The sequence below is a fragment of the Tympanuchus pallidicinctus genome, unplaced genomic scaffold (genome assembly GCF_026119805.1).
Source record: "Tympanuchus pallidicinctus isolate F22 unplaced genomic scaffold, pur_lepc_1.0 scaffold7, whole genome shotgun sequence".
Taxonomy (NCBI): Eukaryota; Metazoa; Chordata; class Aves; order Galliformes; family Phasianidae; genus Tympanuchus; species Tympanuchus pallidicinctus.
The window spans coordinates 25,021,309-25,090,583 of record NW_026294791.1 but is presented as its reverse complement, the minus strand read 5'-3'; the positions used below and the strand labels follow the sequence as shown (position 1 = coordinate 25,090,583).

The window sequence follows — 69,275 nt, the reverse complement described above, 5'->3', positions numbered from 1 at the left end:
TTCTCCCGTGCAGCTTCTTACAAAGTAATGGATTTGTGAAATGACTGGAAGAAGGTACTGATAACAGCGGTGTTCAAAATGATCTCGAATTACTCGTTTTAAAGAAATGGAGTTATGAAATTGTGACTGGGGACTCAGACGTAGCCTGATCTGCTTTGCTTTCTTCAGGTTTAAGAATAATATTGTTATTTAGGGCTGTCTGAAGTACTTTCTTTCTTGTTTTTGTCAGAGTCAGGGCTCTGGGGTCAGCTATGCCTTCCTTGCCTGTGCTTCTTGTTATCATGCTGGCAGCATGCAGTATGCAAATGGACATGCTGTTTGCAGAAATGCAGGCTGCCTCCACAGAACAGAGAAGAGCGATGATTTGTTTTAATTACCATATAAACGTCTGGCTTGTTGTCTTTCGCTATTTGTACAAGCACTTATTTTCCAGTAGATTAAAGTTAACATGTGGTTAGCACATGACCACAGTGCTGGTTTAAAGCATCCCTGAAGCTTGATAGGCTTCTTTCTCCCCGTTCTCTACTCTCCATGGGGTTTTTATGTTGCTGTGGCTTTTCAGCTCCATGTCCACGTTTCACTTTTAACTCGTCGTCATTAGGAGATTTTGTGGATGGGTTTGTAGGGAGTGTTTAAGAGGCAAAATGGGTGGCTTGGGAAAGGCTCAGCTGAACTGAGCTGTCACCTGGAGCAGGACACTGGTGGCAAAGTGGCGCTGATGGAAAATGCTGTTCTGAAAGTAGGACGGCCTGCTGGGTGGCTGTGGAATGTCCGTGTACCTGCTGGTGGGCTGCTTCCAGAAGGTTCAGCCACTTATCCTTTGTCGTGCTGGTGTGGGCTGTAGTCTCACCTACATATTCAGGTATCCTCGGCGCTGCTGCCAGGAGAAATGCTTGCTCTTGCAGCATCCCCTCCTCAGGTGGTTGTGCAACTCTTGGGAACCACGTGTGGGGGAAGCGGCCAAGCTCTAACGCTCAGCAGGTCTTACATAAAGGTGGAAAGGACGTGAGCATAGGACCCCTCTCCAGTGGCAGTGCTGGCGTGCCATTTCACAGAGAGACAGATGGGCTGTGCTGTGTCATCTCCCGTTACTGGAGCCACTGTGCTTCCTCCCTTTTCTCTCCAGCTTGTTGAGTTGGCTCAGCACTGACAAAGGCAGCTCGTGTCAGGGTGGATGAGCAGCCTGGATCCTTGGGCTGCCTGCTGGCTGCGGAGCCATTGCAGCCCTGGTGAGCTGTGCAGGCAGGGCACGATGGCTGTGCACCACCACAGGTTACAGGTTTGGTGAGAGGGGAGGCACCTCTTGCAGCACCATTAGAACTGTGCTCTGGGTAAGTTTTCTGGGATAAGGCAATGCTAGTGTTTCCTGTTTTTCTTCTTGTTAATTGAATTGTTGAACTGAATCTCAATTGTTGAGATTACAGATATTTTGCTTTTTTTTTTTTTTTTGTGGTTACTGGTGTTATGGTTGACTGCATAAGATAGATAGTTAACCACAAGAAAGTGAAGTTGTCACTTTAAGAATGGAGGAAAGATGAGTAAATTGTAGCGGTTACAAATCAAAGGCAATAAATTAAGTCTGTTGTGTACTTAAGTCTTAACACCTTCAAGAAATGAGGCAGTGAAGCTGCTATAACTGATTGTTAGATGTCAGAGGGCCAACCTGGCACATCTCTCTTGACAGTCATATCTCTAGGAAACTGGAAGTCATGTGTTCTAATGATGGAAGGGTGTTTGTGAAATTGGAGCCATCAGCTGAAACTACAGTTTCAGTAAAAGTCTCTGCTGTTGTAGTTGCAGCTAGCAGCACGCTGTTGTGATTTTGGCTCCATAGAGATGGAATGAGGCAAGTTCTCCTTCTGTGTGCATAGAGGCTACAGGGAGGCAGTAAAACATAACAGAAATGCTTGGGCTTTAGGATACAAGTGTAGGTGATCCAGGCTTATGTGCCAAGAATGGATTGACTTTTAGCATGTGGGAAGGCAATCTTTTAAGTTTGTGTTCTGTTTACTTTCAGGAGTTCCAGGAGATGCTTCGGTGGCAATCTGTCTTTTACAACGCAAGTTACAAATGAAATTTAGTAACTAACAGCTCACTGCTCACCTGATCTCCAATAGACTTCCTGTAACACTCAGAAGGGGGGGTGAGAGGAGAAGGGCCCGAGGTCACCATGAAGCTGAAGCAGCGAGTTGTGCTGTTGGCCATCCTCCTCGTCATCTTCATTTTCACAAAAGTTTTCCTCATTGACAACCTGGACACCTCAGCCGCCAACCGGGAGGACCAGCGCGCCTTCCACCGCATGATGGCCAGCCTGCGTGTGGAGCTGGACCCCCGGCTCGAGCACACCTTGCAGTCCCCGTGGGAGATCGCGGCCCAGTGGGTCGTGCCCCGCGAGGTGTACCCCGAGGAGACGCCCGAGCTGGGGGCGGTAATGCATGCCATGTCCACAAAGAAAATCGTCAAAGCTGACGTGGGATACAAAGGGACCCAGCTGAAAGCTTTGCTGATACTTGAAGGAGGGCAGAAGGTTGTTTTCAAACCTAAGAGGTAAATATTCTCTTCAGTGGCGGAGTTAGTAGCTGCCTTACTTATTTACGTTGTTGCATTTATCTACATTACAAATTTGCAGGCAAAGAGAAAGGTGGTTAGGGTAGAGAGCCTTGTTGGCCTCCTGGTTACCTGAGGTTACTGAGCCAACTGTCTCTGGCTGTACGGCTTGGAACAGCCTTTAGGAATGTTGATTAAACCTGATGGTGCTGAAAGCATCTTCCTTATTCTGGAAGTGCTGGTTCTGGCGGTGTGGAGGGGTTTTCTTGGTAAAAGTCACATTAAGGTGCCATGGGGGAACGGAGTTCAGGAATAGCGAAGGAATGAAAGTTCACAGTGGTCTTAAAAGCCTATCTGGGTGTCTGGTGCAGCTGTGTTAAGACTGTAAAAATGGCTCGTAGGTTAGAGCAAAAACCCCTGTGTTTCTTGGCTGCCAGTGTTGAGTACTGGAGGAGCAAATTAAGCAAGGAGCAAGCAGTGATACTTCCTTGGTGTGGCCTCTGTTTATTGTGACCCGAAGGGAAATTTGACATGATGGAATGCTTATGAAATCTTGAGCCCATCTGTAAAGCTTTTTGAACTGCTTGCCTTCGGGGAAAGGAACGAGAAGAAAAAGATGTAAAAATGTAAGGAAGGTGTGTCTTATGAGTGCATTGCAAATTTCAAGTGTCATCACAGAGCGATACGTATCTCTCCAAAGGATATTGGATTGAGGAGCATAAAGATTTTCTGTCGTGTTAATGAATGATTAGAGAATGAGGAAAAACATCTGCCCTTCACTTCTGGACTTTAACCTGTGCTGGGTTTAACCATGTGAACCTTTTACACAGGGGTGCTGGTGGCACAGCAGGCAGTGTGACCAGTGAAGGCAGTGACAAGGCATGGCGTTTCTGTAGTGTTTTCTGTATAAGTGGGTGCTATAAAGAGAATCACCAAGCATTAAATTACATCCCAATAATGGAATGCCTGTGCAAGCAAGCGCAGTGACTGTTCTGCAAGAAGAACTTGTGCTTCTGGGAGTGTTTACAAGGAGTGCCAGGCAGTGCTAGGTAATATGGCCACAGGTGAGGACAGATGGATGGCCTTGTGTTCCTTTGCAGCTGCTGAATAGCTGCTCTTGTAGGCAGTCTTGTATTGTCATTGCAAGATAGTCTGCTTAGCTAGCTTTTGGCCCAAACCATGTATGGAGGTTACTGTGTTAAACAAGCTTTTTGAGTGTGCTTACTGGCTGGAAAAGAATGGATTCTCTTGATTTGCTACCTCTGCCCTGGGAAGTACTTGATGCCTACCGTGCATGGAAGCAGGAAGTTGATTGTGTCATGCCAATAGGTTTTAGCTCTGCAGCTTCCAAAATGTGATCATGCTTTCACGAGTCTGCTGTAAGTGTATGCAAAAGACCTGGCTTTGAGCCAGCGTTCTGAAGGTGGCTCATTTCACAATTACTCAAAATCTAGCTAAAGTGAACAGTGATTAATGGTTGCTACCACTGCATGCCAGTGGTTTAGGTGAAGTTGCTTGTTTGGAGCAAGTGTCAAATTCGGAAGGAATCTCTCAAATCCTCCTTCCAAAGCCTGCGTGCCATCTAGCACTGGTTAATTCTTGAGCTGCCCTGCAGAGAAGCCAGAGCATTTACTCAGGCTGATGAAATGTCATCTGGCTCCAGAGATCTTCTCTGCGTAGAGTTAAAACATCAGAGCCCTGTGGCTTCACTTCTACTACTACTGTTTGGGCCCCAGGTCATTTGAAAAAACATCCATTTTACACAGTTAGATTTGTAGGTGGAAATGAGAAAATACGTACCCTGATTTTACCTTACTTTATGGGACAGTGTGTTGTGTTTCATCCATTTGCTCAGTATTAATTGTTATTTTATGCTTATCTGAAGAATGCTTCTTTAGCAAATCTAGGCTTGATTCAGATGACGTGAATCCCTGACATTTCTCAGCTTTGACTATTTAAGTGACATCTCTTTTTAAAAAAAAGGCTGCTGTTGTGATGCGTGTCAGATTTCTATTTCTTGTTGGTAATTGTCTTTTCTCCACCAAAACAAATGGCCTTTTTATGTCCTGCATTCTCAGACTCACGCTTGCTGATCCTTTAACTACTGAAGATAGCATTTGACATTCCTGCCACAATATCAGGTTTTGTTTTCATGTTCATCTACAATCCATTCTAACTCGAAAATCGTTTGCAGAGGTGCTGTTCTCTGGTATAAGTGGGCCCCTGTTCTGTAGCTGGGTCTGTGTTCTTTGTTCTTAGGTGTGGCTTGGCATATGGTTGAATTAAAGCTCATTAGTTTGAATGGGCCCTGCTTCCAAGCTCTTGAGACCACTGTAAATTACTGATCTTTCCTCTTTATTTGCTACTTCAGTGGTTTGTACTCTATTTAAAATCATTAATAATTTTCCTTCTCCCGTAGGCAGTCATTTTGAAAGTGACCCAGAGAGTGTTTAACTTAGCACTGTTCTTGCACTTGTTACTCTGAGCAACTGAACTGTTGGAAATCCTGCGTGAATCATTCTTCCTTTCTTCAATTACAGGTATGCCAGGGATTATGTAGTGGAAGGAGAACCGTATGCTGGCTATGACAGACACAATGCAGAAGTGGCAGCCTTTCACTTGGATAGGTATGGAACTATTGGGCTACCTGGTTTTGTCATCTGTGTTGAAGGCTTTTTCAGTCCCTTGAAAAATACACCTCAGATGTGAGCTGTTTCTCACCTGCCAACGTGCCACGTTGCTTTAGGGTTAAAATGGTAAGGGTGTTTTGTGAAGCTGCTTTTCAAAGATCTGTGCAGATTGCTGTCATTAAAGATTTTTGTGAGGTGTTTGAAAAGGAGGCTGAGCACTGAAACCACTACGCATCATATTTGGAGGAATCTCTTATTGGATGTGTACCCCTGTGTTCTTGTATTCTTCAAGAATCCCCAGCAAAAGCCCCATGCCCTCAGAACTAGCATGTATGTCAGTTGTGCTGACAGCTACATATTTTGACCCAAGATGCCATTGTGTCAAAAAGGACCTGAGTGGCACTGTGAGTTAATCTCTGATGGAGGGGCTGCACAGCCCAGGGTTCTGGGCTTTCAGCTGTGAACCTGAGGCGACATCAGGTTTTCCAGGTCTAAGTTCTGCATTTATTTACTTGCAATGCCCACGTTTTGCTTATCTGTAAAAACTTGCTTATCTGTATTTGCTGCGAGTTTGTTTTCATGCATGTCTTCCGCTTTCAGACAGGTGCCTGTTCTTAGAGTGATTCTGTACTTGGGGACTTACTGGTTGGCTGTCCATAACAAACAAAGCCAACAAAAAACCCCACGCTACAAATGAAACAAAACCACAGCAGTTAGTGAGAGACTCTCCCAGTTGCTGCATTGATTGTCCCTTGTTCAAAGGCCAGATTCCTTGACTGCGTACTTTCAAGTACGATTGAATTGGGCTTAAGTATGACATTTTATTAGGTAGCAATTCCCACAAACAGATGATTTTTTGCATGTGACCAGTCTAGAGACCATATGGTTGTTGCTTGATCCTTTTCACAAGACAGCCAACAGATATTTCTGGCACAAAGTCCAGTTTTGGAGATTTGGAGTATGATGCATCCTGTGCTGCTCTGCTGCAAATGGTCTAATAAAGAACTGCCACCAATATCCTGTGGAGTGAGTCTAACATGCAGGCACGTCAGGAAAAGGAATTTCCTTTCTTTGCCTTGGAGCAGCAAGGAGGTTGCTGCAGCCTTCCAACTTTATTCCCTGGTCTCAAATCATCTTGATTTTGCACAGCAGCACAGAGACAGACAGTGCATAGTTTGGTTATTTTTAATTGAATCTGCTGTCCGTGTTGTTCATTCTCATTCCTCATCTTGTGTTCTGCTTTTTTTTTTTTCTTCCCTTTTTCCCCCAAATCAGGATTCTGGGGTTCCGACGAGCTCCGCTGGTGGTTGGCAGGTTTGTGAATCTACGAACGGAGATCAAACCAGTTGCCACAGAGCAGCTTCTGGGTACCTTCATGACTGTGGGTAAGTGGATTCCGTGGATTCTCCAACCCAGTAAAGAAGAATGCTTAATGGAAAAAAGAACTGTGGGATTCTGACGCAGTTATAGAACAGTTAACTGTGATACAGGAAGCTGGTAAGCCTCTTTCTGTGCCAGAAGAGATCGTCATGCTTGTGTAACCCCATTTGGCGGGGGAGGAGAGCCTCATTTTCTCCAAGTGGTTTTTCATCTGTAATTTCTGTGTTCCCTAATGCTGCTGTTACAGATGAGGATTTTTTGAGTAAGAAATGTATTTATTTTCCCCGAAGCTGTTAGAAAAGTCTGTGATGTGACCTGAAAGGAAAAAAATGGAATTGTATTTAATGTGAACACAGTGGTTATTTGGGATCATCGCTAGAGCTGGTGCATTGCTGGTGTTAAATGTTGTTTGTGCCACATCAGACTCTGGTAAGCATTCATAACCGTGTCAGAACTTCCTTATGTTGCTTACAGTGATATGCTGTGATAATGTAATAGTGCTCACTAGAGATGATTAATGTGAACTCCTGCCTGGTGGTCATTAAGCATCAAGAGGGGACTTAGAGTGCAGCCTTAACTCCCTCAGGCTCCTCATGAAATTCCTAATGGCTGCTGGTTTGTTCTCGATGGGCCGAATTAAGCGATGGTTGTTCTTTACAGCTGATGTATGTGTCTGTATGAATTTCTATTACAAGCACTGCTGGTAGTCTCACCTACTGAGTTGACGGAACGCTTTCAATTATAAGGTTGACCTTTCAGGCGATAATTTTGCCTTGCCAAACCTTTTGCACTCTGACTGGGTGTCTGCCACAGGCAGAATTTACTTTTTCTCGTTTCAGCCAAAGTAACTAGGCAATATTCTAGCAGAAACAACTGGCTTGAAAAGTATGTCTCCAAAGGATTTTCATTGCCTTTGCTTAGATTTTTTGGAACTTCTTGTTCTACAGAGCATAAAGCAGAGAAATGGAGGTGCTGGGGAGAAGATTGCATCAGGGGGAGCGTCTCTCACGTTTGCCAAAATTTCTGAGGTTTTAAAGCAAAGCTAGCTCATGAATACTCTGCTGATTTTCTAGAGCTACAGCTGAAATCTCTTAGAATTCTGTCTCTTGGTAGACCTGAAGTAAGCCACAGATAGGAAGAGAGACTTGCAGGGCTTTCCATGTAAATAGAAACCTGGTCTGCTGCAAGTTCAGTGTTGTAAATGTCTGATGTCTTCTAGTTGTCCAGGTGAGATGCTAGGAGTGTAAAGCCAGATCTGAGTGAACAGGGGACCACAGAAATCTGTGTGACTGAAGGATTGTGATGTGGGATTTGAACCCGTGGCGTAAGGATGGAAAGTGAAAAACAGGTGTCAGTATTTGGGGAGGATGATGGATGTAGAGCTGGAGAAAGAAAGGGCAGGGAGTGAGTGTGTCCCTTCCTTGTGATACCGTTGTTGAAGAAAGTTTTGGAAGAAGACCTCTGAGAATGGAACTGAAATTGATTTGGCAAGATTCAAGCCAAGGTAGGTTAGGAGGATGAAACAGAAAAGGCTAAGCTAAACGTGTTAATCCAAGCAACTGGATTACTTTACCCTGCAGGCTTCAAAGCCCTTAAGGGATTGGAGACTGCAGGGTTTTGCTGTTCTTCTCCTGTCAGAAGACACTCAGAAACTTCTGACACTACTGTGTTCCTGGGTCTTGTGAACAACAGCTTGTTTCCCCTGCTGACTTGGCTCACGTAGCTGGAATGTATCACAGGTCTCCAACTCCATTTGAGTTCTGCTTAGTCTTTTTTTCTTTTTGCTTCTTCCTTTTCAGTCAACCTTTTCAAGGAAGAAAATATTAAACAAACGGTGCTGAGGTTGCAGAGTCAAGTTCCCAAGGATTGAGAAGGGGTCATAAAAGCTTGGCGATAGCACAGTGTTGTATTATCTCTGTGTGATAAAAATACAATTACTCTGGGAAAATACAATTACTCTTGCCTTTGAGTGTAAGTCCTTAATGTTGTTTTGGATGAATAGATGTCTGTTAAATCCCTTCTGAGCCTCTCTCTCTTAGAGAGCGGAAGCATGAGGTCAAGTGCAGTGAAATGCTATTGCAGGGGAGGCTCTGCTGCAGCAACACGCTGCCGGTTGTCCCTCAAATGAAGTTCTGCTTTTTGATGATCTTTTTTTTTTTAAGGTAATAACACTTGCTTCTATGGAAAGTGCTACTATTGTCGGGAAACAGAACCGGCTTGTGCAGATGGGGACATCATGGAGGGGTCAGTGACTCTCTGGCTACCAGATGTCTGGCCTCTTCAGAAGCATCGGCACCCGTGGGGTAGGACTTACCGTGAGGGCAAACTTGCCAGGTATGAGACCACGATAAGGTTAATCTTCATACGTGATGATTTACTCTAGAATTGCCCTTGCAGTACAATGGCCAATTAAGGAGCAGGTCTTCTCTAAATCTGGATTTTTGTCAGTGCCTTTCTTTAGACAGCAGTAGAAGTCAAGAAGTGTGGGATGAGATTTAATTTAAAAGTGAGCAAGAAAGAAACCTTCATTGTTTCCCATGGTACCGAATGCTGTCTTCTTCCTTTTTCTTGCCCTTTACATAACTCCACCATACAGTCACTCTAAGCTCTGAAGATCCAAAACTCCTGGGCCACTAAACCTGCTTTTGATACCAACGGTGTTTGGGGCCGACGCTCAGTATATAAAAATGCTTTTAGAGGAGAACAAACATGGACTCTAGTAGTCCTGTACAGTAAATGTAGCATGTTAGTGTTTAAATTGGAGTTCCGTGTATTTGCCATGGCCAGAGCAGATGGAAAAGCTCACTGAGCTCCAAACCAAGTCTGTACCCATGGCAAGTGGGAAGACTTTCAGTCTGTGTTCTAAAATTCTGGTTGAGTGCTGTGACTGCCCTCAGAAGGAGTCTCATCCAATGGGTTCGAGAATTATTTTAGGGTATTAGGAGCACCATTTGATTTCTGGGGAGCAGACATGGTCTCCTTTTCAACCATTCACAATCCACAGTGTTTAGGGCGCTGTCAGTTACAGTGACTGACTGACTGAATTTCTTGGAAATGTGTTCCTTACTGAGGGACTGGTTTTTATCGTACACTACCTGCTTATGTGGGGGTTTCCCTGTGGCACTTAATGTACGCTGAAGTTTAAACTTGACTCATGCAGATTGCATAGTTCTGTTGTTCTGCATCTTACTGTGTTGTGTTTTTCACTTTGAGGGCATCGGGAGAATGAAACATTCCAGATGTCTCACTTTTTTTTTCTGCTTCTGATAACTATGAAAAAAATAGCCAGAAGAGTTTTCTTCCTGATCTCGCTGCTTATACTCTGCCCTGAGTTGGCCTCTTGAACATAATTCATGTAGTGCCATTAGTCTACGTGACTTCTAATGGACATGTAATAGATAAAATCTCTGACCTTCAAAGTCCTAGGCTAATTAGATACTAAGAAGGAGTAATAAATGTTGGAGAAAGATCTGTCTTGAGAATTCAATGAAAAATGAGGAGAACAGAGTATATCTCAACTTTGTTTCCAAGAGATTTAAGTACCAATCTGAAGTAAAATAAGAGAAAGAGAAACGCTTCAGGGAAGGAGAGTAGGTAGCATAAAGGAAGAATGCAAAGTACAAGGAAGAACACATTTGAGGATTTTGCCTTGTGGGTTTGTGCTGTAAACTGAATATGAGTTTGACTTGGATGCAAAAGAAAGAGGGAGCTAGAGAAGTGCTAACAAAAGCACCGAGAAAATAATTTGTTGTTGTTTTGCTTTGGATATCTGGGGGTAAGATGGGATATGGGAGCTTAGAGTCCAGACGTTTAGAAGGTGAGGATGGGGTGTGTGACTGTTCTAGGTGTTAAATTCTGATCTGCTCTCAGCTTTAATTAATCTGCGCATTTTTGAGCACGTCAGTTTCTCCAGCTTTTGTTTCCTCCATTTGTTTCCAGTTCGCAGATGGTTGAAGACATTGGCAACTGCTATTTTGCAAAGGATGGTTTCATTCTTTACATGGAAGATGTTATAGATGTACTTGTTATTTAGATTGACAGATGGAAGGGAAATATGCCAGAGATCTGGCTGATTTGGTGGTGGTGATGAATAGCTCTGAAAACTGTAAAGAAGGAAAGGGGAAAATTTAGAAACCTAGATTTGGGAATGGAGATGTGATATTTATGTTCTAAGTCTACAGGTGTGTGCATAGGCGATGTGTACGAGAAAAGGAGAGAGAGAAGAGAAACTTTGAATCTTGCCAGTGGAGAGGGTGAGAGATTCCAAGAGGGAAGAGGTAGCTGTGAGTGAAAGAGAACGAGCATACGTGGGGCCCTTCTCTTGAAGCCAGTGGAGATCATTAGTAACCATGAAGAAGTTATTTGCATTAGACAGGAAAAGTAGCTGGAAGGCAGGGCTGATGGAGGCAGATCATAGCAGTAGAAATAGACGTGATGCTTGAAATCTGGATGAAATGAGAGCAGACCAGTCACGATGGACATCCTCCGTGCCATCAGGCAGCCCAACCACTGCTGGCTTGCAAGCAGTGAGTAAGCAAACTGACCTTTTCTGTTGGAAGATGACATGAAACCTTTTATTAAAACTATGGCTTGCTCTGTACAGTAGAGCGTTAGCACAGGTTTTACTCTTCTGATAACATCTTTGTCTAGCTCTTCTTCTAGAGTCTTGATTTGTTGCACTCCACTTTTCCCTAAACACTGATGGTCGGATACTGGGAGAGCTGTAAATACTTGTGGAGTGCAAGGATGGATCTTTCTCAAAGGTTTAGTTTGATTTCTCTCGATGGTCTGCAGATGGGAGTACGATGAAAGCTACTGTGATGCTGTGAAGAAAACTTCACCCTACGACTCGGGCCCCCGCCTGCTGGATATCATTGACACAGCAATATTTGACTATTTAATCGGGAACGCTGACCGGCATCACTACGAGAGCTTTCAGGATGATGAAGGAGCCAGTATGCTCATCCTTCTGGATAATGCCAAAAGGTGAGAGTGAGGGAAATCCTAGTGGCCAGGCCTCAGCAGGTGTGAGGGCACACGTTGATCTGCTCTCTCCGTTTTCTATCTTTCTCTCACTTATTTTTCCACTAGTAATTGCTTTTGGTTTTGTTTTCCCTAAAACCCCAAAGCTTGCTCCCTTAGTACTCACCAAATATTAGGAATTTTCAAAGGCTGTGGTACTTTGTGCTTTGCTTACGTAGGTATGACTGTTCTGGGTAAAGCCTTAGTCAAACTACAGAAACTTCCAAATTAACCCACTAGAACTTCTTTATTAAAAGCAGCTTTTAAAGGTTTGTTTGCTCCTCCTACCACAGAACCCCTCTCAGTTGTACTCTTTTAAGTAATGTTAGGTTATAGGATCTGCCATGGTATAAAGAGATCCCTTAATAACATCACTGGGTGATGTGGCATTCAATGCCTTCTGGGTATGTCTGCTCTATCAATAGAAGTTTAAAATGGAGATAGAGCTGATACTGAGAGCAAAATATGATAGAGGAGGAAAAACGTGCTTTCAGGTGTGATAGCATTATTAGGAATATCATTTTTGCAGAGCCGCACATTTGTAAATATTTAAGGGACTTCATAAATCATTTTTTATATAAAACATTAACCGTTACCAAGACAAAAATGAAGTGTGTAGCAATAACTGGGAGTAACTGATGAGGCCAATCTTTCTGGTGAGGTCAATCTGACTGATGAGGTCAGTCCTTCCTGAGGCCAACCTTTACTATTAAGTGTGTGTCTGCTCTCTCCCCATTTCACTCCCAGATTATGGATTCCTTTCTTTCCCCCTTCCTTTGCTTCTCGTGTGTCTGAAGAGGCTGAGTTGAGCATTCTGTCTTTATATGTTAGCCTTTTCATTAACACGCCTTCAAATATGTCAGCAGGATGTGTTCTACCTTGAGATTGCTAAATTACTGCTGCTTTCAAATTGCTCAAGGTGAATTTGGCAAAAAATGGCTTTCTGTATTGCTCTGGCAGTGGGCTGGGAGGATGCTAGTTTGTTAGTCCCTGGGAAGTGAATATAATAGTTGAGGGTCACAGCAGACCTTTCTTTATGGTGCGTGCTCATCGTGTTACCGAAACACTTCAGGTGGGGCTTTACAGGCCAAGAAGTAAATTGGTTTTTTGTAAGCTTGGGTAAAATTCTTTCCTTTTCTTCGAGATTAGTGTAGGGAAACAGCTTTTTAAAGCCACTAACAACAGCATTGTTGGAGCAGAGTAGTGCCACGCTCATAGGGTAAGTTATCTTTACTGAGGGGACAGCTCAGTGTTACAAGGAGTTAAAAAAAATTGTAATAATAAAGAGGGGGAGCTTAGATGAAGATTAGAATACTATTGAATTCTTTTGTCAGATCTCCCTTAGGAAGTGTGATGGTGAAGTGTTAAGCTTCGTCACCGTTTACACTGAACTGTAGGTCTAAACTTGGCAGTCTAAACTGACGTGTGGCTGCTGTGTCAGACAGGCAAAACTCACGCTCTGTGTCCGGAATGCTACTTACTCCTTTCCTCCACTTTACAAGATGAACTCTGTTCTTCAGCTCCTCTGCAGTTTGTTTCCTGAGGTGCCTTGATCTGATGAAGAGCAATGTACACTGGTGTTTCTTCCGTGCAGCTGGTATGTTAGCTGACACTGTTGAGGGTTATTTCTGTCATTGGTCATGACCTGTTTATATTCTCATTTAAATGATTTGAGCTATTGGAGCATGAAATTGCCTAGTATTGATTTTTGAATTCTTTACAAATCTGTTGATGTTGAGAGCAACATTGTGTTCAACTCGTTTACTTTTATTTTGCTTTTCAGCTTTGGCAACCCTGCCCTGGATGAAAGAAGCATCCTAGCTCCCCTTTATCAGTGCTGCATGTAAGTGAAGTGCAGAGATGCTGTTGACTTTACTTATGCAATTGCTGTCCTTAGATTTGCAATGAAATTACATTTGAAGCTTTCTGGCAACCTGAAAATACTCATGTAAATGCTTTCCAGTTTTGAAGTACTGTGTTTGTTTGATGCGTTGTCAGCGCTCAGGAGGCTGAGAAATGCATCTTTATTAAGGCAGTAAATCAGGCAGTATAGGAAGCAGCCTCACCTCCAGGTCATTGGTTCAGATCTGTCCTTACTCAGTACAGCAGGTACTTTGCATCTGCAGCTGTCTGCATCCAGCTCCTGCTGGATGGGAGTTCACACCACAGTTACAGCTCTCCGTGTCGGAAACTCAGCATGTCTGGCAGCTGAACTGCCTTCATTTCTTTCTAAGCAAGGCTGTAGCACAGCTCAGGGTGTGGCTTGCAAAATGGCTTTCAATTTTTGCAGGTTTTTGTTTTCAGCCTTGTAAACTGTGTTTTTTGCTCACTTTTTCTAATGCCTGTGGGCAGTTGATTCCTGTTGTCCCCTCTGTCACCAGGCCACTGCTGCTTCTCATTAACAAGCAATAGATGCAAGTACCAGGAAGAAAAGTACTGTTATATCTGTTTCCTGCAGCTGTTACTTCAAGATAGCATTGACCCCCTTAAACCTGCCAAAATAAGCCTCTAGCTGAGAGTTCTTTGAGGCTGTTTGTGGATGGTTCTGTCTCCTGAATCCCTCATGACCTGGGAGCTCAGCAGAAAGCCTGAGCTCTTGCCCCTGCTTGCTCCAAGCAGGGCTCTGTGCATGCTACAGCATACCTACGTTCTGAAACATTTTTGCAGAAGCCATAGGAAGAACAATTAAACTAAATGCTTTTCAGATTCTTTAGTTTTCCTGTGCTAATTTTAAATGCGTTTTTAGTTTCCTGTTTTATGAGAATCTTTCGGAATCTTTCATGTAGAGACTTGGAAACACAACCAGAAGAGAAGTTTGTTTAACAGACTGATTGCCTGCTTTTCAGATATCCTTTCTTCTGAAACCAGGCAAATGCCACTATAGGAAGCCATATACTGAGTTGTTTTAACTGCTGGTTTGTTATAACACTTACTGCATTGCCTGTTTCCTTGGAGTCCATCAAAAGCAAAAGAGTTTAGACTAGTGATTCTACAACAAAAATGTGCTGGGAGAATCTCTGGAGATCCCTGGAGCAAACTATTTAAATGGGCTAGCATAAAAAAGTCAATGGCAATTAAAGCAGAAAGGTCACTGATGTGTTTGCTTTCTGCGGAAGTTCAGTGGCAGATTTGTGTCCTCTGTGATTAGCTGCTGATCAGTGATGTTCTTCCTGAGGTAGTGTGAGTTTTGTTTTTGCATGAACAGCCAGATTATTGATTTTTTTGTTTGGAACTTTGTCCAGAAGGCCTCAGGGCTGGAGGAGTTCCCTGCTAAGAGCTGAAAGTGTTCTGTATAGCATAAGAATTGTGCCCCAATTAGATTCTCACTTTTTCACTCTAGGTTTTTGAGTTACACCTAGATATATTGCCTGTGCTGCGGTTGCATCTGGGCCCTGCTATTCCCAAACCAGTATTTCAGATAAAATCACGATGTGAGAGGCTCCCTCAAGAGGCTGGCCTTTGTTATTGCTGATGGCACTGTACCCAGACAGCGGTATGATGATGTGTTTTGTTTTTCTTGTGCAGCATCAGGGTTTCTACCTGGAATAGACTCAATTACCTGAAGAATGGAGTACTGAAATCTGCCTTAAAAACTGCTATGTCGCATGACCCCATCTCACCAGTGCTTTCTGACCCTCATCTGGATGCCCTGGACCAGCGGCTTCTCAGCATTCTGGCTACAGTGAAACAGTGCACAGACCAGTTTGGGCCAGATGTTGTGCTGGTGGAAGACAGGATGACACTGTCTCATTTGTAATTGCAGTGGAACACAGAGGAAACTCCCTTTATAAGAAACAAACAAACAACAAAACAAAAAAAAAAGAGAAAAACAGCACAATCGGTTCTGAAAGGCTGGGGCCAAGATGGACTGAAATGAACAGGAGAGCTTCCGAGCCAGAGAAACAGAGGTGATGCTGGCTTTTACCTTGGGCTGACAGCAGTGAGAGGTGGGAAGTTTGAGCCTTGCACGGCTCAGTACCTGTAAGGGCATCGTGGCCGTTGTGGTGTGTCCATTGCCGGCAGTGGACGTTGCACTGGATAAAAATGGCTCTCGGTGTTGGTGCAAGTGTATGGAATACAGACACTAATGTGTGGACTGATTTTAGGGGACAAATGGAGATGAACAGTCTGATCCTCCTCCCTTCTCTTCCCCACGTACGCTCTTGCGAGTTTTGTTTGATTCAGGGTTGCACATGATCAGCTGTGAGCTGGTTAGGTATATTACTGCTTCTTTAGAAAATGAGGAACTGGTGAACAAAATAACGCTTAGACTGAATAGTTGCCCCCCTCAGGGGGTGGGAGGCTCTTCGGAATGCCATTAGGGTGGGAGTGGTGACCTCTCACCTCAATTGCCCTCAATAAAAACTGGGGAAGGGAGTTGCCTTTTGTGATAACGTTTCAGTTTTATCGCTGAAGTCCTATCAAAGATTTATGCACAGGGTTGAAGACTTAGAGGAGGACAGGGTGGTTATAAGCACTTGACAGTTAAGGAGTTAAAATATGTTCCCACGTGTCCTTCGCTGTTTCCCATTTGTAAGGAACCTGGCAAGGTCTGAGTTGGGGAAACACCCCTCCACTCTTATGTCAATATTAACCAAATGTTTATTATATTGTAGCTGAGGAGGAGGAGGACAGGGTCTGTCCTTGGAAGCAGATTCCATTTAGCGAAGTCGTGCTGCTTACTGCATGCCCTGTTTAATTTGGAGAATCTGGACGTGCCGTGCTGCTGAAAAAGAGGTATATTGATGGACTTCCCAGTAACCTACAGCCATGGGAAGGGCCCTGAAGGGTGGAGAGAACCCTGAGCTAATCTCATATGGAGAGAGCTTCTTGCTGCTGTAAGCACGGCTCAGTGCTGCTGTTCTGTGGAGCACCAGCAGTTTTTCAGGCCCACCTTCTGCCTGGACTGTCTTGTGGCTGAGCTCTGAAGCTGTGAGCTTACTTTCTTACTTGCAGTAAGAATTCTGCCTTGCCCAGCTGCTTCCTGCAACCCACGCTGTGCTGTGCTGACAGGGGGGCGGCCATCCTGGAGTCCTTGTTCCTGATGGTTTTGCTGTAAGGTGAGGAACCGGCCGTGCCTGTTGGCTTTGCAGAGCGGACGAGCAGCACTCCTCTGTGCTAGTCCTGTCATCCCTCAGCACTGTGTGCCAGTCTGTACTGCAGATGAGCTTGTGCCCCTTGAAACTTGCCACACTTGTGGTAGGGACTCAATCTGCCTCCAGAAGGGAAACGGCTTCCATTGTACTTCCAAATTTACCAGCTTCACGTCAATTTTCAGTTCAGACAGTATGGAACTTAAAAGTAAGGAAACAGATCACTTCCCAAAGTGATTACAGATTATTGGATTTATGAGCCAGAGCAGCAAAATGTCAGCTCAAGATCTTTTTCTTGATTTGTCTGTCAACATCTTTCTAGCTCTGCAGCAGGGTGACAGGCAGATAAAATGAGGAGCTGCTTCCTGTTGCTTGCACCTGCTGCCATACCTGATCAAAGAGGTGTTAGTGAAAGAGTTTATTTTTAAAAGGAATTTAGTTTGAGGTCTTTGTACTGCCTAAGCAGAGTATCTCAGAAGCAGAATGCGACTGTTTTCCGGAAATTGGCTTTTATGTTTTTGTAGACATCTTTCAGACTTGGCTGCGACACAGACTCAGGTTTGGGCTAGAATTACTTCTTAGTGGTGCTAGTTAAGGCTGACACACGACCAGTTTTTGGACGCTGGTGTTAAACTGGTGCCCATTTCTTGCTGTACAGGATAATGTAACACATGCACTGCAAGCCACGGTCCTTTGTGCATGTAGGCAGTGTGGGCAGTGCCTTGTGTGTCCCCTTTGCACAGAGCCAGGGGCTGGTAGCTGGGTTTGAGCAGGGGTAGGAGCTGCCAAGGGCTGACCTGTCTGTCACTGCCTGCGTTGCCCTGTGGGCAGGTGTGAGCAGTTGGGGCTGACATTGCTGGAGGTACTGTGGGCAGCAGGTAGCTGGGGAATGCTCTCATTCTGAAGCAGGAGAGGCGTCCACCGAGGCATTTGGACATAAGGCTGTTTCCCAAAAAGTTCAAGATGATTTACACAAAAGGGGAGACTATAAAGCACATTGTGTTTATTTTTTACTCTTCCTTTTTTTTGAGCACTTAATGTTTTGGGATGGATCTGCAGAAATTCGAAGTTCTGATTTGACCACTCTTAAGTCATTTACAACAGACTTTAACAACAGATTTGAAAAAAAGCATCTCTGTCTTTATGAAATGAAATTAATGTTCAGTGCTTTATGCTTTGTATGTCATGGGCTTCTACACCAAAGCTTTTGCAGTCAGATCGCTCTTGGAGATAAGTTTTCCATCAGTATATATATCAAAGATTTAAAGCACTGTATTGGTTTAGTTGTAAGCAAAGGGCATGAAATCAAGCATCGTGATTTAGAAGTAAGCAGGAGATAGGTGCTTTCTTTTTCTCTTTTTGTATTTGTGTCATATTGATGCTTCTGGTCACTGTAAGCACTGCTGGAGCTTGGTGTTCTGCAGCAGGGAGGAAGAATCAATTCCTCTCTTACCCAAAATCAGGAAGATCCAGTTTTGGCATTGTGAGAATCTCTGGTGTTCTGGCAGCAATTATTGATTTGTTTGAATGCGGATCCCTGAGAAATGTTAAACTCAATGGTAACCATTGCAAAGGAAATAAGCAGCAGCATCCACGTGCAAACCAGGATCTGCTTGAATCTCTGGCAGTAGTGCCACCTGTGGGGCAGGTGCTACATTCTTAAGGCGATGAGGGTTTGTGGCGTTCTAATTCTTGTTCACTTTGCACACTGTAATTCCTGGCTGCAGATGTCACCAAACGGTTGTGCCGTGGATGGTAGTGGTGGCAGAGCGCTTGAAGCACAGAAACCAAGAACTAATTAAAAAGAAACAGCAGATGGCTGATGATGCTCTGTCTCCTCCTTCCTAAGTCAGCACTTGGGCTGGAGGAGCCCCTGAGACTGGCTCCTCTTCCAACAGCTAGTGAACTGGAGTGTGTCTTGCCAAACAAACTTCAACTGAAAAATAATAATTTATTAAGAAGGTAATTTATTTGCTGTGGCAGCTGGAGCAAGATGCTTGAAACAGACACCCCTGTTGGAGCTGTCAGAGGATTGCCCTTGGGAACAGCTGCACAAATGGAGGTTGCTAATGAGAAAACAGAGTGCAATCACAACTTTCTACTTGTATCCCCAAGGGGCGGGTTCTGCATAAAGGAACATTGTGTGAATAAAGATTTTAATAAAGCAGCGCTGATGGATTGTTTAAGTCTCTCTCCCAGCCCGCTCCCCTCCCCTCATTCCAGCATGTACTGAGTTGAATGTTTGAATTGTTTTGCTGCTGGTGTTTCATGGTTATTCCTTCACTGATATTTATCAGTGGCGTTTATTCCAGAAATGTATTTTCAAGAGTGGGGCCATATGTGCAGCTTGGTTGGAAGAGCTGGTGAGGGAAGGTTGTGCTTAAGAAGAGTGTTCCAAAGCGATGCTAAACAAAACATACCTAGGCTTAACTGGTCTTTGGGAAGAAAATGGGTATTGTTTTTTTAGCTTTAGAAAACGTGTTCCAGAGCCCTGCTTGTGCCAAGCATCCAGGCTGATGTCTTGGTTGTGTCCCACTAGGCTGGATTTGTTGTACAGAGCAAGGAGTGTGTATTCATTTGGCAACAGATGCATATGGAATTGGCATGCGTTTGTGGTTGGCTTCCCTGAGCTCTTATTGAAGCCCTGTTATGAGACGGGGCAAATAAACAGCTATCAAAGATCTGTTCCCACAGAGCACAGGGACTGACCTAGCTGGTTCAGAGCTTGTTTTTGTAACAATAAAACAGTTGTGAGCATTTCAGAAGTAGGAGGGGATGCTCACAGCTCTCAGTGTCGGGCATCTGGAAGCAAAGGAAACCTCTGGGAGCTGCTGTGTATTTGTGACATCTGCATGAACTGTGCTGGCCCGTGGCTTTGGGCACAGGAGTGCCCTGAGATGGCCAAAGCACTGTGCGTGTGGAAATGCAGCACTGGTCTCTGACCTGCCCTGGAGCATCAGCAGCATTGCCATGCTAAGCCACCAGAAGCTCCTACTTTTTCTTGAATTGCATTTTCTCAGTTGAAAGCTTGGAATTCAGCATTGCTGATTTCTGTTAGAACTGGTTTGGATTTCGTTGTTGTTGCTGGGAGCAGTCCTGGGGTTTTCATAGCTCCCAGCATTGCGTGGTGACAGTTTTTCATATCTCCTATTTCTATCTGTGACATGTCAGAATGGGACATGTGCCACGAATGGGACACAGTTCTTTGTATACAAGCAGGTCAATAACTGGTAAACATTGCAGATGCTTTTAAGTTTTGAAAGGCTGAAATAGTTCGTCTTGAGAGTTTTTATGACAGCATTGTTGTACTACTCCCGTATTGCTGTGGTGCGGTTGGGCTTAGCGGTGGTGGAAGGTTTTAAAGTGTTTCTGACTATATAATGAGCACAGTTTTGCAGAAGAATACACAAAGAAAACTTTGAGCCAGAAAATGGTTTTGAAAACTAGCACTTTTCAAGTTCTTTCCCTGCACATTTCTAAAATGTAGAAATGGGGGAAAAAAGGTTCATTCTTCACGTATCCCATGTGTGGTAGTTTGCTGTTTCTCCTTTGTAGTGTCAATATTTTTAGGAGGCTGGGGACAGGACTTTGTAGGAACAAACAGATTAAGGGGGACAGGGATCTCCTTTACTCGAGATCTTCCTTTTACTTACTGATTCAAACCACAGAAGGATGGATGCTCAGCATTTCCCCATCCAGCAGATACAGCTGTAGGATAAAATCCTGATGGCAAGCTTTCCTCTGAGTGCTTGCACCGAGTTGCCAGGAGTGCTGAATAAGGCAGATGTAACTACTTGTTTTGCAGTGCTGTTCTTCCATTCTCTTTACATGTTCTGCAGTGTAAGGCCCAGCTTGACTCGACATCATGGATTTTTAATCAGATGGATGTCGCTCACGAGGACTGCTGTGGAATAACAGCGAGGTGAAGTCACACACCCCAGTGTTATGCTGGGAGTGGGCAAACCCCAGCAGCTGTCTTCCTGCTGTGAGAGCAGCTGGAGGCTGCTACAGCAAACCCCCAAGACTCAGCAGAGGGAGGAAAAAAGCAATGAAGTCCCAGCCAGCTGCACTGGGGCACTGAGTGCTGTGCTTCCCAGGCCAGGTATGAGCCATTTGTCCAGCTATGAGCCATTTGTCCAGCCTTCTGCACACTCCCATCTAGTCCTTGGGCATCGCTTCCTGCCTGAGGCCCTGCAGAGGGAACTGAATTATTCAGGAAGGGTGGATTTTTGCTTTGTTTCTTTTCCTCATGTTACTTCATCTTATTTTGCTTCAGTGCCTTTTGAACCTCAGAGCCTGGTCAGACAGAGTGCGTGTATTTGGTAGATTACTGAACAGCGACTCTTTTCCCCTCTAGCTCTTGCAGTGTGCCACGCTTAAGTGAAGGTGACACACCAGGAGCTGTGCTGTAGCACTGTGGGGCTGGTGTTGCTGTGGGACATAGCTTTCCTATTCTATTTTTCAAACCCTTTTTTGGGAACATGGGAGCATCTATTTCTCTTGGAAGCCTGTCTCTTCTGATAGGCTCTCCTTAGCTGATGGCACTGTGGCTACAGTGCTTTTAATTTTGCTTATTTTTTTTAATGTGCACTGATGTTAGTTCTGTTTTAGTTACAGCATCTAGTGTTAAGGTTTTAACCTCACAAATAATTTTTTAAGCTGGAGCAATTACATTAATCAACATGGAATCCTTCTGATGCAGATTTGCAGTATTTATAACCACCTGTAGATGGAGATGTGCTCCATGCCACGCCGTGCTGGCGCTGGAATCCTGCTCCCCATCACCTGGATGAGTGAATTGCATTTCAGGATCCACTTCATTTTCCTGAGCATTCAAGATGAACTTGACATTCGTCCATATCAGAAGCAGCACGTCTCGGCCTTGTCTTGGTTAGGATAAGTTGTGGGTGTCCTGATGCTCACCAACTCATGTAGTTGTTAGTTCTTTACAGTAAACCAGCAGTGGGTCCAGCATGGGGGTAGAATGCAAGTTACAGGTGGCTTATCCACTTCTCATCTCCCCTGCACAGCTGAGTTTGTGCACATGGCATGACAGCACTGACTGCTCCTCTTTTAGAGGTCAGAAGTGTGCCCTTCCTCTATTATGTCCTCCCAAAACCAAACGCAGGCTTTGCTCGGGGTCCCAGAGTCTCCTGCTTTAGTGAGAGCAGCCAGCCCTAAGGCCTGGCAGCCCACAGCTGCCCTGTGCAGCTCATTGCTTTTGCAGCTCGCTGCAGAAAACTGGTCGGTGGTGGTAATGGGTTGTACTGCTGTTCTCTGATGTGATTTCGTGGTGGTTGTGTGCTGATCTGAACTTCGTTCCCTGCTGCTCGCGTGGAACCCACCCCAGCTGCTGCCGTTTGCATGCACTGGTGTGCAAAGATGCACTGATGGAAGAATTACTAAGTGGAACCTTAGTATAGATACACGCACAGCAAACCCATCCCAGAGCCAGCGACCAAAGTCCTTCCTCCCAGAGCCTCGATCTGCAGGCTGAACCCCAGGAGATGTCCCCAGGAGCACCTCGCAGCTGTTCTGAGTCCTTTCGTGTCCCCTCGTCATTTTTGTGCCCCTTGGAAATGCCGCCGCTGAGCAACGCGGCCAGCTGAGTGCTGGGAACGGCGAGCCCGGAGGCGGGCAGGGCGCTTCCCGAAGCCCCACCTCGTGTCTCTGGCATCACATGAGCATTTGGAGTTGCGTGTTTCATCTACAGCCACGTTTTCCTGCTAAACTCGCACCCGCGCACGCCGCAGGGAAAATCCAATCCCCGCAAACAAAACCGGCCCGTGTGAGCGCTCAGCGGCAGCTGCGCGGTGCTGCCCGGCTCTGGGCGCCCTTCCCCGCGGCGTCCCTGCAGCCGTGCGCACAGCGGCCATCCGCAGGGCCGGGTTTCGCTGCGTGCTGCTGGAGGAGGAGCCGTGCCCGGCCCAGCGGGGCAGGTCGTCCCGCTTGGGCTCAGCTGGTCGTGTCCTCGGCCCGCGTATTTCACGGCTGCAGGAAGTGAGCTCACAGCTCCGGCGCTCCGAAGGCAGGACGGGAGCCCTCGGGCACCCAGCCCGGCCGCGCGAGAGGTCCGCGCGGCTATGGGCCGGGGCACGCTGCTGTCTTGCCTGGGGCCGACCTGCTTGCTGCTGCTGCTGCTGGGGGACAACGGGGGGCTGGGGAGCAGTGGGAAGCAGCGGGGGCTGCTGGAGGAGCGCCAGAGCGCTGTGACGGAGGCGGCACCGTGGGGCAGAGCGAGGTATGAGGCGGTGAAGAAGCAGCTGGGAACCGTGGGAGCTCTCTCCAAGCAGTACTGGCAGTACCTGGCTTGCAAGGTGTGGCAGGAGGGCTGCGGGAAGGAGGAAAGAACCAGCCCCGGCCCAGGTAAGCTCCTAATTCTCTTGTGCCTGGGGAGCAGTGGTGGGGTCTGCACCCCCAGCACCCACGAGCTCTGTGGGAAGGGACTCCCCATTGCTCAGCGTGCGTTGTGCTGGGGAGGGAAGTCTGCTCATGCTCACCCAGGCTCTGTCTCCGGTGCACCTGTCTGCCATGGAGCCAGCTGCAGCTCGTTATCATTCTCCCCATCTGCTTCCTTGCACCTCGGCAGGGTGGCAGTTAACTTGGGAACACCTGGGTGCCTGTGCACAGTGCGAGAATGAGGCTTATCTCTGCTCTGACATTTGCAGGCTGGAGCTTGCCTCTGGTGGGCCAGGATTACCTGGAGATCCTCTCTGCTTGGTACTGCAGTTTTGGCAAGTGCTGCAAGACAGGAGACTGCCAGATCATCAACAACATCACGGGTGGGTGCTGCTGTTTCCTTTGTTGTTGTCATTTTAAAAAGCCCATTTTAGCAAGTGATGCATGTAAAAGGCATTTCTGAGGGGAGGAGGGACTGAGCCAAGTCCTGCTTCTTGTCACTCATTTGCAGTCCTTGGACTGCAAGAAAGCATGCTCTTTGCAGTGCTGTGGTTTGCACCAGCCCTGCCTTCATCTGGCATTCCATGTGCACAGGGATCTGTCTGGCCTCGGGACAGGAAAGTCCCAGGACCTGTGTGCAAGCCCCATGCAGGTGTCACTCATTTGCTATCCCTGAAACTTCTGCTCTCTGTACAGGCTGCTGGGGTACAGGGACATGGTGTACAGGAAATGCTACAGAAAGGACTGGGGCTTCAGAGCTCTGTGTAGTCATCAGATGCTTTCTCCAATTTCCAAAGGAAAAAAGGAGTCAGCAGAAGATCTGTGTCTTTTTGCAGTCAGTGGCAGATATGAGCAGGGCACAGGGTTTGCGTGCATCCTGCCATGTTAACCCTGCACCACTAATGTCAGCTCAATGCTCCTCTTGGATATGAGTCCCATCAGCAGGGCTGTGTGGGCTTGCTGCTGTGCAATGTCTTCTCTTATTCCCAGCAGCAGCAACTGGGTTTCTAGGTAAAGGCTGAGCTTTTGCTGTATTTCCTTCAGGGCTCGAACTGGACCTCCATGAGCATCTCCACGGGCAGCACTTGGCCAAAGAAATTGTCATACGGGCGGTGCGAGGGTTCCTGCAGAGCCCACAGCCTCAGAAGGCTCTGGTCCTCTCCTTCCATGGCTGGTCTGGCACAGGCAAGAACTTTGTGGCCCGCATGGTGGCTGCTCACCTGTACAGAGACGGGCTGAAGAGTGAATGTGTCAGGGTGTTCATTGCGCTCTTCCACTTCCCCCACCACAAGTACGTGGACTCCTACAAGGTGAGAGCTGGTGGTGTCTTGGTCTACTGGGTCTAGCTGGAATGGAGTTGCTTTTTTCTTTTTTTTTCGTACCAGCTGCACTGTGTTGTGTTTTAGGTCTGTGGGTGAAGCAGAGCTAGTAACACTGCTGTTCTAGCTATTACTGATCTGAGTGTGGGCACTGCTTCAAGGTTTTCTGTTTTTCCAGCTCTGCCCCTCAGCTAGTAGGTTGGGGGTGCACAAGAAACTGGGAAAGGGTACAAAAGGGACAGCTCACCAAAGGGATGTCCCGTATACCATTATGCTCAGCAGCAAAAGCTGAGGGGAGGGAGTCTGGGGTAGGCCCAGTCTCTATGCTGTCTCCTGTTGTTGGCACCTCACTCCTGCCCGCTGTTCTGCAGGTTCAGCTGGAGAAGCAGATAAGTGAGACTGTGCAGCTCTGCAAGCAGTCACTGTTCATCTTTGATGAGGCAGAGAAGCTTCATTTTGGCCTCCTGGAAGTCATCAAGCCCTTCATGGCTCGCTCTGACAAGGGCCAGCAAGATAACCGGAGATCTATCTTCCTCTTCCTCAGGTAACTTCCAAAGAGGTGGGGAGGCACAAAGCTCCTGAAAGTGTGATATAAGGGACTTGGAACGCAGAGGTGAGGGAAGAGATGCCCAGCTCTTCCAAGGGTGGTTGCCTCCATGGCCAGCTTTCCTTGTTGCTGCTGAGGAGCTGCGGCCTAGCTGAGCTGGTGCCTGGGCACCAGTGATGTTCAGAGATAGTGTGGTGTCATCCTGCACCTTGTATGACCGAGCAGGGAGATCCTGCACTGCAGGGAGCACGGCCAGGACTGCAGGTCCTTACGGGATGTGGCTGTGCCATGTGGAGAGGTCCCACTTGCCTGGCCTGGTACGTGGGGAAACTGTATTCAGTTCCCTCCTCTGTCTGAAAGGGAAGTTGTACCTCCAAGCTCAGTGGTTCCCTAGGGAAGCTTCTCTGCTCGTAGAAGACCTGACTGGACCTGGTGCTTACAGGGCTGACCTGATGTGTCCTGTCCACTCTGGGCAGAGTAGGCGTGCTGCCAGTTGTGCGGTGGTGCCTTGGTCCACCTACCTGGCATGCTGCACAGCCCTATGCCCACGTCAGCCCCTTTGTGTCATCAAGCAGAGAGAGCAGGGCGTCATGAACTGCTGCGGTGTGCAATCAGTCTTGGGGGGGTTTCATCATGTCTGGTGGCAGTGTGACACAGACCTGTTGTTGAAGGGCTGGCTCTGGCCCAGCCTTGTCTGGAGGTGGCCTGGATTTGCAGCTGTGTCTGGGCTTGAGCAAATGGCCACTGCTCAGCCAAAGGGATTAGGATGGGTATGAGCTGTGCTGGCAAGGTGGCAAAGGGAGGTGGTGATGGCTTCTTCATTTTACCTTCCCACTATCTGTGGAATGTCTCTGACACACAAGGAAAGATAGGTATGAGACCCAAGTCCCTCACATAGAATTACAAAATCATTAGAGTTGGAAGGGACCTTTAAAGGTCATCTGGCCCAACTCCCTTGCAGTGAACAGATATGCCTACAGGTCAGTCAGGTGCTCAGAGCCTCATCCATCCTGACCTTGGGTGTCTCCAAGGACAAGGCTTCCTCCCCATCTCTGGGTAACCACAGCTGGTTCCCAGCATCACCAGCTCCCTGGTGGGAGGGCGCTGAGACCAGGGGCTGCCTTCTGAGGTATGGGGGCTGTCCTGGGAGCCTTGGTGGCTGCCTGGACCCTGCATCCCCCACCAGGCAAGGTCCCTGTCCTGGCCCTTTTCTTCTCATGGAACTCCTGCCATGTTCTCTGTCCTCTGGCCTGGACTTGGCAGTGGCTTACTGAGGGTTTGCTTGGAGCCAAGTGTCACCTGAAGGGTCAGTGGCTTCCCAGACAGGGCAGGGTACTGACAGAAACAGAGTTTCCATTGGCTCCTGGCCCCATGTGGAAAAGCAAGCAGCTGCCCCAGGCCTGGGTTGGCAAGATGGAAGATGCTGTACAGATTCCTTCAGAACACCATTCATCTGGGCGAATGTTTCAGGTGCTGACTGGGCACAGTGGTTGCTTTGTTGTAAGCAGAACTGCTGAGCTCTGCCTATAGAGGAGGCTGCTGGCAGCTCTGAGCAATTTGAGCCTGGCAGCATGGTGGAGTGACTTCTCTTCTGTCTGCAGCAATATTGGTGGCAGTGCCATCAATGAGGTCACCCTGGACTTCTGGAGAGCTGGACGGGCACGAGAGGAGATTCCCGTGGAGCTCCTGGAGCAACAGCTGCAGCTGGAGATGCTGCAGCTTGCAGGTAGGAGCCGGGCTGCTGTAGCAGGCAGCCTACCCGGTTGCAAACCTGCCCCTGAGCACCAGGCTGGGGCTTTTTTATGAGCTTTGTGCTGCAGGAACATCTGGAAGAGTGTTGATGTACCCTTCCCTTCTTCCACATAGCTCAGCCTAGTGAGCATGGCAGCAAGGCACATCGGAAGAGGAGCTGAGCCAATCTTGCTCCCTTTCAGCCCCAGAGCTGCCAGCTCTCGGGTGGCTGAAGTTTGCTTTGTCTTGCTTTTTGCTGCAGAGAACGGTTATGCCCGCAGCCATCTCCTTGAAGAGAACCTGGTTGATTTCTTTGTGCCATTCCTACCTCTGGAGTACCACCACGTGAAGCTCTGCGCACGGGATGCGTTCCTGGCCCGTGGACTTCCCTACACAGAGGCAGCCCTTGATGAGGTTGCCAGGACGATGGTGTTTGTCCCCAAAGAGGAGAAGCTTTTCTCTGCACAAGGCTGTAAATCTGTATCACAGCGCATTAATTACTTCCTTCCTTGAACACCAGGTGGGACTACATCCCTGGTGAAGCTGATTCCGTACACCAGGAGCTTCTCTTCTTGCACAAGGTCAGGCAAGCAGATCACACCTGCACAGGGGCAGGAATTGAACTCCATATTTCTCTGAGGGCTGCTCACAGGGAAGGAAGTGCAGCTGGGGTGCCAGCAGGCTGAGCTCGGCTGGGTTTTTAAGTCCACGTGGTGTTTCTCACTCCCTCCTACCCTGAAGCAGTGGTTCGGTTGTGCTGATAGATGCTTAGTCTCATGTGAGTGGGATATTGCCAGTTTGTTGCCAGTAAGCAAAGGCCCAGGCCAGACTGATCCAGCACAAGCCACGGCCTCATCCCTGTCCACAGCTTCCTCAGTCACATACAGAAAATGACTGCTTCATCTCCACTGGAGATTTTAAACCTACAGCCTTTTCCTTTGGAGTGACCTTCTCTCCCCTCTCTTGGTCTTTGTTCCATGGAAGCAGCTGTGGGATGAAGTGAGCTCCTGCTGGAATCATTTCCCTGAGCCGTTTGGTGAAGAGCATGTTTGCTGCATTGCAGGAACTGGTTTGGGGAGAGACAGACACGGGCAAAGGGCAGATGAGGAGGACAGTGGGTGAAAGAACAGGTTGCAGTTGAATTCTGGTTTTCAGAGCTGGAATAAGATAGTTTCCCCCCCGCCAGTATGTTGCATGCTGTGGGGTTTTGGCTGGTATCAGCATTACTACACCAAGGGGCTGTTTGCTATCTGGGTACTTGCCAGGTGATAAGAATGGACCAAAATATTTCAGCAGTGATAGAAGAATCACTTTGTGACCTCGAGGTCAAAACTCCCTTCCAACACAGCTGCTGCACGGTGAGGTGAATCAGCAGCTGCCAAGGACGGCTCAGCTGCCTCATGTGCGGACCTTTGATCTATTTTAAGCTTGGAACCTCTCAGCAGTGCCAGTGATGAGCAGCACAACTCCAGGGACAGGCTGAGCACTGCTCTGCAGCCTATGAGGTCGCCGATCTAATGAGGCTGTGTGGTCTAAGGCAGGGAGCAGTGAGCCAGGGAGCTGCTCGTCTTCCTTCTCTCTGTACAAAGTTAGCTTCAGCCTGGCTGCTGACTTGAGGCTGGACCTAAGTGCTAGGTCTACTTTTATCAGGCATTGCTCAGAGTTGGTTGGTGGGTGGTCATTTCATCACACACATCAGTCCTGGGAACAGCAGAGGTGCCTGAGGGAAAGCAGCTCTTCAGTGAGGATGCAGCCCTGCAGAACAGCACAGTTCAGGCTCTGCTTTACAACCAGCTGATCTGCTTGGTCACTTGTGTAAGCCAGCGTGAGGTCAGCAAAGTTTTGGTTTTTTGAGTTAACTGGCTTTGAGTACAGTACAGTGCAGGTTAAAACATGCTTTAGAGAAATAAAGCAATGTCTAGGCGAGGTGTTTTTTTTTTGCCAATAAAATATTGCAACCTTTATTTAAAACAAAATGCAAATTGGCAAAACTTTGTGGAACGACAGGCAAAGAGGCCCTTCTGAGGGCCTTATTTACATCAAGTTTAACACTGTTCGCAGTTCACAGTCAGACGATAGTGAGAGAATTAAATTAGAAAAACAACCAAAATATATTACAATAACAATTAAAAACAAAACAGTTGACAACACTGTAGAGTGATTGGTGATTAATGTGTTTGATTTTAATCCATTCCTGCCCTCTGTGAGTTCAGTACTGATGCCCACAGCATGCCATGCTGAGCAGGCTCTACACCCTCGTGCACAGCAGCCATGCTGGGAAGATGACCTCCTTTGGTACGGGTATATCTCACTCTGCAGGTACTGCAGATACGTCCCAGAAGCTGTCACTTCCTCCCACCAGGGAGCAGGCTGAGGGTTTGTTCTAAGCTCCGGGCCTGAGAGTACCCCAGGGCCCACAGGCCACTTATACCAGCTGCTCCCTGCTGACACTGGGCCAGTGGTGCTCAGGAGAAGCCTCTTCTGTGAGGATAAGGAACAGAGAGAACGGCCCCGTGTTCTGCATCAGGAGTGCTGCTCTGTTTAGCTCTGCTCTCCCAGCTGTTTGATGCAGTCCTAAAACCAAAGCTTTTAATTCAGTCCTGCCAGCACTGGTGAGAAGAACAGCCAGCCAGTAGTGTGCTGCCAACCCAGCCAGCCAAGTGCACTGTGCCCAGGGTTAAGAAGGGCATACAGTGCAGAAAGCTGCACCTGCGGGTCGGCTGCTCCCCTGGGAGCTAGGGAGAGAAATTCCCCCCACTGCCTCGCTCTGGGCTCTGAGCTTGCCATCACCAGGTCCCTACAGTTTGCCACCCCTGCTGCAAAGATGACTGCCTTCAATTCTAGGCCATAGTATAGTGCAAGTTGGAGAGCCCAGCTGCATTTGCATCTTTACCACACGAGGCCTTCTCACAGCAGTGAAGAAAGGAAACACAAGAGGAGGTTGTCTTATCCACAAAGGCTGGAGCAAGAGATGCTCTTCACTGGAAGAAGTAACGGGGCTTTGCCATCCGTACAGTACTTGACACAGACTGTGTGCAAAGCTGAAAGCAGAGAAGCTGCTACGGTTGAGACCTTTAAGGCTGAACAGAAAGGCAAATCTAGCAGAGGGAAAGGACCTGTAGTAGTGGTGGGAGAGAAGCTGCCTCAACCGTTTGTGATCCTGGGAGAGCAGGTGAATTCTGCTTCTTCTAACTGCCCACAGCTGTGTCCCTGCCAGCTACCTCTGGGGGGGAGGAAAAGCAGGTGGCACTCAAAGAAAGCAGACATGGGGAGGGTAGCCAGCCCTTTGCAGGGGCACAGTTTGTTTCTTAAGCAGGGTATGAAAGATTGGAAAGGGGTGTGTTCTATTAATTAAAAATTCCAGGAATTGTTTGCTATTCTATCACTTTTGCAGGAGCTTTTCTGGAAGACCTACATTCAGGAAAAAATAAATTTTAAAAAGCTTCTTTTAAAATACTCATCAGAACTGGAATAACACTTTTAAAACGTTCTGGTTAAAATACCTTTCCCCTGAGAATAACCACTTCAGTTCCAGTCGGCTTTTACTGGGCTGAAAAGCAGTACAGTGATGAAACCACACGATTGTCTGCAGGGCAAACAGGACCAGCCTTTCTGACACCAAGAAAGCTCTCATACCCTTGCACTCCTCCTGATTGTTAAGAAGGCAACATGAAGCAACGCCTTGAGATTTTTTCCCTTTACGGGTCAGCTTTCCAAAGGCAGCTAATTTGGTGTGCAGTGATGCACACGTTCAATAAAGATGACTGAAGCAGATAAGGTAAACCACAAAAGCCCTCGGTAAAGTCTACAAGATAACTGTTAGGTGCTCTGCCTCCCTGCTGAATAACTGCCCCAGGGGCCTGCAGCTGAAGTGCAAGACCCAGAGTAGATCCAGGACATCAGCTGGAAATCTCGCAGAATGAGACAGCAGGCTCTTCCAGGTGGGCTTGGTGCCACGAGGTAAGGATGACTAACCCACAAAGGGATCAGCTTGCCGACTTGTAGGAACGATTCATTCACCTTAACACCTACTGAATGGGGTGGAAGGATTGTTTGGTTTTTCTCATTATCTCACCCACTTTGACAGTGAAGCACACGTGGTCCATTTCTCCTCGCATACTGCTCCACTGGTGCACATTCATGCAGCGTGACACACAACTTTATCTACCACAGACTAGTCAATAATATGAGGATTCTCAGACACGGGCACATTACTAAGAATGGTTCAGGCCACACCTCACCGTGCTCCATGGAAACAACAGTGGCATGAGCCAAGAGGTCCAGCCTGCTTCTGAGCACCAACAGCGCAATGCTTGGAGGCAGACAAGGAATGCCTGAGTGCCAACCATCTGAATTCACACCTGTGCTCCAGCTCAACTCTAAATGCTCAACCTAAAAGCAGCACAGTCACGCTTTAAAAACAAGTTAAAAAAGCATTTTAGAAAAAAAAAAAAAAAAAAGATTTAAGGTGCAAAGCAAGCCAGATCCTCTGTCATCACAAACAGTGTGAAGTGAGCAGCAGCATGCAGGGTAACGGGTATTTGGATGCAGGTATCAGGCCTGTTTGCTTCTTCTCTCTAACCAACAAGTAGTTGAGGTCTCTGTACTTGCCAGTCCTTTAACTCTCAGGGAGCTGTGCACATGCACAGAACACCAGCTTGCTGAGGCCGCAACAGTCAACCAACAGCACCAGGACGGAAGGAGACCAGCCACATGACTGCCTGCCTTCTGGGATTGTCAGTAGACCAGCAGAGACCATACCATAGTGGGAGCTCTCCAAGAAGCCCTAACGCTTCTGTCACGTTTCGGGCAGAATGCAGTTTACACAGCAGAAGATTCTGGTCCAGTTGTCAAAATACGTAAACTAAAAAAAGGTGGCTGTGACTCATGTGTTGACATACCTAGTCACCTCCACGCTCCCAGATAGTGGAAGCCTGCAAGATTGGTAAGCAACGAATCCCAGAAAGCGCTGTGATGTGGTTGTGCTGTGTCCGGAGGAGGGAGCGGTGCGGGGAGACCTGCAGGCAGGCCAGGCTGTTCTCCTGGCTTCCAGCACTGCCTGCTGATTGCAGCCAGGGGCTGCTGGTGGCAGAGGTTCTGCCTTGCCTCCCCTGGACCTCAAGGTGCTGAAACTGAACTGGGGAGTCAACCTGGTAACAGGAGTTAGAAACAGCCTAGAGCTTTAAAAAAAAAACAAAAAACACCCCACCCCATCCCATTAACACTGGCAAGTTGTGTAAGAGCCCCAAACTACTCACAACAACCAATGACCATCAAGCAGCACTCATGCTAGACCACTAGAAATAGGAATCAACTGTGTGAAGGCAGTATGGTGGGAAGGGGGTAATTCCAGTGGTAAGTCTGCCCAGCATTCCTGATGCCTCAGCTACAATGAAGACGAGAACATGTGGAAGATGAGGTGGACAGGAGGGAAAAGGGATAATTTCATATATTAACTAACTTTGCAGTTCTCATTACAGCAGCAACAGCACTGTGGAAGTAAGCCACTGAGGCTAGTGCATCCACCTCCAGCAGCTCTGAATACTGTCAGTGCATTAGACCTGCCCCCAGCTGCACACAGCCTGCTCCTTCAGAGCTGCCCAGCCAGGACTGCTCAGCAGCTGGTACCAGCAGAGCCCCGGGGCCCTTCCTCGCCTTGTCAGGAGCCCAAAAGCGTGTGTTAGTGCTGATGGGGTGCGTCTGTACAGCCAAGGGGCCGGCAGCCACTCCAGTACTCTGGCTGCCAGACCGTCCTTCCCAGAGCGAGAACCTGCCATCGATTCTCCTGCCTGTCAAAGGGAGGAGCAAGGATCTTCCTTGCCTTGCCAAACCGAGCAGATCAGACCGGCAAGGTAGGGACAAATACTTGATGTTCTGCCCCTTACAGCTTGAATCTACCCTCTCCATCCCCATTTTCTGAGATGAACTTGTAAACGTGAGAACTCAGTGATCTGAGGTACTTCACATACTCAAGTATCAGTCTTTCCTTTTGAAAGCATCAGTACAGAAAAGAGTCCCCCCCACCCCACGTGTATTTCTCTTACCCAGATTGACAGTAGCTACCTTTGCACCACATCGCTGATTTCTTGGACGCACGACAATAAGTTATTAAGGACGGGGTTTGCCCCAGGGATGCTAGCAGCTGTTGAGGACACCTGCAGTTCCTGCAGGCTGAGTTCCAGTTTGCTCACGGCTTCCCGGAAGGCAAATTTGTTGCGTGTATGCGGAATGCAGTCCACGTAGCCTGAGCAGTAATCCAACAGCTGATGCCCTGTGTCCACCAGCTGGCTGTTTGGTGTTGGCTCAGCGATGGCACTCGAGAGAAGATCGGCGCACTCCAGCAATGCTTCCTTGCTGATTTTATCTGCTGGGATTTTCTCAGTTGCCTGTTTGGTCTTTCTTAACGCTATCTTTGCGCCAGCTGTGCCATTGGCCATTTTCACTGGGGAGGTGGAAGACGACGACAGAGGCACTTGAGGTGGAGGCACCATGGGCCTCCCGGATTTCCCACCGACAGGTGCTGCTGCTGCCTTCTTACTCCCTTCGCCTGACTCCAGCCCGTGCTGCGCTCCCGCCGCGTTGCTGAGCTCTTCTGCTGCATCCGAGCAGGCGGCTGGCTGCTGCAGGAGCCTCATCACTGGTGGTGGAGGTGGAGCACACTTTGGTTTTACCCGTCTGGGCCGGTCCCTGTCGCCGGAAGAAGTGACCTGATGCTCAGATAAGAGCTTAAATTTATTACCCTGAGAGTCTGTGCCAATGAGCTGCACATCTGCTGGAGTGTGTTTTAGAGTGGGTGAGATTAGGACTGGCACTTTGTGGTTGTGAGTGGTTGGAAGTATTGCTGCAGCCTTTACTGGAGAGGACCACGCTGGTCTCTCGCCATCCTCGAGGGCCCCTTGCCGAGGGCCGCTGTTCTTTTCTTTGCTTTTAGGAGTTGCTGCTAGCCCTGGCATCTCCTTTTCCTCTGAACTGGATGGGGTTCGGAAAGGGAGAGCTGTGGCACCCCTTGGCAAGAGTTTTGCTTTTGGTCTTTCTCTGGTCAAAGCAGAACCTTCTTCAAACCTTTTGGGCAGCAGGTCATTTGCCCTCCCTGTGTTCTCATCAGGCTGAGAGGAGGTGGACACTGTCCGTTCCAGCTGGATTTTTGACCTCTGGGAATTCCTGGGAAGGGTCATTGCCATTCTATCCTGCTCTGGAAGCCCTGAGGACATGGAAGATGTAGAGTTCGACCTCGGAAAAGGCTTCGATGCTTCTTCATTGCCGGCGGGCTTTCCTGGTCGTAGACCCAGCGTCTTTTTAATCAGGCGCGGTGTAAAGAAACCTGTGATGCCAGACCACCCCCCACCAGTGCTCACACCCCCACCGCCGCTGGTACCAGTGCCATCGTCATTGTAGAAGGTCCTCTGCACAAAGCCCCCACCGTAGCACTTGGGTGGTGCCAGGTTTGCGTCCTGCTGTGTGGGAGCAAAAGAGAACCCATCCACGTGCTGCAAGGAAGCAACAGATGAGAAGTTACCCGTTAACTCGTATTTCTTGTGGGGCTGATTCTCCATCTCCCGGAAGGAGCTACTGCGCTTGGGAGGTGTGGGAGCATTCCTCTTCTTCATGAAGGAGCTGAAGAAGCCGCCTTTTCTGTCCCTGGTGAAAGTGGTCTCTTTGGCATCCTCCAGCAGGCTGCTGGGTGACTTGTCCCTCTGCTTGTGAGGCAGTGCGGGAGACCCACTTGTTGGCTGTGTGCTTCTGATTAAACCTAGGAAGAAACAAGAATGAATCTACAAAATCCATTTCCATTTCCACCTCCCTATCCTCCAGAGGGCTGTAAGGGCCCAACATTTCAGTGACACAGGACCTGCAGAGAAAGACTGAGAAAGGAAGGTGGCACTTCTATTTTTGAGCTTTTGATTTAAAAACACTGTGCGTGTGTGACCTGTTGGTTGTCTCGGGAGGCAATTTAGGAGAAGGTCAGGAGAAAGTGAAGCTGCTCTTTTCTCTCAGTTTCTTACCCCCTTGCTGTAGTTCTTTTCTCCCTCCCCAGATACTGCAAAGTATAAAAGAAAATCTCTTGCTGTACTGTCAATTTCTGTTTGAAAGCTGTTATCTTAAAAATTTAGTTAAAATTTTAAAAATGTTATGAAATTTACTAAAAGGACATTGTAAAAGCTGCAGTGTTTACTAGTTACTAGCAAATAGGCTGGCAAACAGCTCTCATGACACTGCTGCTCAAAGCACCAGCCTAGAACACTTTGGCTGGATGAGAGTTAACTTGAGTTCCAGCTTATGTAAGGCTGAAGAAAGCTGGAGCCCCACATACATATTTGCCACAGAACTGCTTCATGTCCCAACATTTGGGTTCTTTGTTCTGCAAACCAAGAGCAGAAGGGAGAAGTCTGCTTGACCCAAAGGAATTGTGCCTGCAGACATCATCTCAGTTGTCAGGAGTAGTTCCTCTGCCTTCTCAGGAATGAGAAGTGACACCTGTACTGGGCCCGGGCTCCCACCCTGCTCTGCATCGTTCTGTGACTGAAGAACAAGACCATGCAGGGCTCCTCCCCGTGAGTCATCTCATCCCTCAGCTCCCTCAGGGAGCAAATCTGCCATCATTCCGATCTCTCCACCTCACTAATACAGGAAGAGTATCCACAGCCCTGCCTCTCCTGCCACAGTAACAACGTAAGTCCTGCAGACAGGCTACGAACTGAAAGAAGCCAACACCGTTAATCGTATCTTGACTAGAATGTGAACTTTTACAGACCGTCCTGGCAGGGTACTTGGTTGAAAGATCTCCGCTTGGTGGATGTTCGGTTCTCTTCTGCTTGTCTGACAATTTACACTGGGAGCAGATCTACACCAAACACACAGCCTCAGTGTGAGTGCCCAGGAGCTCATACCTGGTGCGGAGCTGGATGCCGAATGCTCCAGGGTATCCTGTGTTCCTTCAATGTTCTCCTTGTTCTCTGCCTGTTTCTTCAGTGTTCTTGTCTTGGAGGGAAGCATGGGCAACCGGGGCAGGTAAGGAACAATGGATGAGGAGGAGGCTGTTCTTCCAAGCTCCTCTGCTACCTCTGTAAGGAGGAACAGGAAGTGGAATAGTTGGAACAAATCCAGAAGAAGAAGAAAATAAAATATGGATCTCTACTGCAATCCCAGACCAGCAAGAAGACGTGATTGAGAACGCAAGAAGTTTGTAACTTTAGCTTTTTGTAAATTCAGAGGTGCTTAGGGTAGAACACGTTGTACAAATAGAAGTCAAACTAACTTGCATCTTTGTAAATCCATCCAAAAATGGTGGTAGGATCTGCACAAGTGAGGCTCTGGTACATATCTAGCTCTTTGCTGGGTTAAGGTTGCTCAAGTGCTAAAGTTTGCAATGAATGCATTTTCTTCCCTTCTAAATAAGGTGCCTCTTGTCAATTGCCTCAAAGTCGCATTCTTTCTGACTCTGGACATAAGCTGCTTTGAGGCAAAACACTGCACATCTCTATTAGAAATGAAGATTTCATGTTTCCTCCTCAATATCAACACAAGGAATATGATTTAAAAGCACTAACCAAAAAACCCCTCCTGTACAGCCCCAGGTTATTGTTTGTTTGTCCCTTGATGTGCCTGTTACAGATCCTCCCTGCTAGAATTTCATCTGGTGTGATTTTTCTATAGCAGGGAAGTGCGTGGATTTTCATACTTGATTTCAGAATTAGAGATGCTGAAAGAATTTGTGCTCCTTTGCCTCGTATCACACCTCTCCTAGCTGACCAGATTTGAAAGTTGAGTTGCATAGATTTTCTCCTAAAAAAATAGCTAAGTAGAAAATCCAGATATTGAGGCAGACTTTTTAAGTAAAAGCTGACAGAGTGGTATTTCACTACATTAATTTCTGCAATCAGAAACAGAATGTGGCATATGTGCATCTTTCTCTCTCCCCTCGCATCACTCGCTATTCCTAACTCCTTTGGTCTGGGAGGATTCCTCTAGTAAAGGAAACAATATTCTTTAGGCAAACTCCTTGTTATCTTGGTATTCAAGTTAATTACTGTGCTGTCTCTGCACTGACACATCTAAAGTTGATTCAGTATTTGTGCTAGGAGTAAGACATGTATTTACAGACATAAGTATAAGAAGTAAAGGACGAAGCCTCATCACAGCCTCCACTGCAAGCAGATAAGCTTTAAGAGCCTGTGCTTAAGAGACAGCACTCTGGGGGATAAACACTACCACTGCTCAGAAACAAAACAACAGGTGCTCTCACCCTCCGAGATGCTCGAGTCGTGGAACATGGTTTCAAAAGCCTGGTGGGTCTCAGCAAAGGAAGGTCGGTCTGGTGGGTTCCACTTCCAACCTGCAGTGTGAGAAAGCAGGGTAAGTCTGTAACAGGTGGGAGATAATTTGTTATTCTGTCTTTCATTAGTAGATTAAAAATTTGTTATGCAGTGTTAGAGAGCTCTTTGTGGCAGATGCTAAGCAGCACACTTGGAGGATGAGTTTGTGCGACCCTGTCAGCAGCTTGTCTCCTGCAGAGGTGCTGTGTTTGCTAAGTAGAATTTCCTTCTTTTTTGGTGATTCCATATTAAGAGTCCTGCTTACAAGTGACAGTACAATTTGCCACAAAAGCTACCTAGCTGCAATCAGCGATGACAGTTTTTGAGAGTTCTTGTTCCCTGGAGACCAGACTCACTTTGCATCACTGACCAGGTATGTCTCAGGTGACAGGGACTTTTTAAGCTAACAAAATGGCATCTAGGAAGTAAGGACTTAGGAGCTGACTACAGATTTCTGCTACCCCTGCCAGGCTTTGTTCCCCGAACTGGAAGAAGATACTCACAGGCCCTCATCAGTTCATAAACCTTTGGAGGGCATCCCTCCGGTTGTTCCATCCGGTAGCCCTTTTCCAGCAGATCATACACCTGAGAGAGATCAATGCCTGGGTACGGTGACATCCCATAGGTAGCAATTTCCCATAACAGCACCCCAAAGGCTGCAGAAGGAAGAAAATAAAACTCCTGGTCACGAGACTGCCCGTATGGTATGCTGCTCTTACATTTTGGCCTTGGCTGCAGCTAGAGGCAGAACCTCTTTGCTGCAGATTCTTCAGGCCAGCCTAGCTGAAGACATTAACAATATGTGAAGCTGTGACCTGGCATGTTCCTCCCATGGGTTTTCTGCCCAGGCCAGAACACACTTTACTCTCCAGGGTGGCAAATTAAAAACCAGGATGAAACAGAACATAACAGTGAAGTGGAGTTTTCTTACCCCACACATCTGATTTGATGGAAAAGGTGTTATAGGCCAGGCTCTCAGGAGCGGTCCACTTGATTGGGAACTTGGCTCCAGCGTGAGCTGTGTAGGTATCTCCAGTCATCAGCCTGCTTAAGCCAAAGTCAGCCACCTTCACCACGTGGTTTTCTCCAACTAAGCAGTTCCGTGCTGCCAGGTCCCTGTATGAAGAAGAAAGCACACAGGGCGTTTAAACACAGTCCTGTCTTTGCGGAATTTGTCCCTTTCTGCTTCTCAATGCCATCTTACCCACCTGTGAATGAAGTTCTTCTTCTCCAGGTACTCCATGGCAGAGGATATCTGAGTGGCCATGTAGAGCAGCACAACAGCACTCACTTCCTCCCGGTTGCACTCCCGTAAATAGTCAAGCAGGTTCCCATATGGCATGTACTCTGTCACGATGTAAAAGGGGGGCTCCAGGGTACACACACCTAGCAGTGAGGAGAAGGCATGTGAATAAAGCTGCTGGTTCTTCCCTAGCTTACCAGTATGCCTGATTTAATTCCCATTTCTTGCAGTCTCTAACAATGAGAGTTTCTCTGAAAATCCAGGCCTTTTGTCTACAAGAGCTGGATCAGTGCAGCCCAGCTTAAAGTTCATTGCTTCTATTTACATATCCATCCACGGATGATGAGAAACCTGTCTACCAAAGGTCCCCTTTTCCTATATGTTATGCATAAAGGATGTGTACTATACATATACAAACCATATGCTGTTATTTGGAGGGTTACAGAATGGAACAGGACATGTTCTAAACACCCATTATTTACTTTCCTTTCCCTCTTCTCTTAAAGCTGAAGAGTGGCCAACTGGAAGTGGGTACCTTCCAGGCTGGAATGTCACGACAGAGTAATGCAAAGCACTCCCGTGTATGCTAGTGGGTAAGGGATGATCAGAGCAGTGGGACCTGCTCCTAAAGCAGCATTCTCACACATTGCTCAGATTATTCCTTACTACAGTCATTGCAGTTATGCACAAAGTATGTCAGAGTGGAGGAGGAAGGCAACAGGACACTCATGTCAGATCTCTGTGAGCTCTCACTGCAGCGCTGCTGGGTGCGTGCTGATACCATTACCCACATACAGGAGCAAAAATGCATCTCTAATGAGAAACTGTTTTAGTCTGGAAGCAGCCAGGGTTGGGTGACCACTTCATCTGTGTCCATTTTTGAAATGGGTATAAAATAGATGACATTATTAACATCCTTCACATTCCTCACATTTCTCCTTTCATCCTAGGCTTGGCTTGACAGCTTTGCTCCCAAAGACAGCAAAAGTCCAGATGGAGCTAACCACCAGTAAAGCTTAAAAATGTCTCATTAAGAATCTTTGTATATACTTCTGTAAGGCTACTTCAACTGACTAGAAGAGGAATGTGACTTCACTGATAACTGAATCCAGGAGAATGGCTAAAACCAATGGCACAGTTTAACAGGAAGTTGATACTGCTAACTTTACACAGTGTCCCAAGAGCAGTCATGTCACTCATGTGACAATATTTGATGTTTCATTTAGAACTGGCGTTTCAGCTCAGCTTTGCTATGTGAAGGAGAAAGCAGTCAAAAATACCACCCCATAACCTGACCCGATTCAAAAAATCATGTCAATAAATCTGCCACTCTTTTTCAACAAAATGGATACATTTTGGCAGAAACCTGAATAAGAACAGAAAGATCAAGGTATTTCACTAACCTAATAACTGCACTAGATTTGGGTGCTTGATTTCCTTCATCACAGCAGCTTCTTTCAAGAACTCTTCCACCTCCATGGTATCTTCCTAGACAAACACAGAAGAGAAGATTTATCTTCATGACCAAGGTCTGCTCAATGCCACACATTCTAGCTGAATGGTATCCTTATCTCCATTCTGATGTTTTGGCTTTTACTAAAGCAAAAATGTCGTAACAGCCCTGAAAAGCTGGTCTGCAGCACAGCCAAATAACAGATGTGCAGCCCCTGGAAAGCACTAGGTTCTACCAACTAGGTATCTACTGTGGCTGGAGAAAAGATGACTCTGAAAGTCACTTCGCTCTGCCTAGCTGTAAAAATTAAATTTGAAATCTTCCTTCTTTAGGTGTGTGTGTGGGGGGGTACCTGAAATGTTAACACTCAACAACGGTCACGTTGAAACAAACAGAAGGCTCTGAGAGAAATACAAATGGAGGAGCTAAATTTTTCCAGAAAGATGGGAGAAGTTGTAGGAACGCACTTCCAACACCTTTGATTTCTTACAGCTTCCACAGCTTTTCTGAGGGAAGGGAAGTAGAAGTGGTAACCGTGCCTCCAGGCCTGCCTGGGACACGCAGTTCCTGCAGGAGCCCATTGGGCTGAAATTCCAAGCTGTTTCTAAGCTCCCTGCACTGCTGCAAGCTCAACAAGCTCTTTGTTCTGCAAAGCTACTCTCAAAGCATGGATTTTATACAGATCAGCACGCTCCGTTTTCAGATAGTCCTATCAGTGGGTGGTATAACTGAAGAAGTTACAATTTCCTTCTACTTATCGTCAACGCTGACCAAATTAACAGCGTGCAACAATCTGATAACTCACCTTTAATGTTTTCACAGCCACGGTGAGGTTGTATTTCTTCCAGACACCAACATACACCTCGCCGTACTGCCCTCCCCCGAGTTTGTGCTTCATGGTGATGTCAGTCCGCTCCATCTCCCACTTGTCATGGATGGGGGACACTCCATACACAGTGGGCTTATTGCACTTGGGTGCTGGGTAATGCAGAGTCGTCACCAGTCCATCTGCTACCGTGGAGTGATGGTGCACTAGTTCTGCTAGCGTGCTGAAACGGCTTTCTGCTGTCACGTACACCTGTCAGGAACAAATCAGGAATCTGCTTAGGTAAAGGCTGCTGAGAGCTTTCAGTTGTGCTGGAAAATGGACACAGTAAAAACATTCCGGCAGATTTGGAAGAGAAAACAAAAACGGTAACAGAAGCAGATGTTAAGAACACTTGTTCTCAGTTGGGTTGAGCAAATGAATGTTGCTCTGCGCAATTTTCACCTGCAGAAGGCAGCTAGATTTCCTTTCCCCACAGCGCCGTGCAGAAATCCTTACCTTTCCATCGGAGGTGGTGTTGATCCTGTAGTGGTAAACACGGCCCTCGTACCTGAGCGAGATGGACAGCTGCCCTGGGCTGCTCTCGCTCTCACGAACCAGGAAGCTGCCGTTGATGAGGCTGCTCAACAGATACTCTGCTGCGCTGCGTGACACCGGCCCGTGATACCACGAGTGCTTCTCCAGGCTGTTCACTGGTGTGATGTAGTTGCTTGGTACCCAGCCCTGCCCATTCTTCGAACGTACCTCACTCCATTCACCATTCTGGTTGTAACCCAGGACTCGCAACTTCTCACCTACGAGCCAGGAGGGAAGAAAGCAAAGTGAGCACAATATGATCTACTGGTCTCAGTAAGAGACATTCCCCACCAGCTAACCCTTGTTTGTTGGTGTACGCAAAGTATTTATCAGTAAAGTTTCAGCCAAATTTACTGCAATGTAAACAATAAGTTCACAGAGCTTCTTGCAGTCCACATTTTAGATCAGATAAGTGTTTTCCTTTTTACTTGGAAGAACGAGGTTTGTCTCCATCCGGAAGCCTGATGTGGCATTTGTTTTTTTAACAATTGTGCAGAAGGGCATATTCTGATATACTTCCTAAACAGAAATTCTTCTGTGACATTCTTAATTCTTGATTTGGCTGCAGCTGAAAGCTCCTGAATTCTGCATCACCAACAATGTAAAGATTCTCCTCTGCCTCACAGCCAGGGAGCTGGGCAGCCTGGATGTACCTGGGTCAGATCCTTGGCCAGTTACTCCAAGGTGTACCAGTACCAGAACTGCCCAGCAGGTGTCTCTCCAACACAAGAGAGAGAGACCATAGGCTTGTAATCCTTGGTTCGAGAATAATTTCTAACTGCACTCACTCTTTCCAATGGAACAACAGCAGGGTTCTATTCTCTCTTGCTAAGCATACAGCCCGTGGCTGCCCTGCAACTCAGATCCTCACCTTTGGTGATGCTGAGTGTGTTGTCACCGCTTGCTACAAAGTCGTAAAGTGCAACAAAGAGGTTGGGATCGCTCTCAGTGGCTCCCAGCAGGTTCTCCTTGGAGCTCCACCTAATGGCTTCGTTCAGTGCCTGGGGTTCAACGTCGCAACCATAGGGGCGGTGCAGGGCCTCTGAAGGAAGAGGAGAAGAGGAAATTACAGCTGTAAGTAAATCAAAGCCTGGCGCACAGCAGAGCAGAGCTCCCACTGCACAGTATGTGCAAGAAATAAAACGTGCCCCTTTGATGTGAAGTAAGGAACTTTTAAAGTCTTTTAATGCTACAATTTCAGTCTGTTTCTGCAGCTGAAGTAAGTAGCTTGGATTTGAAAGCAATGTTAAGAATAGAGGCAAAACAGACTGAATTATGACAAATAATATGCGACAGTGACAGAGTCAGTAGGAATGGTAGTGATTTGTGACACATTTCAAAGTGGTAATAAAGTGGTAAACTGGCAAGGATAGAAAGTAATAAGGATAACACGAGGTATTTAGGAGCAGTGTTCCTGAACACAGGGCAGTCTGTCTGACTGCTTCAGATGATGCATACTTGCTAGTACAAGGAAGTGGGAGGAAGAATCAGTCGTGAAATGGTTTTTATGGAAAAAGGGTTTTCCAATCCATACTGTGGTTTCCCCAGGAACAAGCAGCTGGCTGCATTTCAGAATAAAGACACAAGAAAGACGCGGCAGTTACACGAGGGGCAAAAATACATCTAACTGTAAGAATGGAAGTAATGCTTCTGAAGGCACAACGAGGGCTGTTCCTGCCCCACCACGTGTTCCCAATGCCCCTCATTGAATCTACTCATGAAACCACCCCACAAGCAGACCTGGCCTGTTCCTGAGGGTCTGAGAAGTCAGGAGCAGCATGTATTGAAGCAGACTGCTGCAAGAGGATCCACCCCACCAGGCTCCCACACATTCTCATGAGACTTACATATGTGAGCAAGAGCCAGGCAACATGGCACATGGAGAGAACAAAGAGCTCGAGAGCAACACAGATGGGAGAGTTGGGAAGTCAGAGAGACAGAACAGGAAGAGGCCTATGCCAAGTAACAGGCAAACACGTGTTGAATCTGTGCCACGTGATGGAGCTCAAGCCTGGAAAACTTCAGTGTAGGGGCTTTCCCAGAATCCATGTTCAATTGTTTGTAAGCTTTATTATACATACATGGGAAAGGAAATGACTGAGGTTTGTTAGTTTGTTCCCAAACACACAGCTAAGTGGCTTTTGCCTGCATTTCTGGTAATCACACTGCTCGAATAACTTGCTTCCCAGCCATGACAGAGTGCCACCCTATCGAGGTTCTCCTAGCAAGAGCAGCAGTGACAGAGCCACAGCTACCAAAGCATGGCTTCATTCTCTACAGATGCAGTATTTCTGTGTTTTCTTCTTCTCAACTATCACCTGCAATTACCAACATCCCAGACTGTCAGATAAAGAGTAACCACGCTGTGCTGCCAGCACATGGCTGCTGCTTTTTAGGGCTGGGTTTGTGCAGTTATTATGCATCAGGAACAGCTTAAGTGGCAACAGAAAAGAACAGTGGTTCCCAAATCCAGCTCTCTTTATAGAGTACAAATAGATGGTAATTAAATAACACATTCTTTATACTCCAACAATGCCTCATGTTAGAAAGGCAGGAGGGGGTTTGGTGCCTTGAGCAAAGTGGCTCACCGGTGTGCTGCACAGAGAACCTGAGTGATGCTTCCCTGCTGGCTACAAGCAGCAAACACAAAAGCAGGCAGCTTCCAAAAACCACCCCGACTCTTCTGCTCTGAAATACTTTAATGGTGTTTAAATTACTTCTTCCTTTCAATTGTACAGCTGCTGAAACAGCAAAAGCTTTAAACAAAAACACATACACTTGTTTTATTTCACAACCAACGTATGGCTTAGGATTCCTTTTCAAGCTAACCCAGCTCGCACACAGGCATCCAGTCCCCAGTAACCTACAGTGTGGGATCCTTGCCATCCCATGTGCAAGGATAAGAAAGCTGAGCTCAATACAGTAATCACAAAGAGCTCAGTAAGGAAGCTGAGACAGCCAGTCACACCACATGGGATATTTCTCACACTGAACAGCCTCGGAGCTCCGGTCACACCAAGGGCAAGGAAGTGAACTGGGAAGTTCTCTTTGACATCGACTCAAAGCCTAACCATAAATCATATGTGATTGCTTTCATTTCCTATACAATTGAGAACTTACCTCATCATTTATTCTACAAGCAAGGCTTCAGCCACCTCCTTCCTCTCCTTTATTCCCACAGTACACTTTGCTTCCCTCCGGACATGAATGCTTTCCTATTCAGCCACCACCACCAAGAGACATTTTGCCTCCCACCCTGTGCCACAGAGGCTACAATTACGGATCTCTTCAGCTCAAGAGCAGAATGAGAGCCCAACATACACCTCATCTTCAGTAGCAGAACCCATCAGGCGCTGACACGGTCTGTGTTCCTGAAGCACTAACGCTTGTACAAACACAGCCTTTTGATAATCCCGAATAAAAGCAGGCAATCTGAGTCCTGCTCCCACATAAGACAAAGAGCTGAGAGGTCCCACACCCTAATCTAAGCCAACAGGGCAGTACAGGAACAGGAGGGCACACTGCAACCTCCCTAAGCATCCTACCTGTGAAGCTCGACCCCGCAGGCTCAGAGGCATCGTTGCCAAGGCAGCAGAGCAGCTTGTTCTCTTTGCCATAGCTGGGCTGGAACAGCACCGTGCCCACAATCATGCCTGCCGCACAGCAAGCAAAAGGCCAACTAACTGCCACGAGAAGTGCTGGGCTGCCACCACGTGCAGACAGTAGTGGCAGCCAATGGAAAAGCAAGCGCAGCCTACGGGTGGAGGAGGAACAAGGGAGCTGCGGTTATTTGGTTAGGAAGGGTGGAGCTTCCCAGGGAGCTCTGAACAAACCAGGCATGCGGAGGCTGGACTGTGAGATGAAGCAATTTTGACGTGAGCTGCAGAGCTCTGTGTCACTAGGAGTTGGGCAGCAAAGTGTTGGGAAGAAAACAAACCATTTCCTTGGAGAAATTCCTTTGTGCAAACTGCCAAACAGATCCTTTGTGAAGGGGACTGCCCACATTGATTCATTTTTCCACTCCACGTCCATGCCAGTGCACAAGTACCATTCACATGAACTGAGCAGAAGTGATGCGAGTCAAAATATTAAACCTAAGAGAGGAATGAGCACTTAAAGAGAAAATGCTGCTGAGCGTTTCCGAGAGAAACAGAAAGCAGAGGCAGCACAGCATGCCCGGTCTGAGCTGCGTAGCTGCTCACCTAGTAAGGTTCAGGGCTGCTCTCTGAAAGGGCACCGTCAAATCACCTGTCACAAACGTGAGACCTGTTTGCGGGAGTCCTCAGCAGCCCCAGTTCTCTAGCAGTCTCTAGGGCTGGTAGCAGAACAGATTTCTTCTAATGCAGAGGAGGAAGGGTTAAAAAACAAGCAATCACGGTGGCAGTCCCACAGCTGGGAGGCTGGTGGGCCTGCAGAGGGGTATAAAAGGCAGCAGGGGAAGGGCAGCAAGTGCTTTGGCCTTTTGTAGAAGGCAGAAGGTGCTGCAGCTCACCAGCCAAGAGCAGCATTTCTACGGCCGTGAGCTCTGTGAAGAAGGCGGCAGCTTCGTGTGATGAGGGCGCAGCTCAGACTGAAGGTAAGAAATGAGCAGTTGGGCTTGTTAGAAGCGTTTGTTTTGTAAGGCTGTGGGTGTGAAAAGTCACCGCAGAACAGGTGTAGGCTGGATGTAGGCTGTGCAAAGAGTTACTTCTCCCTGTGTGAACTGTATCATGAGCTTTTTCCCTCTCCACCTCACTAATGCAAGTGGAAATTGCAACCAGACAGAATATATTACAACACCTACATACAGTTGGCTTCCAAAAGTTCCTGTGACAACTGAGAGGTATCCTTTCCTTCTCCAAAACAAACCTCTGTGAATCCTGCTGCATGCTGCCAGCTGGAGGTTGAGATGCTTTTACCTCTGAACCCCCAGGCTAGCTTTTTCCTGTTTGTTCTTCCTCTTGCAGTTTGTCTTCCCTCTCTTGTGTGCTCTGAATGCCCTCAATTACGCTGGTATTTGAAACAGCGTGTTTATTAATACACAAAGAATAATAATGTGAGGGAAAGGCAGAGCAAATAATTGCAGCAAATAAGCTTTTCAGGTGGGTCTGAAATGGTGTTAGGAAATAAAGAGCTACATATTAATTCGTTGCTCAATTAATATCAGCTGCAGAAGTTTAACAAGCAAAATGGTTATTAGCCTGCTTGTTACAATGCGACAGATGTGTAAGTGGTATCTCTGGAACAAGGAAGGATTAGGAGATAATGAATCGGGGTTACAAATGCAGCAAGGCAGCACAGGCACTGAGTGTGCTGTCTGTAGCCTCTCTGAGCTGTGACGGCCAGCTGTAGGTGAGCTCGGGGCAGTCGGCCAGCAGCCAGCACTGGTGTGGGCAGGGCACCAATGTCCCTGCACAGAGGGCAGGTTTGTAAAGGCCTGGCACGTGCACCCAGGCAGAAGGAAACCAGATTTCTTTTTAACTTCAGGATAAGCATCATTTCTTCCAGACTGATGTTGCTGGATAGTTATTCTACTGTGCAGACCATCACTTTGACATCCACATCCACAGCAAACATCCTGTTCCTATTCCCCTCACACTCAGTGCACAACGTGAGACATGAATTCTGGTACGCTCCACTTGTTTGACCGAAGCAGCAACCTTTCAGGCAGAGCAGCTTTTCCCAGCTCCTTGGGCTATTCCCTGCTGTGCCCTTCAAAGCAGTTTCCTGAGCACGGCTAACCTTCCTCTACCACTTAAATCCTCCCTTCTGAGGTATTGCTTTTAATGTAAGGCAATCTTGCTGACTGCACGACTTTGAAATAAGTAGTATGAGCAGCTTCTAAAACTTGCTACATCTGGAACATACGAGCTGTCAGTGTCTCCCAGTCAAACAAAAGTGCGAATAGCAATGCAGCTCTGAGGGGTTTGGTGCTGCTGGCAGCAGGCCAACATGACTTTGTAGGAAGGAAGAGAGGCCAAGAGCTACAGGACAGTGTCACTGACATAGCATTTAATACCAAGAAGCACAGTGTGGGTGTTCTGGGTTTCCCTTCTTTGTTTTACAAGAGGACACATGAACACAAGGCCACCAAGATCCCCATGCATCCACATCTTTCGCTTTATTTCCACTTGGGGTTTTCAAACCAAGTATCAATCCACGCTGCTATTTTACCCGGTCTCATTTCATACCCTTGCTGCCAAGACTAACAGAGTAACGAGGAGTAGGCATTAGTCAGCCTGGACCACAGGAACTGGGCTGTCGAGTACTGAGTGGTTCTGGTATAACTGCCATTTTCCTCTAAACAAACATCACTTCATGTGCCAGGCTTCAGGAGCTTCAACCAGCTTGTTAGTGGGAGGCCTTCCGCATTAACGAAGATGAGGACACAAAACTGATAACACAGCAGCAAGGTTTCCTATTTTGCTGACACGTTTGGAGCAGTATCAAACCCTACAGTAGCCTTGTTTCTGAAACCCAATCTGAGCACTTCCTACTAACCAAAAGTACTCCATCCATCCTTACAAGCAAACCAACGCTGGCCAGGCCAAGTAGCTGCTGTCTAATAACTCAGCAGCACAAAAGCAGGCCTATGAACTCTCTACCCCAGCAACAGACTTGAGGCCTTACCTTGATGGACCACCTAGTCTTCCTGCTGACGTGTGCAGCCATGGAAAAACATCAGCTTAAAAGGATTGGGACAGCTCACATATGGCTCTGGTAAGATACGGGTGACCCAACCAACTGCTGTTCCTAGGTGTTCCTCTCCTGCAAGCAAGCAGGCTCTTAATAATGTGGTTTGTTTGAGCTGAGCACAGATCCATAATTAGTCTCTGGGCCTCCCACAGCTCTGTGAGGTTTAAGTGCCATAAACAACTCACTGCATAATGCCAAGAAATACAGCTCCAAGCCAGGCACAGGGATGGGCAAGAAATAGGTTTCTATTTATGGTCTCAGGCTGGGAGAGACAGAATGTGGGAGGAGGCATCAGAGTCAGTGACAACATTGCATCATGAGGACTCCTCATCACAAAAACATGTTGCAAGCCAAGCTGGTATGCCTTCTTCCCTCAGGTATCAGAATGCATCTGACACAGGAAAAGGTTAACAACTGATGTCTGGTACTGGGGAGTGAAACACATGGGGAGCCCAAACGCTCTCCACACAGCTCACCTTTTAAGAACAGATTTATTTTAAATGTGGTAAAGAGCTGCATGAGATGTTCTGCATTCAGTTTGTGGTGAAAGCGGTGGGGAGTGGCACATAAGACATGTTTTTGAGCTGGTTTGAGGTGGAAAGTTAAGGGAAGGCAATACCTGGTATTGCTGTATTTTTACTGGTGGAAGGAGAGACTGACAGATCTATCTCAGCGGTGTCCATCAGCACATTTCCTTGCTGTCAGTGACTTACAGCACACCACTGCTCTCAGTATCACCTGCTGCAGAACTTCCCTACTTGCAGCTTCTTCCTGGTAAAGAAACATCACTCTGATACAGAATTTGGAATGAAGTCAAGCTTAAGCACCGAAGTGTTAATCTAAGAATCTCTGACCATTCCTTGCTGAATGCAAGATGCACAGATTTCTTCATAGCTCATCTGCTGTGCAGATGTAAGGGACTGAACCTCCTGTGAAGCATCTGGTAGCAGCAATGTTGTAAGAGTTTCAAAGCAGATTAAGTATCAGCCACCTTCAGCAGAAACACTTGATGGATGCTACTTATTACCTCTGAGATTTCCTATCCTCATGGAACTCTGTCAGGAAAATGACTCTGGGACATACACAGCTAACAAATGATGCAGATTTTTATGTGCACTTGAAAGCGTTTGAGGTGAGGAACTAATTTGAACACAAGTGAGCTGGACCTAACAATGATTAAAAAAAGCACAACAGGTGTTTCTCATCATGGGCATTGAGGGTGGTCAAGGACAACACTATGCACTAATCTTTGAGCACACCTCCATGTGAGGAAGCAAAATCTAACACATGATAGAACAAGAAAAACTTTCTCCTATGGGAGAAAGAAGTTGTAATGCAATTAAAAGTGATATAGAACAACAGATTTTTGAATGAAAAACTACACCTGTAACCTCTTTACAAAATCCTGAATGTCTTATCAAAACATCTGTTAGCTTAATTACTAAGGACTGGTTCAGCCCCTATGAAGCTACCTAGCTTTGCAATGCCAGTATCCACAAAGAAGCAGAGAGACCACCAGCCTTAGGTGCTCTATATTACATACCTCCTTCCATTGAGTACAGAGGTGATGATGGTCCAATTTTTGGTCCTCTGAATCCTGCCTACAGTAGACTACAACTCACTCCCGCAAGAGCAGTTTTGGGAAAGGAGTGCTATGGAGGGACACCAGCAAAGATAACTGGGAAACCACTCGTGTAGATCAAAAGAGTGCTTAACATTCTTCCTCAGTCATGGCGAGTTCCAGTAAACTCCACTATAAAGAGTAAGGATTAGGTCACCCAGCCCTACAGGAAAGGTGGGCTGGCCCAACGTTATGACAGCTTACAGCAAGTCATCTGGGTTTAGTACTTTGGGGCAGAAATAGCTTAATGTGAATTACACCTCCATGGAATTTCTGAGGAGTCGTTAATTCTGGCCAGATCAAAGCTGAGATATTATCTACTTCCATGCAAATCAAATGGATTGCTATTTACTCACTCGGTGTTAAGACAAGAATTTGAAGTTACAGTTCTACAGAAATCTACTTGAAAAACCCTAAGCAAACCAGAAATGCCTGCACTGACCTAGCCTAGCTCTGAGAGGTTCATTTTGCAGATGTAAAGCAGCAACCGATCGGCCCTTGGAGTTCACACGACATAAATGTCCAAGCTACTTTCCAAGTGACATAATGACTTCCAATAAGAAGCACTACAGTGTTAGCATCCCTCCTCAGACTCAGCACCTGGAACAACAACTGCATTCATCTGCTTCTCAGCCAGCTTGTTGAGGTTTATTTTTAGCCTTTCCAGTTACAGGGAAAACTTGGAAGGAGTAAGCCTAACTTACTGACCTGCGATCTCAGGAGTCAAAGAAGCATCAATCTCACGACATCAATGTGAGCCACGTCAGGACCTGAGCCCAAGAGGCTATTTTGGCAATACCTTGGGTAGCTGGCACTGCTTACCTTCTGGAAGGTGTTCGGAGGGTGGAGCTCCCCAGGTGAGCTGATAGAGCTTCAGTTTCCAGTACATGAGTTTAATTCTTTAATCCAATCCCGGAATGCTCGTTAGCACAGATGTGACTGCCCAGTTCCATCCACCCACAGTGAATATGCAGCAACTGCCAAAGCTACGCAGTGCTTCTGGTTTAGACAAAGTTCTCGAGCTAAAAATAAATCTCAGAGCTGTCAGCCTCAATTGTCAGCCACGGACTGAGATGCTGCTCAACCAACTGCCCACAGCCATTTTCTTCCCTCGAACAAAGACGAGTTTCCCTTTTTAAAATATTTACTCTATGTTTAACTCGATACTTAAGATCTCGCTTCCACGAAATGCGTACGCCTCAGAAAATAAGCCAGCGCTTCCTTTTCTCCTAGAGAAGCCTGTCCTGAGCGGGAAGGAGTGCTCAAAATGGCACGCTGTCCTGACTGCGGCACCAGGGAGAGCCCTTCACGTGGAGCTCAGCCCAGGCTCAAGGGCTCTGAGCTGTCCTGCTCCTTCTCAGCCCCAACCCCCCGCTGTGGGGGGCAACGTGAATAAGCGCGGGTGAAGTCAGAGAAGCGCGTCCATCAAACTAAACTTAGAGACTGGCTGCTGTTCCACTTCCCCTTGGCTAAACCCAGACACTTGTAATTGGCTCTGCTGAGCAGACAAGGGACTCCATTCAGCAGCGCCGCTCCCAACAGCTGCCAAATAACTGGGGTAACACAAACCCCACAATTCCTACTCGGGGCAGACAGCTTGTCAGTTTCAGGCTGTGCCATGCATTTGTTTCTTAAGATCTCCTTACCAGTGATGTTCAGCCCTCGTGCGTCCAGACCTTGCGTTAAAAACAAGAATGCACTCACTGAAATTACACTTTCTGAAGAGTCGTCCTGGAATCCAGCAGAATTAATACAGCTTTGAAGGAAAGGAGTCCTTCGAAGACAGGAAGGCTGAACAAGTCCTACACTCATAATCTAAAAGCAATCAAAGCTACAAGAAGTCACAGTTTGAACTGCAGGTACATTGATAAAATAGACATCTTCCTTACGAAGAATAACTGCAAATGAGTAAATATCATGATTAAGTATGACTATACAGGTTTGTAATGGATAATTGTTGCCATGACACATCCTTGTCACAGCTCACAGATCCATTTCTCCTGCTGTTGTACACAGCTCAGAGCTCAATACCCCACCTGCAAAGTTGGAGTCATTCTCCTGCGCAGCACCATCCACACTTACGCTGAATGTTCTATCATTTCTCCAACCTGCAGTCTTTCAACTGGCTTTTCTCTCTGTAGCCTTTAACAATTTAATATTATCAGCAACTTTGCTATCTTGCTTTCTTTTGATTTCTTCCTCTTCACTTGTCAGTCTGACAGTAGCTTTTAGATGAAAAGAACAGCTCAGGTAAAGAAAAGTTAGGAACAAAAAAGTCTATTTACTCAGCTCTCCAGTAGCTGCACTCCTCACTCTGGTTCATACAACAAAAACATGAATGCATTCCAACAAGACATACAGCCAGTGCTTAGTCTGCTGTACGACTGGGTTTGGTTACCAAATACTGCTATCTTGTGGTGGGAGGCATAAGATGTGACAAGGGAAAACGCTGAGCTGAAAGAGTAGTTAAAAAGTGCAGAGTTGCATCTAGGAAGCACACAGCAGATAATGGGAGACCTGAACGTGCCTGGACGCAGGCAAAGCAGGGTCAGCCTGCAGGTATTTTTCAACCAGTTTGGCTTTAGAGCAGTAAAGAAAAGTGACAACTCCGTGCCGCCACAGCTGGAGGAGAAGCAGCAGTAGTGCTTTAAGGAGCCTGTCTCCCACTTAGCACTGGCACTGCTGTCTGAGGCTTCTCTCCTACGGCCTGCGCTCCTGGTGGCACAGCAGCACGCGCAGCACCGCTCGCTATGCTGCCAGCGTTCCTACCTGCAAGCCGTTCTGCCCACTGTCACTGCTCTGGTGTGACACTTGGGTGACGCTTCTCCCTGTGCTTCGTCTACTCCATGTACCATATATATTCCGAGGGAGGAAGGAAGAAGGAAAGGGCTGGGATTTCCCAGTGCGAGGTCAGCATTGCTGCTGGCTCAGCATGCCGTTTGCTCTGGCTCTGCAGAGCAGTGGTTACCCCTACCCAGCACCCACCCACAACTTAACCTGAGGCAGAAAACAAGACCTCTGCCTACAGAACTTCAGCTGCGTTCTGTTTCACGGCGAGGTCTCTGCCAGCTGTGCCTCACAGCTTTGAGGATACGTGTAACTGCTGCTTAAATTAGGAGTTGTTTTAGGAGATGGAAATTTTGAATTGAGATTGAGATCAAGGAGCAGCCGTGCCATCCAGAAGGGAACCTCACCCAGTGCCCCCACACCTCCTGCTGCCAGAGTCCAAGATTCCTTTAGCATCTTAAATTGAATTATTGACAAATTTGACAGAGTTCCACCTCATTCCTTCTTCCTCCCACTCCACAGAAAAGCATTCCCAGTTGTTGCTGGCCTATGTAGGTTGTCAGGACAGCTGACTGCTTGGGTTACACAGGGCTGCATTGTATCCCTTCAAGAACCAGGCACCCTAAGAGCTTCCTCTGGGATCAGGGCTCGAGACCCGGCTGACAGCAGCGCACCAGGTGCCGTCTTGAAATCCGAAATTCCAAAGCAACAGGCAGTGCTGCAACTGCTCCTCTCGAAATCACTCTCCCTCTTGAGCCCCTTCAAAGCAAACCTACTCCAGATCTGACATCTGAGTAACTAAAAGCATAGCAAACCTCTAAACTCAGCTGCCTGATGTTGCCTCTGGAAATGGAGAAACAGAACTCTCTTCTTTCTGCCTGTACCTGCCTCTCACCTGCTGCAGGCTTCAAATGGGCCTTTCAGCTCAGGAAGACTTAATGGAATCAGAAGCTAATAAACATTTGAAAGTCATGTGAAGGGTCTTTAGAACTAATGGCATGTTTCCCGTCCATCAACATCACTGCCAGAAACAGCCTTCCCATTGCTTTCATGCTGCTGTAAGCACTTAAAGCTACGTGACTGTGCTGCACAAAGTGCTTAGAAGTAACACCTTCCTGACAGATCACAGAACTGAGCCCAAACCCTCAGAAACAGTTAGGGAAGACAGGCAAGGAATGATATTTACGTGAACATATTATTGCTTTGAGATCTTAACCTCTTACTATCTAAAATAAAACTGGGCAAGCATAAAAAGTTACATTTGAATGAAGCCTGCACAGTCAGCCTCTGCGGAGACTGAAGCAGGGGCTGGAATTCTGAATCCCAGCAGCAGTCAGCAGATGGGAGCTCCTCCATCCAAGGATGCTGAATCTGCTGCAGGAAGGATCAGCAGAGATCCCGGGGCAATGGCCCCTTAAGGTTATGCTTTCACTAAAAACACAAACCCAAAACAAGGAAACACCCTTAAAGACCAAATAAAGCACCCACAGCACACAAATCCAGCAGTGAAATACAGAGATTACCCCACGAATACCCACCAGAGACCTGCATGGAGCCTGACACTTTTTCCTGCTAGCAAGACCATTAATTGAAACACGCAGAGTCACACCTCAGGTTCTAAAGCTGGAAAAACTGATTAATGGCAAACATCAAATTGCTAATATCAAATACATGAAGCAGCCTCAAGAGGGCTGAGTAATCCAGGCTGGTAGGTCCTTTCATTAGCCGTGTCCAGCGTGACTGTTCAGTCAAACTTCTCTGTTGAGAATTTGGTCTAATTAAAATGCAGCTGAATATTACCAGTGTAAGAAGTAAGTTCCTAATTACAAGAGAAACTAACAGATCTGTTCACGCAACCGAGATTTTTCTGAGAGACAAACTGGTCAAATAATCAACCCACTTGTTTATCCACCTTCACATTCACACCTAATTCCTCTTGAAGGAAAAAAATCCAAGTCTTCTCTCTTCAAAAATTCTCAACACAACTTCCAAAAATTCTATACAGTGAATATTGCAGAGAGCTTGTTTATAACGGACTTCATACTACTGGCATTGCTACTGCTGGCCCCAGTAAGGTGAAATTACACTCACAACAGATGTACGCTTCAAGAGCAGGAGTGGAACTGACTCACCCGACTAAAATACACAGGTTTAATGATGTTACTTCTGAAGACAGGGCAGGGCTTCCTGCATAATGACAGGTACAACATAATCATGGAGAAACAACAGTGCTGGCTTTGTTCTTAAGACGTGAAGGTGGCTGCTATCATCTGCATAAATGAAGTGCAGGTCATCCCTTCAGAGCGGGGAGGCACAACGCTCAGCTCTGGGTGCGGAGCTCTCGGCCCACTGCTGACGGGCACCTCACTCTTACGGAAGCAGAGCAGCACCTAAGGGTGGCAGGGAACGCAGGGAAACGTCAGTGCATGACAGGAAGGTGCAACTTGGGCAGAGGAAAAGAGGAAGGAGAACTAAACCCACAGCGGTTTCTATGGGCAATGTTTCTGTTTAGCCACACCGCCACAAAAGGTTAGCATTATTCTGACCACTTGAACGGGGCTCTGCAGCCCTTAAGGCCACCAGTAGGGACCTAGGAAAAACTCTGATAAACTGAGCCCTCTTCAGCTGTTGGGACTCATCTCGTGTTGAGCTCCATCTGTGCAGGGGAAGGTCTAAACTCAAACCAAAGACCCTTGCTAACTACTACTTGCCAGAAGCTGTGGCAGAATTCAACTCAAACTGCTGTTGGCCGTCCATCCCTCCCACATTAGAGCTTTCATTACAAAATCCTTTCAGCATCTAACTAATGAGTGACGCCTTCAATACAAAGCACACCAGACTTCAAAAACAGCTGGTGTGCAACACCACTCATGTTCTCTCCATAAACTCTCCTACACTTCCCCATCCTGACGAAGTAGGATTACAGCGAGTTAAATTCTAGCATCAAAAAAGAGAAGCAAATCCATCACAGGGTGAAGCACAACACAAAGCCTCTATAGTTGGGCTTGGAAATAAAGCTGGACCTGTGGAAAGCACACAGTGTTAGTGTGTAGCATGGACTTCAAAGCGTTAGCAGTTCTGCCAGAGCTCTGCAGCACAAACCATCCTGTCTGCCCGCGCCTTGTGCCTTATCTCTACAACGAAACACTGCCCTCCTTTTATAAGCTTACTTAACCTACCAATGGGAAAAATAGATTAAGTAGCTAAGTACTAAAGAAAACAGGTTTTCTTAACAGCATCGATTTTTACTTATTTCAATATCCTTATTCAATATTCTTTTGGTTGGTTATCTTCATGGGGAGGAAAAAACATTTCCTTCCATTCCTGTCTGCCTGTATTCCTGGTTCTAGAGCTGGCATCCTTCATCTGTCCACCAAGGCAGGGAACAAGGGAATAGACTGCTCCACTGAGAGAGGACGTGGTCTTCAGATAGGAAGATATCATGCCAACAAGATAAGAAGGGGCAGGACCTGCTCAGAGCAAGAAAAAGCAAAGGGGGGAAAAACAAGTATATTGAGTTATGCAAATGATAGGAAGGATAAAAACCAGAGGAGAAATAAGGGTGCGTATAATGGACAACACAAGAAGGAATAGCAGGACTAGAAAGTAGACTTAAAGGAAGGAAAGCTGTAGAGCAGTATGTAAGAGAAAATCCTCACAGGACAAACTGTGATATGCTGACGGAATGGAAGGTGACTGTTCTGTGATTTCACCTGCCTCGTTTACAGATCAGATGTGGCTCAAAATAAAGATTCGGGCAGCTGAGCAGGAAAGCTGAATGCCCAAAGGAAAGGAAATGGTCATTTTTCCAGCATCTGCCCTTGGACCTTCAGTTCTGCCGCCCTCCACCTAAGCCTCAGACAACCTTATTTCACACCATATATTCAGCATAGGATGACACTTGCTTCTCAAGTTAACTCATGGAACAGCTTGGGTTGGAAGGGACCTTAAAGATCATCCAGTTCCAACAGCTATTTAATTCCTAGAAGCAAATCCAGAGTAATCCCAGGAAGGGTAATCTTCAGCTTGGTTAAATGAAGCACCTCTGTACGGGTGATGTACTGAAGCCTGTTTTCCTATTCACAAACTGAGCTGTAATAGCTTTTATGGTTTAAAAACTGACGAGCTCATCTCCCAGTAGGCCACGGAGGGGAGCACTGGGAGGCAACTATGTGATGGAGAGTGTTTCAACCTTTCTGTAAGAGGAAATAATGGATGGGGGGATGTAACAAAGCCAGATGTTAAGATGTGAAATGCACTTAAGGTCTCGTAACAAATTAGGAAAGTGCAGAGGAGAAGAAAAGGACAGCTACAGTACACCAGAGCTCATGCCCTTGCATTTAGGCAGTAATATGCATACCAGAGGAAGTCCATCTTAATTATATTTTAAAACATGCTTTCACATCTCTTTTCCAAAAGTCTGTTTTGTGACCAGTGCACTCCTTTTCATGTGGCCTGTCACTGCCTAGTGCTGGAGGCAATGGCAGGCAATGCGACTGCCTGGCTGTGGGCCACTTGTTACGGACGAGCACAGCAGGAGTGTCAGGGCTCAGATGAGCACCTCAACTCTGCACTGTAACATAGAAATGTCACAAAACTTCCCTTTTCAAGGCTAACAAGAACCTTGCAGGAGGAGAGAAATTAAGTCAAAGCATTGCAGCACCATCTCGTGGTAGGCTGGAAAACAATTTTCTCCTAAAGCAGCAGCAATTTACCCCTTTCCCTTCTTCCTTTCTTTCTAACTGCTGGCTGCTGGGTTTCAGTCTCGCTAGGCTGGACCTGGAAGCCAACTTATGCCTTAACCCCAGCCCATGAAAAGAGAAGAACATTGTATTTTAGCAGAAACACTACCACAAGGCAGGCACAGAAAGTCATGGCACCCTGATGTCTTTGCCCTAAAGAATTGAAGTATATTGAATGATGATGATCTACAAAGAGAAAACAGACAATCCGGCACAGCACTGCATACTGTTATGACAAAAGCAAGAGCTGAAGCTGCCAGCCATGGGTTCCACTAGGCAGTTATGGCACGCTTATACAAACCACCATTTGAGCTGCCGCCAGTTTTGCACAGCACTCTTAAACCACACAGCATCCATGGGAGAAAGAAGAGGGAAAAGCAGGCTGGCTGCTCCTCTGCACCTCCTGTCAGACTCCAGTTATTGCACTGACACAAACCAAAGCCTCAGCTTCTTATAAGAACAACCAGCTCATTTCTTACAGCGATGGAAAACTTAATACCAGCAAAGCTTCTTGAGGGGACATGATACATCATTTCCTTATTTATTCTAAGGATCTCCTCCAGACAAAGCCTTCTTAATCTGATACGGTACCTCTGCTTTCTCTGTTTACTCTCGAGATTTTAAAACCAGCCACAAATAACTACTGGGTAAAACCAACAAATATAGTGCTGAATAACAGAGCACAGAGCTTATGGTTAGTGGGGAAGTATTCTGCTGTGCTTCACTGGCTAATTGGGACAGAGCACAGCTTTCATGCTGGTATCAGTTACAAAAACACTGCTGGTCCCTTCCCAGGCTCTACGACTCTCCCTGTCTGAAAATAGAGAAAAAGACACCAGAGAAACATCTATCTCTGGTCAGGAGGCACAGCACGGATTCTCTTGAGCTGCAGAGAGCAGTCCCTCATCGCTCATACAGGTTATTGCACAAACCATACAGCTCATCACACCTTGCTTGATGCCAATCCAGACAGTGAAGGAAGCAGGTCTGAAACCAAAGCAGAACTGAATGCCATCACCAAGTGATCAAAGAAAGGCTCCCAGCAGCTGGTCGAGGTCCTGCCTGTACCACAGCCTTCATTCTGGAATCAGTGTGCCATTCAAAGGGCATCTGCACCGAGGATCAGGGATATTCTGATATGTAGGACATCTAAAATTGAAAGCTCAAGTCTGAAGAAGTTGCTATTTTAAATCTAGGTACCTTAAATCTGAGCCTTGGAACTGCCAACTATTAGACACCATTATTATTTGCTGGTTTATAGCTACTTCAAAGATGGAAAAAAAGTTACAGAATAGGAACTGCAGTTCAGCTCCGAGACAAAGCACACAGTTTCACTCCCTCTTGTACTGGACTCAAAGAAAGCCTTACAATTAAAGTGTAAGGAAGCTGCACGAAACAAGCAGTGAGCCCATCTCACACAGCCCAGCTCAGAGCAGCGTAACCCAGAGCTCTGCTGGACCCAGCCATTGAATGGGAGAGGAAAGCTGTGCCACAAACTGTTCCAAAGGATCTCAGATGCTATTCACGTGTCTGTGAAGAGTTCATTTCACACTTCCCACATGACATCACTTGTACCAATTTTTAAAAAGTTTGCAAAAACAAAGGCTTCGTTTATTCCATTCTATTTATTATAATTTATTCATTCATTCCAAAGACTTCATTTAGTCCTCATAGTTTCACTGATTGGAAAGCTGTGATACGTGAGGTCTCTGGACCAGAAATTACTCTTTAAAATGATTTCTTTGGAAATCCTTTCAGGGCCTTTTAACTCAATTGTTCCTCCAGACTCTTCCCATCATTTAATACATTTCAGAAATACCTTCTGCTCTTTGGTTTTCTAAGCAGCAACACAAAATTGGTATTCTTATCAGTTGCACAGCCTCCCCCACGTTTCTGAGCAGCAGGAGGACCAAACAGTCTTGTTAACTCTGTGACACTGCTGGTTAGCAGTGAATCCAGGGCAGCAAAGGCTTTGAAATAATATTGAGAAAAAGAGTATTTTAAAGCATTGTTCCTCAAGTTGAACAGCTAAGATAACATCTCCAGTGTACAAAAATGAAGCTTTAGGGAAGCTTTCCTTAGGGCACAAGAGCTCTCCATCCCCAGGTGAAGGAACTCAGAAAAGGAAGGCAAGAACCTGGTGTGGCTGAACTGGGACCTGCTGCAAAACTGGAGAGCAGAAACAAAATGCACAGGCAGTGGAAACAGGACCAGGTACCATGGGAAGACTGTAGGGAGGTTGCTAGGCTGTGCAGGGTTACGGTTGGGAAGGTCAGTGCCTAACTGAACATGGGTATAACAGAAATGCTAAGTCATGGCCTGAAGCAGTGATTGAGCACCTGGTGGGAAGGCAGGGCTCAGGTGGGTGCAACGAACCTGAGTGATGGAAGGGCTGAAGCCAGGATCCACCCCTTCCCAGATCTCATTTAAGGGTTGGCAGTGGAAGTGAGGGCATCTTTTGCTGCAGATCCCTGTGCATCTGAGGCCTTCTGAAGGTAAGCAGATTTTTTTTTTCTTTTGTTTCTGTATGTTGTACTTGAGACAAAAACAAACAGGAACAGCAGAGATGAAAACTCAATGCCTTGTTGTTGGAATTATAACAATAACAAGGAAGGAGAAATAGGCCAGATGTGCACAGAGTCACAATTGCAGAATGTTCTCACTCTTGTCTCCTCTACTCTGACCCAGACAGCAGCACACAACAGTTCCTGTCCCTTTGCCATATAACACACCAGGAAGAAGCTGCTTCTGTTCCATGTCAGTGTTAAATAACAGCAACAAAGCAGAGATGAGCCCAAAAGCCAAACCAGTAACATGATCTAACAACAGGGGAGAGAAAAACTGGCTTAGGGAAAATGAGATTTCCTTCATCGAAGAGCAACTTTTCTTATGTGAGAAGTTCTCACGTGATTATTATCACAATATCTTCAGATCAACATAAAACCAAGCTCCAAGTTGATTAACACAATTTTTTGTTTTTTAATTGAAGTGTCATAAATCAAGATTGTGAAGGCAGTGTTTGTGGCTGGAAAGACTTATATGGGCTTGGGTGGGAGGAAAGGAAAGACATGAGGAAAACTCAGTTGTAAGGAAAATATTGAGATGACACTTAAAAAAAAAAATACAGACATGAATTCAATGCAGTTCTCAGTGAAGCATTTCTGCTCATCGTTATCTCCCCTCCCCATGATGGAAAGGCAAAGGCTGCTAGGTGAGAGTTAATGTTAAACCCAAGCACAGATAAGCAGCCATATGGGAGATGCCTTGTCTTCCTGTGAAGACCACAAAGCACGTGAAACTTCCTCAGCAGATATTGGTAATAGAACTAAGCTTTGTTGTTGTGGTTTGCAGTGTTACCAACAGGAAGCCTCAATGGTTTTGTAACACTCAGAACAATCTCTCTGGGTAATACCAAGATCAGTCTTTAAAATAAAAGAACATATTTAGCGACCACAAAGCCAGACAGATGCCAGTGATGATGCTGTAGCAGTGACAGAAAAAAATCAGGCCTGAGAGCCCAACTGTGTTACCAAGTTGGCACGAGCCCGTGTTTCTCTGCTGAGGAATGACAGCCTGCTGGTGGTCCAGACAGCCATGAGAACTGTTTATCAAAGTGATTTCTGAATGCTGTTAGGAAGGAACCTGAACGCCTGTCTGCAGATTCACCTGCAAAGCCAATCAGGAACCCATTCACACCACAGCTAGCAAGCCCTGCATCACTCCTAATTCTGTAGTGCTGCAAGAACAACTAACCATTTGGCAAGCAGGGATGCCAGGCCTCAGATTCTGAAACAGTTATAACCCAGGTGGGGCCTTGGTCTGCACTCCTCCATCCTTGGCTTTCTTGAAACAGAAGCAGGTGAAAACGAATTTGGCAAGTCACTAAGCAGCCTCACCTGCACTACTGCCAGTAACTTCCACACATATCCCTACCAGACTGAGTATAAAATGCTGCTGCTGGGTTCCTATTAGTTGGATTTCTGTGTAGTATCTTAGGAGTGTGAACTAGTCAGCTGTCAGCAGTATTTAGAAGACAGTTAACGTGAAGTTGTGACAACTACCAGAAATGGGCTAGATAAACCATGCTAACAATTATCTAGCTGTGTTTATAAAGCAAGACCAAAAAAGTATGATTTGATTTGAGCAAGGACAGGCTTGCTTTAGGAACCTGACATATGCTGAAGCAAGTGGGTCACAGAACAGGTCACTTCTTCTGAACGCCAGTGAAAACATGACTTCAAGCCTACTGTCCCAGAATCTGTAATTAGCACTAAGATCTTCCTGAAGACAGCCCTGCTGCAGTGTCACTAGGAGACAGCCCAGCCCTCTCTTAACTCTTAATTACAGGAGCTGGCGGTTCAGCTAGATTAAAAAAGATGACTGAAGCTGCTTGTGACAACTCACTGTTGTGCCCAATAGCTTACGGAGCCTCTTGCCACTGACTTGTTCACTTGGCTGTGTCCTTATTTCAAGAAAAAAAATGTACAATTTTTTTTGCCAAACACTGCACTTGCAAGCAATAGAGAGTTTGTGAAATATTGCTAGAACAACTTGTACCACGCCATCTGCTGCATGTGGAGAGCTGAGAAACCACAGATCTGCTTTTTCAGATAGTTCTGATCACTGTGTTTGTCAGTAACTTCATTTCAGCCTTACCTTCAGCCATACCTCCTGTGTATGTGAAAAGTACCTGAGGAAACATATATGACTTATGTCAAGAATCCAAACAGATCCGTGCTCTGTATCATACCATCCCTTCTGAGTTGGCAGAGTCCCTTCTCTTGTGAGGTACAGGATGCAAGAATCCCAACTTGAGGGATGAGAATGAGCGTGCAACTGAAGCTGCAGGAGTAATTCAGCTATCATGGAGAATGATGCAGCAGAGAACGAGAGTCCTGCAATTTCATATTCGGCAGGAGACTCAGCTGAACTATTCTTTATTCCCCAAATAATTAGTTAAGAGTTATTTATACCTTATGGTCCCACAAGATTTCTGATTTACAGTACAAAGAGTCAGGCACTGAATACAGTGATTATATTCCATCTGCGTAGGGCATTTACTGACAGGAAAGTCTGCGGGCAAGGAGCTCTGGCCCAAACTCACTGCTTTTCACTGGGACGAAAAAATAAAGAACACTTTAGGAGGCCCACAAAGTACAGTTGTTAAACTGAGCCTATTTTCTCTCCCTCTTTCCATTTTCCTGTATCCAACCCTTCAGTTTCACTGGATTTCAAAGGGACAGTTATTTGTGCTTCTTCCTATTTTAGGATGTTTTTATCATGTGGCGTAGCGCTCCAACTGCCTTAGGGGAGCTTTAATGATAATTTTATTTTTAAAAGTATAGGCTTATCTTGCTTGACCTTGATGCACTGAGTAAAAGGTTGCTAAACCCCTCCTCTAGAAAACAAAATGAGGAACAAATGTCCTGAGCCTGCTGGATCAAAAGCTCAAGTGTGGCAGTGCCTTTTGCTACCCCAAAATATATCACCAAGGCAACGGCAGCAGTTCTGCAAGCAGGTATAGCAAAGGCCTCCCAGCCAGGATTTAAATAATCTGATTTTCCTGCAGTATGTTTTCTTCAACACTCAGCAAGTCTTCTCGGAGATGAAAAGCATGCTAACACCATTCCAAAGGGTATCCTGGTACAGGAGGCGGTTATCGCTGCTCTTTGAGAAGAAAACACGAGCATGTCACTGTTCAAAGGCCATACAAGGAGCCAAGCAGAGCCAACACCAGTTGGAAGCCAGTGGTTGTCAGTGGCTGTACCCTTTCTCTCAAGCAGACTACCTAAAGGACAAGAGGGAGCCTACCTTCTTATTCTCCACCCTGCTCTTTCTCTGGAAGGAAAACAACCTGTGACAGCACCAAGAAGAACTTTCCTCGCCTGGCTGTACCAAACTGAAAAAAACCCTGATCTTAAGCTGGTGTCTGCTACAGCTTCTTCCCACTGAGGGACTGTCCCTGTGGGACCAGTTAACCCTGCAGCTGCATACGAAGGAATACAAGTGTTTCAGTTTGCGCTCCTTCAGTACATCACTACTGAACAACATGCTTGGTGGTCCACTGCTTGCTTTTATAAGTCACAGATCACGTGCTAGGAATGCTAGCACAAGCTACTTTGAAGGCTTAACTGCAAAATTCACAGTTCATCTTCTACATCTTGGAGAGCCCTGCTCCACTGACAACAAACCACACAAGTGTATCAGCTTGCTTAGGTCTTTTCTGCTCAGCTGCCGTTCGATGGTGAGCTGAAGCCCTAAGGAGCTGAGAGGTGTGTTCTCACGGCAGAATAGCAGGCTGCTACAATGCAGCTTTCTGTACTCTTCCAGTAAAGCAGAAAACACTTTCAAACCCTTTGTTTCTTCCAAAAATAGGTACAGACATTACTTCTGGGTATCTGTGCATAACTGTAGCTGGAAACTCTGTAATATAGCAAACAAGTCTGGGACAAACCTGCTCAGCTCCATCTTTCATAGACAAATGCAATTCAAGTTAGTTGTTTAGAAACACGTCTTGGATTCAGGTGGCCTAGCATAAGAGACTGTACACTCAAGTACAGCCACCAGCAACTACAGCATTCAGCAGGGTGTTCAAAGAAAGCTTGCAGGAAACCAGGTGAACTAAAACAGGAGAAGAAGGTCAGTGAGTGAAAGCTAAGAATAGATCTTATGGAAAAAAATCTCAGGGGAGAGAAGTCAGGGTCACAAAAAAAAAAAAAAAAAAAAAAAAATTGCTGAGAAAGGAAGTTGGTTCCAGAGCCAGGAAAGTGATGGATTTGGGTTATTGCCCAAGACAGGTGTTTAAATGTGTACCCAATTTTAACTAGCTCTTGCTACAAATTATTGCTGATGAGTTTTTCACTCGCACTGAGTGAAATAGACATGGATGTATGGAGCTGAGGAGTTCACCAGTACAGGATGGGAGGCTGAAGGATGCCCTGAATCTCTCCAAAGCAAGATAGGAAATAAAAAAACCCACAAACTTTTACCTAACCTAAAAGATTACAAATCTGCATTTTGTTTTCAACAGCCACATATCCCTGTAGCATCTGCAAGAAAGGTAACTGAAGGAACAAAAGCCTAAGTAAAATGGAATTCATTACCTTTCTGCTGGAGCAGCAACTGCACTTCCCCAAACATCTCTCCTACTTCTCCTACTACAAACACCTTGTGAGAACAAGCACCAGGCAGTCATCATGGTACCAAAGCACTGCAAGTCAGACTGGCATGTGCAGGACTCTTGCCTGCTATGTCATGCTTGGCAATCTATACAGCAATTCTACTCTGTCTCTGAAGTTGTAGGTGTCAGCATGCTCAAAGAACCAGGGTAGGTGCACAGCAGAGATCTGAATTTACAGTGCTGCTGTATTTTACAGTAATGTTTTCCCCAAAGCGCCTTCTAAAGTGCAAAAATACAAGAGTATAAAACATCAAATCAACAATACTGTACTTGAAAGAGGCAGTGAAATAGTAATCCTTAGCTGTAACCGTAGTAATAGTGGGTCAAGCATTTCAGCGAGCATGGAGCTGTTATGGTTTTCTAGTTCATGCTGCTCCCTGATCTCAAAAGCTGTGATAACACTGAGAATTTAAGCAGCAGATTTAGTGCTGCACTCTTGCTTTGATTGATGCTTCCATGTCAGCAGTCACAGCAGATGATATTTACATTTAGACTGCTGCTTGTGCGTTCCTTAATCTTTTTGCCTCTGCCTATTCTATTGAGCAAAATGAAATATATATTGACACAAACTGCCTTGTTCCATAGACACCGATGTCTCCCTATAACAAGGCAAACCATGATGCTCTCCAGAGCAGATTCAGTTCCTCAGGTTACAGACGCATGCACACACCTATAGCCTCAGTACTCGTGTTGAGGCAGTCCATTTATGGCACCTCCTAAAAGTCTGTGTCTTTTATTAAGAAGCTGTCAAACCAAGATAACAGATAAAATATCACAGTTATAAAAGATTGGGATTTGGAGCTGCGGGAGAGATTACGGAGATGAATCGTGCTGCATCGAGCGTTTCTGCTTACAGCGATAAGACAGAAAGGGATAAGCACAAACTTCAGCTGCAAACCGGCCGGATGGCAGCCGCAGCATCCCAGGCAACAGAAAAAAAACCCTGCTATACGGACCTTGACAAAGCAAGAGTTACCGATCCGGACGGGCGCGCCGCGAGTCCCTCGATAAAGCGTAAGCCCCAGTTCAGCTCGCAAGCACATGGAGCGGCCGTCCTCGTAAACAAACCGGCGCCGAGCCGTGCCGTGCCCCCGGGCCGGGTCAGCCCCCCGGGCCGCATCCCCGGTCACCCCCGGGACGTGGCAGCGCTGCCCGGCCCGGCCCGGCGCCATCCCCGCCCGGCCGAGGCGCCGCTCCTCCCCGCCCCCCGGCCCAGCCGGCCACAACAAAAGCGGAGCGCTGCCGGCGCTCTCGCCCCTTCCCCGCGCGGCCCCGCCGGCCCCTCACCGTGCTGCGCGAAGACGTTGAAGCCGCCCTCGGCCGCGCGCCCCGCCGCCTCCCTGCGGCGCCCCGCCGGCCTGCCCGCGCCGCTCCCTCGCGGTCCCCTCGGCTGCTGCTGCTGCTGGGGCGGCGGCTGCTGCTGGAGCCCGGCGCCCGGCTCCCCGACGCGGCCCACCTGCTGCCCCATCGCCGCGCTGCCGGCCGCGGCCCGCCGCTCACATGCCGCCGCTCCCCGGCCCGGCGGGCGGCCTCCCGCTCCTCCCCCGCGTGCGCGCCCCGGCGGCTCCCGCCCGCCCCCGCCGGCCCCGCGGCGCTCCGGCCTGGCGCTCACGGACTCTCCCCCTCGGCCCCCGCCGCCATCTTAAACCACAGAGCGCCGGCAGAGGGGACGGAGCGGCTCCCGCGGTCCTCCCGGGGAGGCCGCCCCCTCCCAGGCTGGCGGGCGGCGCCGCCGGCGGGTGGGGGGTCGCGGCCGCGTCGGGCCGGGTCGCGTCCTCCTGAGGTCGCTGAGGCGTCCGCGGTGCCCGCGTTAAGGCGCCCCGTTCCCGCCTGGGGGCGAGAGCTGCGGGTTGTGACCCAGGGGTGGGTCGGTTCGGGCGTCAGGAACTAATAGGTTCTTCACGGAAGGCCGGTTCTTCACGGACGCCGGGACGGGCTCGGCGCTCGGCCGCGCGGTGCGATTTTGGGGTGGTCCTGCATGGAGGCAGCGGTCTGAACGCGCGAGCCCTGTGGGTCCTTTTAGCTTGGGCTATTCGGTTATTCCGTGCCCCTGAGCGCTGCACAGGATGACCTTTGCGGGCTCCTCCCAGCTCAAACAGTTGTATGACTCTACATAAAGCTGGGACTGCTTTCCCACCTGGTGCAGGTCAGAGCACGGTGGGGACGCGCAGGATCTGGAAGCTGAACCCAGCCCTCTGCAGGCCCATTCTCTCATTCTGCGTGCACCGTTTCTCCCGTGTGCTCTGTGTACGCTTCCGATGCCGTGTGCACCTCTCCCAATGCTCACAAGGCCCCAGGTGAACTCCCAGGGCCCTGGCACACAACCTGCCCTCTTTGTCCCCTCCTGACCCAGGGCATGGAGGAGCAGGGAGGCGCAGCCACACGAGTAACACAGGGCGTGCTGCTGCACAGGCACGGTTGGCAGCAGCATCTCGTCATCAGGTGGCTGAGCATGCACTGTAACTAATTGGTGTGCAACCAAACCGTCTTCTTTCAGCCTCTCTAATCCTGCAGAAGGCTCTCCAACTAAAGAAAAGGGAGGAGGTTTCATCCTGAGAGATAGCAATGCTTGCTGCAGTTTAGAAGACCTGAGTTCTTGAAGGTGTTTTGCTCTCCAAGCTGGCTACAATTTTAGCAATCCCTGTTCCATAGCAGTGTTTGTTTCTTCAGGGATAATATGCAGGGCTGTCAGACTCAGGTGCCCTCACCACATCACTGAGAACAATGATAAACTCTCTTGTTGATACAGAGCCAGCCAGGCCCCAGGGACCCACAGCAACCTGTGCTACATCAGCCCTCACGTGGCTGTCTAGACTGGGATGCTGAGGAGAAACTCGTCCATGGCAGTCAGCTTGCCTGTCTGAAATGTCTAGTGACACTTCTGAGGCCATATTCTACCTCCCCTGCACCACAAGGTGTGACTGAAATGCTATCCATATTGTCACATGCACCTGAACTGCACTCAGTCCTAGGGCACCAGCTCTGACACAGACTAGAGTGAATAGGAGCGAGGGGTACGAGCAATCAGAAGTGCCTTAATAAATGCATTAATAAGCTAGGAACACTGGGGAGATCAGGAAATAGAGACAGGCTTGCTAATAACAAAGCAGTTCATAAAACAGCATTGGGACTATGTGGGCTACACACCGCCAAGTCCCAGGACCCAGTGCAGACATGGCTATGAGGTATGAGTAGAGGGTGTGTGTGCAGGATGGGCAGTCCTGTGCAGAGCTGATCGACATGGGCAGTCTCTGCAGTGGAGATATTTCCTGGTATCCTTCCAGCCAGAATTTGCAGGGTTTGGCATTTGTAAATGGCTTGCCTCGTAAACAAAATGTATGTTCTCTGAAGACTGCGGAGAGACAACAAACATAAAACTCCTCTGTGCCATTTGCAGTTGCCTTGTAGGATAGAAGAACTCTTTCATATCAACAGGAATGGTACTTTTATTTCCTAATGCCTCTTTACTCACTGATCCTGAAGAGCTAACCAGAAGAAAGCCATTAGCATTTCAAAAGGAGATGCCAACATCAAGAGACTATTATGCTTAGGTGCACTAAGGAGAATTGTGTTTAATCACTGCTCCTCAGGCCTTATGAAATCCCTCACTCCCTCTATGAGCAGCTTGTGCACATGTAACAGCTCACTGTGGGTTACATTAATGTCTGACTGCTTGGAAAATGTCTGCCACACAGTAACATGTCAACTGGGGGTGGAGTCAGACAGGGACTTTGTTGTAAAGGGAAGGGGTCTGCAGCATGGTTACTGTTTGCTACCCTACAGCAGTGTTTTAAGACCGTGCCATACCCTATTTAACAGCTTCAGAACCAGTGCCCAAAGATACTAGCAGTTGCGGTCAATCTCCTGAACCAGCTACGTCCTCAGGCTGTATCCACTTGGTACTCTCAGGAACCTATTTTAAAGGGCACCATTTCCTCTGGCCCCACGTAACAGGGGATGCCCAGCCCGGGTTGGTGCCCACCATTCTGGATTGCCTAAAAGAGCGATGGGGATATAAACAAGAAGCTCCCCAAACTGAAACTGACCCTGTGTACTGAGTCACTGATGACACGGAGCCACTCCACGTTGTTAGAACAGGGGCTAATAAGTACTTACTTCACGGAGTGTCACAGTTACTAACTATGCCAAGATTACAAACTGCTTTTGAGAGGAGATTTTTAAATCTGTATCAGTGCTACCCAGTGATGTTATCAGGCCCACGCAGTACCAGGAACAGGTTATGTGTCAGAAGGTAATTTCTTCTGAAGAGGGCTGGCAGCATGTGGTACCCTAACAGTTCCTGCCCTCCTGGCAATTTTGGGCTCCCAGTCAATCTGCCATGTCATGAGCTGTTTGAGTAAGGGATAAAAGCACCAAGGAACAAAGGCAGCATTGACGTTGCAGTAATAGGCCTGACCAGAAATGTGGTATTTCTAGCATCACTTCAGAACTGACTTTAAATATTTGCCAGATATCCATTTCTTGAAGTTTCTTCTGAGTACTAAGAATGCGCTGCAGCACATCCATGGTGTGCTCCAAATATCACAAGATCAAGTAATTGGTGGATGAGCAGTGCTGTGCTTTACATGCCATGAACTCACAGCTGTCATTTGCATGAGGTGTGGGTTCTGTGCCAGAAGAAGCCCAGGGATAAACTGGAGACTCCTAAGCCTATGCTGAGTCAGCTGAGCAATTTGGATTTGTAACTTTGGAAAAATTAACTAGCATTACTGTACTGGTAACGTGAAAATTAATTCTAGGAGTGATCTTTGTTCTTTTCCCAACTCATATACCTTCTGTGTATTGAAGCTACAGAGAGAAACATATTTCTATTAAATATTCGGCCCATATTTAGGAAGTGGATGATATTAGTTGAAGCATTTGTTAATTGCTTAGGACAGCAGAAGCTTAATCCCAACTGAGGCATTTGGAGAGTTCCCAAGAATAAGGGAAATATGTGCTTCCCATGTCAGGATTTTCGTGCTCTTGCTGCAGTGCAGGAGAACAGGTTGTGGAAATAAGGATGGCTGTAACTCACCTGGGATGGCTGCAAAAGGCAACGTGTGACGTCCACTAGGTGGCTCGGGCATTGCTGCTGGGCGTACCTGTAACACCCAGCCTGGGTCAGTGCAAACACCAGGCGGCCTCCTCTGAGTCTTAAGGAAGGGGCTCTGGAGAAAGGCACGAAGAA

General features: G+C 47.1%; 3 protein-coding genes and 1 long non-coding RNA gene across 8 annotated transcripts in view; 3 read left to right on the top strand and 1 right to left on the bottom strand.

The window, feature by feature from the left end:
- The window catches only part of FAM20B (FAM20B glycosaminoglycan xylosylkinase), a 21,588-nt gene extending 2,749 nt beyond the window's left edge, over positions 1-18,839 (top strand). For both annotated transcript variants that reach the window (XM_052666371.1, XM_052666370.1), the window contains exons 2-8: positions 2,018-2,547; positions 5,088-5,174; positions 6,453-6,562; positions 8,720-8,891; positions 11,352-11,543; positions 13,363-13,422; positions 15,105-18,839. In XM_052666371.1, the coding sequence (XP_052522331.1) occupies positions 2,171-2,547; positions 5,088-5,174; positions 6,453-6,562; positions 8,720-8,891; positions 11,352-11,543; positions 13,363-13,422; positions 15,105-15,336 (1,230 nt within the window). In that variant the 5' untranslated portion in view covers positions 2,018-2,170 and the 3' untranslated portion in view covers positions 15,337-18,839. The remainder of the gene's footprint in view (positions 1-2,017; positions 2,548-5,087; positions 5,175-6,452; positions 6,563-8,719; positions 8,892-11,351; positions 11,544-13,362; positions 13,423-15,104) is intronic.
- Positions 18,840-22,515: 3,676 nt separating this feature from the next.
- On the top strand, positions 22,516-31,899 carry TOR3A (torsin family 3 member A). Of its 2 annotated transcripts, none has more exons than XM_052666078.1 (6): positions 22,516-23,038; positions 23,341-23,454; positions 24,116-24,381; positions 24,762-24,934; positions 26,539-26,663; positions 26,931-31,899. In XM_052666078.1, exons 1-6 carry the CDS (start codon positions 22,756-22,758, stop codon positions 27,179-27,181), a joined length of 1,212 nt encoding a protein of 403 aa, XP_052522038.1. In that variant the 5' UTR covers positions 22,516-22,755; the 3' UTR covers positions 27,182-31,899. The 2 variants fall into 2 exon arrangements, with proteins under 2 accessions (XP_052522038.1, XP_052522039.1); XM_052666079.1 differs by lacking the exon at positions 26,931-31,899 and adding an exon at positions 26,804-26,924.
- ABL2 (ABL proto-oncogene 2, non-receptor tyrosine kinase) lies at positions 28,599-65,584 on the bottom strand. 3 transcript variants are annotated; one of them, XM_052666074.1, is made up of 11 exons: positions 65,372-65,584; positions 41,951-42,121; positions 41,002-41,297; positions 40,483-40,755; positions 39,628-39,712; positions 38,190-38,367; positions 37,913-38,097; positions 37,485-37,637; positions 36,912-37,001; positions 35,557-35,730; positions 28,599-34,418 (listed from the first exon to the last, which is right to left on the bottom strand). In XM_052666074.1, the coding sequence occupies exons 1-11, from the start codon at positions 65,550-65,552 to the stop codon at positions 32,728-32,730; spliced, it is 3,477 nt and encodes a 1,158-aa protein (XP_052522034.1). In that variant the 5' UTR covers positions 65,553-65,584; the 3' UTR covers positions 28,599-32,727. The 3 variants fall into 3 exon arrangements, with proteins under 3 accessions (XP_052522034.1, XP_052522036.1, XP_052522037.1); XM_052666076.1 differs by lacking the exon at positions 65,372-65,584 and adding an exon at positions 44,625-52,339; XM_052666077.1 differs by lacking the exon at positions 65,372-65,584 and adding an exon at positions 50,198-52,339.
- Positions 59,326-59,874, top strand: LOC128072365 (uncharacterized). The gene is made up of 2 exons (XR_008202232.1): positions 59,326-59,399; positions 59,593-59,874. It is a non-coding gene; the product is annotated as an uncharacterized LOC128072365 (long non-coding RNA).
- Positions 65,585-69,275: the final 3,691 nt, after the last annotated feature.

Bases quoted from the DNA above. Each gene is read 5' to 3' on its own strand.
- TOR3A (XM_052666078.1), top strand. From the start codon at position 22,756: ATGGGCCGGGGCACGCTGCTGTCTTGCCTGGGGCCGACCTGCTTGCTG. The intron at 24,935-26,538 runs GTAACTTCCAAA...TTCTGTCTGCAG, and splicing joins TCTATCTTCCTCTTCCTCAG to CAATATTGGTGGCAGTGCCA. The intron at 26,664-26,930 runs GTAGGAGCCGGG...TTTTTGCTGCAG, and splicing joins GGAGATGCTGCAGCTTGCAG to AGAACGGTTATGCCCGCAGC.
- ABL2 (XM_052666074.1), bottom strand. From the start codon at position 65,552: ATGGGGCAGCAGGTGGGCCGCGTCGGGGAGCCGGGCGCCGGGCTCCAG. The intron at 38,098-38,189 runs GTGGGTAAGATG...TTCTTCATACAG, and splicing joins AAGAAGAACTTCATTCACAG to GGACCTGGCAGCACGGAACT. The intron at 37,002-37,484 runs GTGAGTATCTTC...CTCACACTGCAG, and splicing joins TTATGAACTGATGAGGGCCT to GTTGGAAGTGGAACCCACCA.